The following is a 72,089-nucleotide window of genomic DNA, read 5'->3' as shown; positions in this document are numbered from 1 at the left end:
ACACGAAATGATAAGTAAAACTTTTGACATGCAGACACGGTCGAAGTCCAGACTCACTAATGCATCTAGGCAACTATCAGTTAGACACACCAATGCTAGACCTGGTTCGCTAAGACCACCGCTCTGATACCAACTTTCATGACCCTTCCTAATCCATCTGGACGAATACATTACATTTGGTTACATCGCGAGGTACTTGACCTCTATATGATACATTTTACAAACATTGCATTCGTTTATAAAAGACAAACTTTCATTACATCGACAGTTGACAACATGCATACCATTTCATAATATATCTAACTATAATTGACTTAGTAATAATATTGATGAACTCGACGACTCGAATGCAACGTCTTTTGAAATATGTCATGAATGACTCCAAGTAATATCTCTAATATGAGCAAATGCACAGCGGAAGATTTCTTTAATACCTGAGAATAAACATGCTTTAAAGTGTCAACCAAAAGGTTGTTGAGTTCATTAGTTTATCATAAATAATCATTTCAGATAGTATAATAGACCACAAGATACTCATATTTCGAAAACAATCTGTGCAGGTCTGCTCACTGCTGGAAAATCATTCATACGATATATAAACACCTGGTAATCGACCTTAACATGATGCATATAGAATATCCCCCGCATATCGGCATTTCGCACGGTCATGCAAAAGCATACAAACAGGCAACTCTTTTAAATATGATGGTTGTGTACACCTCACAAACAGATCATATCTTTTAAAGCTGGCAGTTATATACCTATTTCGAAGTACTAAAGCAGTTCAAATTCTCTGACTGGGGCTTGTGAGTGCCCATAGATCTATCTTTAGGATTTGCGTCAATTAGGAGCTCGGTTTCCTAATTCTTAGATTACCAGACTATAAAGGGGTGATATCCGGTGTACTCGTAACTCAATCGTAGAATGTTTTTAAGTACTTGTGTCTATTTCGTAAAACAGTTATAAAACAGCGCATGTATTCTCAGTCCCAAAAATATATATATTGCAAAAACATTTAAAAAGGGAGTAATGAAAATCAAGCATATAAATATTGTAAAACAGTTAATAAAGCATTTGCATGTATTCTCAGCCCAAAAATGTAAAGGGTAAAAAGGTCAAATGAAACTCACGATACTCTATTTTGTAGTACAAATACATATGACGAAACTGAACAATGCAGGTTTGGCCTCGGATTCACGAACCTATATCAATTATTTATCAAATAGTATTAACACATATAATGATAGTAAACAAATATTATTATTATATTTATAACCTATATGTTTCATATATTCATTTTATGTATTTAAAATAAATAAAAATATAAATTTTGTTATGTTATATGTATTAACTATATTTTTGTATATATATATCGTTTGTTTGTTAAAATTATAATAATACTAAAATAATATTATTAATGATGAAAATAATAATAATGATAATAGGGTTAAAAATGATACTTTTAATATAAATGATAAAATGATAACTTTAATAAAAATGATACTTTTTAATAAAAATTTTAATTTTAGTACTAATAATTATAACTATAAAAATAATGATTTTACTAATAATAATAATGATACTAATATTTATATTAATAATTATAATGATAATAATACTACTAATACAAATACTCATAATAATAATAATAATAATAATAAAAATAAAAATCATAATCTTGATAATCCTATTAATACTAATGATAATAATAAAAATAATAATCATAATTTTAATATTTTGTGTTAGTTAATTATTAACAATAATAATAATAATAATAATAATAATAATAATAATAATAATAATAATAATAATAATAATAATAATAATAATAATAATAATAAGATACTACCTTAAGTAATTAGCAAGCTTCCATAAAAATTAAACTGCCACTGCCAGGGTTCGAACCCACAACCTCTCATTCAAAAGGCACACGCTCAACCACTGGAACGTTCAGTTGTTTATGTTTCAACTCGTTTGATTATATATTTATTATTTACGAAACAGCTTATTTTCATCATATTTCTTTTATCATCAACAACTCGTTATTATCATCATACGATCATCATCACTGACTCATGATCATCATCATTGAATAATCACCAAATTAATCTGAGATCATCATCGATCTCACTGAAATAGTAGTAGTGGGAACACGAATTTGATAGTGGTTCTTGATTGAGTCATAGTTTGATAATTGGGCTTAAATAATCCTTGTTGGGCCTCTCACTTAAATGGGTTTAACAAATTAGAAATAAATGGGTTTAGAAATCACTGAAACAATCGGATCCTTTGTGCAAATAACAACCGATTCATTTTTAAAACAAGTGGGGTGTCTATTGGAATAAAAAAATACGGCTGCAGTATCATAAACATTGTGACATCATTTTCCAGTTACATCATCTTTAATCATAAATATTATGTCTCACTTTCTATGTTACTGTATTAGGATTTGAAATAGAACAGCAAAATAAACTAACAAAGACATAAAGGTGAGTGGTGATTTGCTAAAGTTTAGCTGGAACTGAAGTGTCAACTTATAACCACAAATAGCAACAACAAAAGAGTTTAATGGTGATGATGATCAAGCAGATAATATGATTGAAATAAAAAAAAAATCTTACTGCAGCAGTAATAATTGAATCGAAGTTTGAGAGGTTGGCATTCGATGGTGGTTTCATAAATGATGGGTATCGAGTTTACTGCTAAACCAGAAAAGAGAAAAAAAATGCTAGTACGATGGTATCCGGTGGCGATTTGGTAACAGAAAAATGAAAAATCATGTGATGGTGTGGCGTAAGGAAACAAGAAAAAGAAAAAAAATAATAACAACCGTAATAAACATATAAGGAAGGTGGTTATGTGGTTACAATGGTGGTTCACCGGACGTTCATGGTGGTGAGTTGTGGATGGTTGGAGAAGGTCGATCAAGGTGATGATTTCATGGTGGTTATCATCGATGTTGATTAAATGGGTGACGATTGAATATGGTGACGGTGTATTGTGGTTTGGGGTGTTCGAATGATTAAGAAAACAAAAAAACAAAGCAAGCAAGTGAGTGGTTGCTTGATGGTATCTTGGAGGTTATGAACCGAAAGTGATGGTGGTTCAAGGCGATTCTAGGGTGATTCGAAGGAATGAGGTGATGATTTTGATGAAGATTATAGGTTTTGATGATGATACAGTTTTGTCTTATTTGTTGATCGATTAGAAGATCATGATAGCTGAACAAGATGATGTGAGTTTAATTTGATGATGGGTTGCAGAGGGTGGTGTATGTTGATAAATATTTGATCGAGCCTGCAAGTGTTATACATACATACATATATGTATTATGTATATAATATAATATGATAAATCATATATCATATCTCATATAAAAGTTCATATAAAAGTCCAAAGACAATACTTTAGTGCAGAGAATTGAAGTTTTTAAAATAGTATAGCAGCCATCTTTTTAAACTTATGTGCCGACACTTTTTCCCACGAAGTGCTATCGTGTCCATTGCTAAACAGTTAATATATAAAAGTGTTCCTAAAAATCCCTAATTTTTAAATTAAGTCCATTTATTTATTCTGATCACTATGGTATAAAATTCGATCATTAACTATCAAATAAAAATTACATTAATTGTTCACTCCCAATCCCAAGCAAAATATAAAAAGTTTTAAAATTCAACAAATAGTTCCTAAATATATTTTTTATAAGTCTATAATTTGTAAAAATCATTTTCGAATCACAGTTTATTTTAAAATAATATAAGTTTGATTTTAACTTACTTATTATCGATCGAATGACAATTGAGCGTTATTGTTGCTTTCAAAATAAATTCAAAACTATATATATATATATATATATATATATATATATATATTAAATAATAGTTATTATATATTATTTTATTTTACATTATTAATTCTAAAAATTACGTCAAATAATATTTTAATTTATATTTCAAATTAATATATTTTAAATATATATGTATCTATTTACAAATAGTGGTTCGTGAATCGTCGAGAGCAGTCGAAGGTCATTTGAATCCATGTAAACAGTTCAAAAATTTTGAGTCCCAACATTACAGACTTTGCTTATCGTGTCGAAATCATATAAAGATAAAGTTTAAATTTGGTCGAAAATTTCTGGGTTGTCACAATGTATAGATTTTGAAAGTCATTGTTAATTTAGATAACTTTTGTTGACTTTTGTATGATAATCTCGAGCATTAGGATTGTGATACACTACGACTTGACCTAAATTGTTAGACAAATATTGACACACACACACACACACACACACACACACATACACACACACACACATATATATATATATATATATATATATATATATATATATATATATATATATATATATATATATATATAATATATAGGTCCGTGAATTCGAGGCCAATCTTGCACTTGTTCAATGTCGTCATATGTATTTTTACTACGAAATACAGTATTGTGAGTTTCATTACTCCCTTTTTAAATGCTTTTGCAATATATATTTTTGGGACTGAGAATACATGCGCTTTTATAAACGATTGACGAAATAGACACAAGTAATCGAAATTACATTATATGGTTAGATTGTTAAACTGAATATCGCCTTTCAAGTCTGGTAACCTAAGAATTAGAGAAATGGCCCCTAATTGATGCGAATCCTAAAGATAGATCTATGGACCTTGACAAGTTCCATTCGGGGTACGAATGCTTGAGTACTTCGAGATTATTATTATACAGATGAGAGGTTCTGTTTGGGGATATTCTATGCATTAAAGTTAATGTCGGTTACCAGGTGTTCAATCCATATGAATGATTTTTATGCAGATTGCATGTTATTGAAAAATAAAATCTTGTGGTCTATTAAAATTATGGAAATGATTGATTACGATAAACTAATGAACTCACCAACCTTTTGGTTGACACTTTTAAGCATGTTTATTCTCAGGTATGAAAGAAATCTTTCGCTGTGCATTTGCTCATTTTAGAGATATTACTTGGAGTCATTCATGACATATTTTAAAAGAGATTGCATTCAAGTCATTGAAACCAACAAGATTATTATTAAGTCATTTATAGTTTGGATATATTATGAAATGGTATGCATGCCTGTCAACTTTCGATTTAATGAAAGTTTGTCTTTTAAAAATGAATGCAAAGTTTGTAAAATGTATCATTTAGAGGTCAAATACCTCGCAATGAAATCAATTATTATGTAACGTTTATAATCGATATGATCGGGGCATTTTAAAAAAGGCGCGAATGAATGGTGGGTCGTAGTTAATCCCGAATATCCGGAACAGAAAGTAAAGATAGGGGGAGTCTCACACATGACACTAAAGAGAAACTGAGGAATATATTCATTTCCAATTCCGATGTATTCTATTGGAGCCTTGCCGATATGACCGGAGTACCGCGAGAGATAACGCATCTACGCGCTAGTACTGCGCAAAGAAGTGAATGGTTGCGCAGGGAAGTCGATAAGCTGGTAAAGGCTAACTGCGCAAAGTGAACTGCCAAACATGGGTGGCTAACCTCGTACTGGTAGCCATGTCTGATGGAACGTGGTGGCTCTGTATCGATTTTAAAGATATCAACAAAGCCTTCCCCAAGGACAATTATCCGTTACCAGAGATAGACTGGAAAGTTGAGTCACTCGCAGGTTTTAGGTTTAAGTGTTTCCTGGACGCTGATGTGCGCAGAGCTAGTATGCGAAATAGTTATATTTTTGTTACGAAATACTATTAAATACGATACAATTTTACACAAGTTATTTATTTATTTATAAAGTGGATATACCTAAACCTTGCTACAACACTATAGGCAGTGTACCTAATCGTACAGTAGTATAGTTTTTAGTAAGTTCGGTTCGTTCCACAGGGAACTAGCTGAGTTTAACGCTATATTTTTACCAACTATATTTATATAAAATATATATAATTATATATAGTAATATTATTATAAAAGGGGGTTTTTACCGTTTAATGACCGGTTTGTCGATTTTAAATAAAACGTAAAGATAAATGACGATAATTAAAATGGGTAAAATAAATAACAATATTTAAAATGACAATAAATAAATGACAGTAAATAAAAGTACGATGAAATATGAAATAAAAGTATTATGCTTATTTAATCTTCCGTAATCATGATGTTTGACGTTTTGATTTTAATTTATTACCCTGGGTTAATTGTCCTTTGTCCTGGATTATTTGATACGTATTTGGTTTTTGTCCATAATAGTCCATCGGTCATAATTATAAAATGCTCGTCAAATTAACCTTATTCCCGAAGTCAAATATTCCAACTAATTAGGGATTCGAACTGTAACAAGGTTTTAATACTTTGTTAATAATTACACCAATTATCCTTGTATGTAATCCACCCCTGTTTTAATGAGATATGAATATTAATTTACCTACTTGATCAGAATGAATAATCAATTACCCAACCCAAATAATTAATTAAATGATCGTAAAAGATGTCGTATAAACGTCACTAAATAGGACATACAAAATCATTTTAATAATTATTAGATTAACTAATTTGAAGGTAGGTTCGACAGGTTCCAATGAGTTGTCATTCAATTAGACAATACCCCCTACCTATTAATAGCCAATAGTCCAATGTTCACAAGTGTCGGTCTTTTGTCCAAACCTTAATTATGGTACAAAATCCAATAACCCAATCTTAATTTTTAGTCCAACATCACGATTTCTTTGGCTTAAATAAGCATAATAATAACTTAGTTATAAGACATTAATTTAAAAAGGAAGAACATAACTTACAGTGATTATTTATCGCGTAGTGTTACCCGGACAGAGTTCTGACTTTAAAACCCGTAAAACAATGCTTACAATAACCCAACTAAACCATAACTTTATTATTAACTTAAATTAAAATTAAAATTATAATAAATATATTACATATAGAGAAGAGAGATTGATATTGGTGTAATTAAAACGTCGAGCAAACTGCCTTTTTATAATACTTGGCCTGCTATAGTAACTCACGCGAGTGCATGAGTTTTGTGCCTTCTGGCCATGCGATCGCATGGCCGTCATTTCCCGATCACATACTTTTTGGCTCCTAGCTTGTCGACATAATTATTTAATATATATAATATATATATATATAATTTTATATAATTATATATATATATTATATTATATTCATGTGCATAGTTGATTTGTAATTTTAGCTCCATTGCGTCACGCGTTGATAGTTGGCTCAAGTCCCGGTTCCGAATTTTCGAACGTCCTTTCGTACGTGGAGATATCTTGTACTTTGCGTTTCGTGGCTTGCACTCTTGTAATTTTTAGATGTTTCTCATCATTAAATTGAACCACTTGAATTATATCTTGTACATTTGAGCTTTTTGGTCATTTGCATCTTCAAATCCCCGTTTTCTTCTTTTATCTTCACACTTATTTATTTAAACGAATATTACATAAAAATAGAACAATTACAACTAGAAGCTTTACATATTGGAAGGATATTGTGCCTAAATATATATTCATTTGGAGCGCTATCAAATATCCCCACACTTGAGCGTTGCTTGTCCTCAAGCAATACAGAACTTAAAATAAAATCACACTTCACTCGAATCACTTTTTTTTTATTCTCACACTTTATACATCAGTGATTTTGATACGATGGTATGAACAATGATAGTAACGATGTGGTTTACAGTCCCACATGACTATAAAAATTTAGATCCTTTAAGGAAATTGGATCTTTATGAAAACATTTGATCTTTTGAAAATTCATTCTAGCTTTTACCCTAGATAAGTTTTCCAGAATAACCCTTCACCGGTGTTGCAAAATGTTTTTGTGGATTTCAGATTTTAAAATTTTAGCTCAAAACTTGCGGTTTTGTGTCACCCACTTGCTAACCTTGTATTAGGAAAGTAACACGTCCAGTATACTTGTTCCGTATATTACCTTTAGGTAAACTACCATCCGGTTGTAAAGAAAAGCGTTGAACAAACAACTGTTAAGGCAATGTCTAATGACATGCAGATGTTCATGGTCTAAAACGTGTCGGATGCAATTACTATCCTTTGTAGGAGCAATAGTAAAGATCACCCTATAATTTTTTGGTCTGACACACGGTCCTATCTTTGACCATGCTATGCAACCACCGTTCTTACGGTTGACACCCGATTTGGTTCAGGTGACCTAATGAATTCCAGGTGAATTCCTAGGATTTTACGTTCAATGGTAATGAACGCATTGAAAATGGATTTTCAGAAAACAAATCGGTTTGTAATTTGATCAAAATATTTTCTTGTTCAAGCTCGAGTTTAGATATCATTAAATTCCATGAGTTTGTAATTCTCAATCTTTAAGGTCAATCTCAAGGATTGAGTAATATCAGGCTTAAAAGCTGATTTTTAATCTTTAAGGAGATTATCCTTTCTGGGGGTCTGATTCATTAGTCTTATCAAGCTAATTTGCACGGCGCCCTCCCCATTTTACGAGACAGATCCTCTCGTGGTTAGGATAAGTCTGACCACTTGGCGACCCTGTTTGATGTTGAGGTCCGTGGATTTCCTGCTGATTTTAGAGATGACTTTTTTAGATTTTTCGTCAACCTACAGCTGGTCTGGACGACAACTTCCTGACCTAAATCAAGAAGCGCGTGTCTGTTTCGGAAGACTTTACTTCCTTTTAATGATGGAATTGATTCATCGTGCAGATCTATCTTTTCTTTCAAATATATTACAGTAAATTAGGTAAAACTGATTAAAATTGTCCAAAACAAAAGTACCTGTAATAATTTGTACCAAATATGTGATATGTGTTTTAAAGAACTTGGTAAATTCTTCCCACACTTAGCTTTTTTTTTTTTGCCTTTTTATTCTCCTCTATTCCATTTTAAATGAATTCTAGCATTTTGGGTTGTTTCTTCATTTATGTTCTCTCCGAGGTAATAATAATTTCGGTAATAAAACCTAGTTTTATCATTCATAAATATGTATAAACATGATTTTGAATTCATTTAGTTGAAAATTTTTCAAATTTTCACAAAATTTGGCAATTAAACTAAGTGTAAACTCGAGAGAATTTACAACTCTTTCCCACACTTGAAATCATGCAATGCCCTCATTTGCATGAAATCAGACTATAATTATAAATTCATGAGGGTGATTAGTGTAGAAAAGTGATTAAAAATACTCAGTTTGAAATTTCTAAGCTCGTCGAATGATAGATGACGCGCCTCATCGTTCATTTCTTTTGTTGTAATTTCACATATGTTTTGCGTCTTATCGTCAGAATTAGTAGCTTTTGCTGAACTTAATCTTTGAAAGTGCGTTGTTTTACCCTATTTTGTACATAAACTACAAACATATAATATATATATATATATATATATATATATATATATATATATATATATATATATATATATATATATATATATTTATAAAACCTTTATATCTTAAAACAATTTAAATGAATAATTTTTTAAAATTTTGTTTCCTTTTACTTTAGGTAGTTTCGGTACGTTTACCTAGTCCGTCCCTTGACAAAATTTAAAATTTGTCGTTTTTAAAGCGATTGTTTTAAAAGCAAAGATTTTTTTGGGTTTTTTAAATTTTTTGGTATACTTTAGATCAATAAAATTAAAAATAATGATAACAAAATTTGTCACCCCGCCCTCGGGTAAAGCAATTTCGGTTCTATGACCTAGTTTTCAACTTACAATGAATTTTAGAAATCATTTTTTAAACTTAATGAAATAAAGTAATTTTTGTTTTTAAATTCACACAAAACTTAAATTTAAAAATGCATATTAATTTCATACAAAACCTAGAAAACAAAAATTCAGAATGGGGGGAGAAAACTAGTTCTTTAGTGTCTGCTAGCGGAAAAGACCAATCGGATTCCATTCTCGAAACTATATGAGAACAGAACAACCAGCTCTAGACATCAATTTTTTTTCTTAAAACATTTGAATCTCCCCACACTTAGGTAACTGTGGTGTCAAAAATTGTGGTTAACTTCATTGTCAATTTCTCTTGGACCATAATCAACTTGTATATCTGTGACTTTTGCTTTAAGCCATTGGTCGGATTCCTGTGTAATATCCACAAATTCAACTAGTTTCGCCTTTTCTTTAGGTGATAGATTGGATACTAACCGGTTACATAACTTAAAGTTCCCCTTGGTTCTAGCATCGCGAATCCGTTTAATAAGTTTCTTCATTGAACTATTAATAACGGGGTCATTTAATTTCGTATCAACAACGGGGTTCTTTGTTATCAGGTCATCATTAGGTGTTACTTCATCTTCCCCACACTTAGGCGTTTTATTATTGTTAAGCACTACCGTTGGAGTTGGTAAAACAATATGCTTCTTACCAATCATTTTTGTTGGTTCAACGGTTTTGGTTGGTGGAGATGTAGACTTTCGACTCACAAAGGTGATCGATTTTTCATCATTACTTGTAAGACCCGTGTGTTTTATTGTAAATGTGTGTAAATAATCGTACGTGTTGCGGGGTTTTGTTCTAGGTAATTAAATTACAAAAATAGCTGGAAATGGAAGGTTGCGCGCCGCGCGGCCTGGGGGCGCGCCGCGCAAAAACGGGCAGTCAGCTCCCTTTGTTTTATTTAATTAAAAACGAGGGCATTTTGGTAAAAACACTTGGAGGCCGAATTTAATGCCTAGATCAGTTGTTGGGGAGCTCATTTACTCCCTTTACACCAACCTTGTCACTCCCAATTTATTTTAGAGAGAGAGTTTGAATCTAGAGTGAGAAAGCTCAATTTAAAGGAGAAGGAGCTTGAATTGGAGCTAGGTGCAAGCACTAAAGTTGTTCATCTCATCATTTGCTACATTTTGATAGTTGTGGTATGTCCTAACTTTAATTTCTTACTTTGATTTTGTGTATGGGTTAAGGTTTGTGTAGAAAATGAACCCTAAGACCCATTTGTTGGTAAATTGGGTGTTCTTGAGTAAATTGGGTCATGTAGACTCAATGTTTGGTTATCTAGGGTTTTAAAAGTGATAATTGTTGTTAATGAACCCTAATTGGCTAATAAATTGCTAGAACACCTTAATGATGTGTAAATGGGTGTTATTTGGGTGAAGATGACCCAAATGGGTGTATTGACTTTTAATTGGGTCAAATGGGTCAAAATGGACCAAGGTTGGTTAATGTTTGTGTTTAGTGTTTAAACCTAGTGATTAAATGTGTATGAAGGCCTTGAGTGCCAAGGGTTAGGGTTTGTTGGTGAAGATGACCCAACTTAGGGTTAAGTGTCCAAATGGGTCAAGATGACCTAGTAATGGTGAGTATTGTGAGTTTGGGCCAAGTGATTGATTTATTGTATGCTTGTGGAATAGGTACATTACCTTGAAGTTCAAGCTTGGTCTACTAATCACCGAAGGCGTAAGGTGAGTGGAATAATTATGCATTCATGTATATGGCGTGTTTATTTGTAAATGTTATGGTATGAACCACGTGCCGGTAGTGCCATAACATGTATGTGATGTGTATTATGAGTGTGAACCACGTGAAGATAATGATGTGAACCACGTGCCGGTAGCATCGAGTGTGAACCACGTGCCGGTAGCACTATAAAATGAGGCATGAACCACGAGCCGGTAGCGTCAAAGTGTGAACCATGTGCCGGTTGCACTATAAAAGAGTGAGACTCAAATGCGTATGGTGTGAACCACGTGCCGGTAGCATCATAGCGTTATGGTTAACCATATTGTGTTGTGATTGTTTAGCATACTATATATTGTGATGAGTTTATGCTAATGCGGGTTTGGGATGATGTAAGACTTGTTAGTAATTACGAGTATGATGATATACTAATTGTGTTACCAGTTCGTATGAGGTATTTGGTGTTGGTGTTTGCAAATAGATGTGTTATATATATGTATGTATAATTATTGCATTCACTAAGCGTTGCTTACCCTCTCGTTGTTTACCCTCTTTATAGGTTCGATGGTGGATAAGGGTAAGGGCATTACCTTGGACTAGAGATCCCGCTTTATTGTAGGGGACGCTTTTGGATGTGTTGACTTTTGGGAGTTTGACCGAGACGTGGGTAGTTTAATCCCAAACGCCATGCTCCAAGTGTAGTTTGGTACTTAAACTTTTTGGCGGTCAAAACTCAGGAATTGTATTAAACTTGTATTTTGGGTCGTGTGGGCCCCGCTTGTAAAACATCATTTTCTTATGTTTGAATCGTGTTAGTTTTACATATTTGAATGTGTGGTTAAAAGCGTTTCGCCTAAAAATGTCGGGAACTAGTCGATCTTTTTCGCATTTAAAGACTTGTGGGAGAGACCACTTCGGCGCGCCGCGCGGCCTTCTTGGCCCGCCGCGCCAGTTGCTGTGTGAAGACCCGTCCTAATCCATCCGGACGAAGTCCATATCGATTATAAACAATTCCCAACAGTTGATTACATCGAGAGGTATTTGACCTCTATATGATACATTTTACAAACATTGCATTCGTTTTTAAAAGACAAACTTTCATTTACATCGACAGTTGACAGACATGCATACCATTTCATAATATATCCCAATATAATTGACTTAATAATAATCTTGATGAACTCAACGACTCGAATGCAACGTCTTTTGAAATATGTCATGAATGACTCCAAGTAATATCTTTAAAATGAGTAATTGCACAGCGGAAGATTTCTTTCATACCTGAGAATAAACATGCTTTAAAGTGTCAACACAAAGGTTGGTGAGTTCATTAGTTTATCATAAATAATCATTTCATAATTTTAATAGACCACAAGATTTCATATTTCCAATTCTCATAAACATACGTCCCATGCATAGAGACAAAAATATCATTCATATGGATTGAACACCTGGTAACCGACATTCACAATCTGCATATAAGAATATCCCCATCATTCCGGGATCCTCCTTCGGACATGATATAAATTTCGAAGTACTAAAGCATCTGGTACTTTGGATGGGGCTTGTTGGGCCCGATAGATCTATCTTTAGAGTTCGCGTCAATTAGGGTTTCTGTTCCCTAATTCTTAGATTACCAGACTTAATAAAAAGGGGCATATTCGGTTTAATAATCCAGCCATAGAATGTAGTTTTAAGTATTTGTGTCTATTTCATAAAATAGTTATAAAAACAGCGCATGTATTCTCAGTCCCAAAAATGTAAAGAGTAAAAGGGAGCAAATGAAACTCACCTAATGTATTTTGTAGTAAAAATACATATGACGACATTGAACAAGTATAGGGTTGGCCTCGGATTCTCGAACCTATATTTAGTTATATATATTAACACATATAATTGTATCGAACAACTTTATTTAGTTATGTATTAAGATTAATATTCATATATAATTTGTTAATACTAATAATATATCATAATGCTTATTTGATATATGATTTAATTAACGTTATATCAATATAAATAATATAATATTAATTAAAACATAATATTATGTAATATTAGTATACATAAATCTATTTTTGTATATATATCTTATGTTTGCAAAAATTAATAATTGTAATAATACTAAATTAAGGATAATAATAATAATGATTGTAATAATAATAATAATAATAATAATAGTAATAGTAATAGTAATAGTAATAATAATAATAATAATAATAATAATAATAATAATAATAATAATAATAATAATAATAATAATAAAAAATAATAATAATAATAATAATAATTAATAATAGTAATAATAAGATAACAAAATTACTACCTCACATAAAATAGGCTTCAAAAAGAATAGAATGCCATTGCCCAGACTTGAACCCACGACCTCCCGCTCACTCGCAAACACCCTTAACTATCCATCTGATTCTGTTTATCTGATTTAGTTTGCTACCCAAGACTATTTAACCCATTTTAAGAAGCCCAACAGTTAATCTAATCCTCGGCCCAACTACGAACTTATTATTACGGCCCAACTGAAAATGAAATTCGGCCCAACCACTTGTACAATTACTTGATAAAAATAAAATAAATTCGTGGATGCCTGGATTCGAACTCAGGACCACTTGGTTAAGCACAACACGCCCAACCATCCTTCTGCGATCTCTTTTCTGTATTAAACTCAAATTATAATTTATATATTCTATATCTTCTGCTCTTCTATATTCATTCCTATCATTTTATGTAACCTCGATTATTATCCATTCCTTTATCATAACAGCTCTTCATCACAATCATACATCATTCTCATCGAATCAACCTTAACAAGCATCTTCTTTGTTACATGGAAGAGAAAACGTATACCACATAATTATATACGCGTGTAGAAGCAATAATTAACACCCATCTTCTAACGTTACTTCATCATCATAACCAAATCTATGGCCTAAAATCAGAATCATAACCGTCCAACAGCTTGTTCACAAAATTAATACGGCCCACAACAAAAAAAATATATATATATATATATACATACTCGGTTCAAGTATAAAAACAGAAATATGGTTCAACTATAAACCAATTCAAAAAGCAATGGAAAGTAATGGGATTCGGTAAAAAGAAAACGACAGGGGGATGCAAGTTGTAGCAACAAATAATAGTTTAAATAATATTATATCATCATTTACAGTTTATTACCACTTGCATCGTCCGAGTATTAAGAAGAGGGTTTATGTTAGTGAGTTAAATTGGAATAGAATACATCGAGCAGCAGTAGGTAGCCGGAGCAGGAGTGATCAAGAAAAGAAAAAAAAATCGAGTTTCATATGTGGTGCTGGCAACTGTTTTCAACAGGAAACATGAGAGAGAAAAAAAAAGGTGAGAGAGAAAGAAAGAAAAAAAAAAAGAAGAAAGATGGCGACAGTAAGGGGACGATAGAGGTGGTGATCCAGTAAGGTGAGGTTGGTTTATGATGATTTTGAAGATGGAAATGGGGTGGTGGTTCTTGATTGATGAAGGTGATGGATTGAGGTTGAAATGTGGTGATCGACATGGTGGAGGGTTGGGGTGACGTAGATGGTGGTGATGGTTGACTGTGGTGGTGGCGATGTGGTGGATAGTGTGGTGGCTGACATGTTGTCATAAGGAGAAGATCACAAAAACAGATTTTTGTGGGAGTTATGATCTTGTATCTATATATATATATATATATATATATATATATATATATATATATATATATATATATATATATATATATATATATATATATATATATATATATATATATATATATATATATATATATATATATATATATTATATTTATATATATATATTATAATAAAGTAAATGAGAAGTGTGGTTAGGTGAATATCAAAAAGAAAAGAAACAGTAACCTCAAATAGTAATTACAATAGTTGAGCAGCCTTAATCATTACCGACACTTTATCCCGAATTGCCATATCGTGCCCACTGCTAAACAGTTAATGTATAAAAGTGTCCCTATAAATCTCAAAATTTTAGATTAATCATATTTAATTATTTCACTCATTACCTGTTTGAAACCTGATCAAAAAGGTTCGAAAATTATTTATTTTTTGTTCCAATTTATATGTACGGAGTACTAATATTTAAACTTAAAAATGTAAAAATATTTTTAACAAATCTAAAATCTTCGTAATCAATTTACAATCCTATTTTTATTTCAATCCTTCATAAACATGTACTGTATCTATATTAAAACTAACAAAACGTTAACTGAGTGTTACTGAAGTTTACTGACTAAGCTCGAAATCATTTATTGTTAATATAATCTCTTTCTATATACAAACAGTTTTAAAATAGTAAGTTTAATTACTAAAAACAAATATATTTTATATTCTTAAACAATTATATTTAATAAAGCTTTATATATTTACAATTAAAATTTATATATACATAATACATATATCTATATATAATATTAGTTTTTATTACATCACATATTATTTTACATATTTATTTCCAACAATTAAATGTATATGCTAGTTTATTAATATTATATATATTATACATATATTTATATATGCACATATTTATATATATATCCACATATTTACAAGCAATGGTTCGTGATTCATCGGAGATGGTCAAAGTCAAATGCATTCATGGAAATAGTTCAAACATTATGAGACTCAGTTTAATAGACTTTGCTTATCGTATCGAAATCATATAAGATTAAGTTTAAATTTGGTCGAAAATTCCCGGGTCATCACAGTACCTACCCGTTAAAGAAATTTCGTCCCGAAATTTGAGTGAGGTGGCCATGGCTAACAAAAAAAAATGTTTTCATGACGAATATGAGTTGATAAATAGAGTTTTATTATCAATGGCTAATATAGATAAAACAATTCGATTATCCGAAGCGTACGCGTGAAGCTATCACAAAAGATTGAGATATAGATTTAACTTTTGACGTAGTCACGGTTGAATTTGAAAAATAAGGTGTGTCTAATCTTTTGACGTTGTCTTGGTTGAATTCCGGAATTCAAGAGATTTAAAGAAAATCTTCGAAATCTATAAGATTTGATTCTTCGGCGAATAAGGAAATTAAGATCTCTCTAATTAAATACGGTGATCTGCTTCGATTACTCTGTCTGATATTTCCATTATAAATTAAACTTTTTCCGTTCCATTATTCTCACAATTCCTATACTTTCTTTCTTAGTTCATACATCCAAAAGATTGTGAAAATGCTTAATCCCGTTCTAATCCTTGATATTTCCTAATTATCAATTCTGTCATCCTTCTTTTAAATCTTCCTCCAGAAAAATCTATTTGCTTCTACTATTACCTTGGGGTGATACTATTCTTAATTCTACTGTGTCTTTATATTGTTGTTCGTATTAATATCCACGGTTTGTAACCTCCGTGTTGTTATTGGGCTTTATATATTCTCTTATATTTTGGAGCTTTGTCCCTTCGTTTCTTCTTCTTGCGATTAAACACCGCTTGTAATGGTTCAGAATTCGCAGATATAAACTTCGGAATGAACATTGTTAATGTTCTAAGAAGGAAACTGTAATGGCACGATTTGATTTGTCAAATTACCAGAATCACTGAGAATAGAACTATCAAGAATATATTTTCTTGATATGTTCGGAGGTGAAGTAGAATGAACGAGTCGTGTAACATGACACATGATGACGTTATGATCTGTGAATCATCACGTTCCATTAGAAACTCAGCATGACTTACTGTAATATAATCACGTTGATCAAGTGTCATTATATTATACTAACTAATGCTTCAGTTCCCAACATTAGTTCAATAACATTCATATTTTAAGCTCGAAAGTTTACAGAATATAGAAACTAACAGTTTCTATATGATGTAACACTGATAGCACGAAGAGATTAATGATTTCAGATAAGAATAATTATGAAAATATCTTCAAAAATATCGAAGATATTTATGATGATATTTTGGAATTTCTAAGTTCGATGGTTGATGAGGAAGATTTTACGCAAGATTTTATCATGAGTACGGAGCAAGATATTCGTTGAAGGTTTCATCAGATCCAGAATTACCTGGATTCTTTGAATATATGGTATGGTCCTTGTATTTGTCCTTGGTCTTCTTCGTGGTTAGCTCAATCCGTTTTCCAGTTCCAACTTTTCTGAGCTTTTCCAACATACTAATCTTTATCATCAAACTTTCGATGATTATGGTCATTTACGGTTATCTACAGTTTCTGCTGCTTCATTCAGCTTTTTCAACATTCAGAGTATTGATTTGTGACTGAGTGCTTTTCAGAATTTCAGAACAAGAGATTATAATTCCAAGAGATAAATGTCATATATATAACTGTTGATGTAGATATGCTGTGAGTTTTCAAAGTACTGATTGCTGATTCCCGGTAATTGTTATGGCAGTTCTCGTTACAAGATGCGGATGAGTATATGATAGAGTTTCAATGAATAAATATAATGATTTGTCAGAGAGATTTAAGCCAAGGAGCGACGAGGTTGCTGGTACGTCTGCTGGTAATATGGTGGAATATAAAAGAATTCTCTGGTATCAAAAGGGTAATTGTATATATCAGGATTATAGTAAGGCTACTTCGAATGAAAAGTAGAAGTTGACTTGCTGGAGCTGTGACAAAATTGGCTACTTTAAAAAGGGATCGCAAAGTTATTTTGGGTAATAATAACACTAAGAAATTAGCATAGCTACGTTTTAAACATTTACTCTGGTTTCGAGTGGTTGTAAGTGCATATCTATATGCATCAATCTTTTCTTCTGTAGATGAAATGCGGTTGGTTCATCCTCTCGATTGAGGTGTTTTCAAGAATTATGAAAGGTTTGAATGCGGATTGTAATCGTCAAGATACAAATGAGGTTTAAGATGAAATCAAGTGGCAAACTTGAAGAATTGTTTAGTTTCATATATTATAATCAATATTTTAATTCATTTTAATTGTTCAAGGTTGGTAGTCATCAGTTGATAGTCCACAGTTGACAGTCCAACAATTCATATATAGTTTAATATATAATATTCGAATTAATTAATACGTGTCGTGACCCGTATACGTCTCAGACTCGATCACAACTCAAACTATATATATTATTATAGAATCAACCTCAACCCAGTATAGAGAACTCGATCATTACTGCATATAGAGTGTCTATGGTGATTCCAAATAATATATATAGATGCGTCGATATGATATGTCAAAACCTTGTATACGTGTCCCGATATTTAAAGTGCGTAAAATAAATAACAGAAAATAAATGACGATAAATAAAGTGCGTAAAGTAAATAACAGAAATTAAATGACGATAAAAAAATTGCGAGAATGTAAATTGCGATAATTAAATTGCGATAAATAAAATGTAATACGGAATTAACAGTTAGCTAGGAACAATTAGCTGGAAACAGTTAGCGTGGATTCTTAACAAAATTTTTCATATTGTTAATTAGTCTGTTTCTAATCAATTTTTATTGTGTCTATTATTTCTTCATTATGCCACTTGTGGGATTCTGATAGGTCAAAATCCAAATATGAAATTGAATGAAAATGGTTATTCTGCGGTGAACGGATACGTATAACGGTAGTTGCAAGTAGAATAGTAAATAACTGTTGAATCAGATTCGAAGAATGTACAGTTTAACTTATTAATGTGAAATCTAAATATTCCTCGGGTATTACCTACCCATTAAAATATTTTCACAATTAACACTTTGTACGAAAGAATTTTTAATTACAATCTTTATGAAAATGTATATACATATACATTTTCTTCAGATGTAATCATGGATTCATTGAGTTAATATGATATTCAACTCATTTGGTTTACCGTTAGAACTAGAATACATAATCTCTAAAACATTTAGAGATCACTTAATCGTCATGAAGAACGAAGATAATCGATGTAGAACGATACGTAGAACGATGATTATACTCAAGGTACAGAATGAGATGTTGAGGCATGGATTGTTGATGGTACTGGTGCTGTTACTGATGGTACTGTTGGTGCCAATGATGTTGATGAAGCTGGTACATTTTGCACTACATTTTCCATATTGATTACTTGAGCGCGAAGCTCGTTGACTTCTTCTATGGTTCTGGGATGATTGTCGGTCAGAACGAGTGGATGAATAAGGTTTAGAATTATGGATAGAATATAATCGTTTCGAGATACTCTTGAAATGAGGCTGAAAAAGGTGTTTCGAATAGGTTCGCCGGTAAGTGTTTCAGGTTCTTCGCCAAGAGGTGAATTCGGTTGACGGAAAGGATCACCTTCTTCTTGTCTCCAATGATTAAGTAAACTACGAACCCATCAAATGAATTGGTTGATTCATTCTGGTGACTCTGCTTTCGGAGCTTAGTTGAAACTCCATATCGAAATAGATGTCGGAATCCAAGGAATTCGAATTGGTTGAGGGATTCATCTCGTACGATCAGATGAAGGATTTTCGATAAGAAATAGATTATAGGATGTATATTAGTATCCTGCAATACATAATTTACATATACATATATAATACTAAAATCTCATAAGTTACGGAGGAATCTACGGAACCTGTCAGGCAAATATAACAATAACAGATACGCTAAGATATGAATTAGCAGATACGCTAAGATATGAATTAGCAGATACGCTAAGATATGAATTTTTGTCTATACACTTTTCATGCAGTCAATGCAATAAGATGTGTCTAGACTAAGAATAATGAGCAGGTAATTTACTAAGGATGATAAGCAAATGATTTCTGACTAGAAATGATAAGCAAAACTTATGACATGCAGACACGGTCGAAGTCCAGACTCACTAATGCCTTCTAACAACTTATCAGTTAGACACACTAATGCAGACCTGGTTCGCTAAGACCTCTGCTCTGATACCAACTGTGAAGACCCGTCCTAATCCATCCGGACGAAGTCCATATCGATTATAAACAATTCCCAACAGTTGATTACATCGCGAGGTATTTGACCTCTATATGATACATTTTACAAACATTGCATTCGTTTTTAAAAGACAAACTTTCATTTACATCGACAGTTGACAGACATGCATACCATTTCATAATATATCCCAATATAATTGACTTAATAATAATCTTGATGAACTCAACGACTCGAATGCAACGTATTTTGAAATATGTCATGAATGACTCCAAGTAATATCTTTAAAATGAGTAATTGCACAGCGGAAGATTTCTTTCATACCTGAGAATAAACATGCTTTAAAGTGTCAACACAAAGGTTGGTGAGTTCATTAGTTTATCATAAATAATCATTTCATAATTTTAATAGACCACAAGATTTCATATTTCCAATTCTCATAAACATACGTCCCATGCATAGAGACAAAAATATCATTCATATGGATTGAACACCTGGTAACCGACATTCACAATCTGCATATAAGAATATCCCCATCATTCCGGGATCCTCCTTCGGACATGATATAAATTTCGAAGTACTAAAGCATCCGGTACTTTGGATGGGGCTTGTTGGGCCCGATAGATCTATCTTTAGAGTTCGCGTCAATTAGGGTTTCTGTTCCCTAATTCTTAGATTACCAGACTTAATAAAAAGGGGCATATTCGGTTTAATAATCCAGCCATAGAATGTAGTTTTAAGTACTTGTGTCTATTTCGTAAAACAGTTATAAAAACAGCGCATGTATTCTCAGTCCCAAAAATGTAAAGAGTAAAAGGGAGCAAATGAAACTCACCTAATGTATTTTGTAGTAAAAATACATATGACGACATTGAACAAGTATAGGGTTGGCCTCGGATTCTCGAACCTATATTTAATTATATATATTAACACATATAATTGTATCGAACAACTTTATTTAGTTATGTATTAAGATTAATATTCATATATAATTTGTTAATACTAATAATATATCATAATGCTTATTTGATATATGATTTAATTAACGTTATATCAATATAAATAATATAATATTAATTAAAACATAATGTTATGTAATATTAGTATACATAAATCTATTTTTGTATATATATCTTATGTTTGCAAAAATTAATAATTGTAATAATACTAAATTAAGGATAATAATAATAATGATTGTAATAATAATAATAATAATAATAATAATAATAATAATAATAATAATAATAGTAATAGTAATAATAATAATAATAATAATAATAATAATAATAATAATAATAATAATAATAATAATAATAATAATAATAATTAATAATAGTAATAATAAGATAACAAAATTACTACCTCACATAAAATAGGCTTCAAAAAGAATAGAATGCCATTGCCCAGACTTGAACCCACGACCTCCCGCTCACTCGCAAACACCCTTAACTATCCATCTGATTCTGTTTATCTGATTTAGTTTGCTACCCAAGACTATTTAACCCATTTTAAGAAGCCCAACAGTTAATATAATCCTCGGCCCAACTACGAACTTATTATTACGGCCCAACTGAAAATGAAATTTGGCCCAACCACTTGTACAATTACTTGATAAAAATAAAATAAATTCGTGGATGCCTGGATTCGAACTCAGGACCACTTGGTTAAGCACAACACGCCCAACCATCCTTCTGCGATCTCTTTTCTGTATTAAACTCAAATTATAATTTATATATTCTATATCTTCTGCTCTTCTATATTCATTCCTATCATTTTATGTAACCTCGATTATTATCCATTCCTTTATCATAACAGCTCTTCATCACAATCATACATCATTCTCATCGAATCAACCTTAACAAGCATCTTCTTTGTTACATGGAAGAGAAAACGTATACCACATAATTATATACGCGTGTAGAAGCAATAATTAACACCCATCGTCTAACGTTACTTCATCATCATAACCAAATCTATGGCCTAAAATCAGAATCATAACCGTCCAACAGCTTGTTCACAAAATTAATACGGCCCACAACAAGATATATATATATATATATATATATATATATATATATATATATACGCAGTTCAAGTATAAAAACAGAAATATGGTTCAACTATAAACCAATTCAAAAAGCAATGGAAAGTAATGGGATTCAGTAAAAAGAAAACGACAGGGGGATGCAAGTTGTAGCAACAAATAATAGTTTAAATAATATTATATCATCATTTATAGTTTATTACCACTTGCATCGTCCGAGTATTAAGAAGAGGGTTTATGTTAGTGAGTTAAATAGGAATAGAATACATCGAGCAGCAGTAGGTAGCCGGAGCAGGAGTGATCAAGAAAAGAAAAAAAAAATCGAGTTTCATATGTGGTGCTGGCAACTGTTTTCAACAGGAAACATGAGAGAGAAAAAAAGGTGAGAGAGAAAGAAAGAAAAAAAAAAAAGAAAGATGGCGACAGTAAGGGGACGATAGAGGTGGTGATCTAGTAAGGTGAGGTTGGTTTATGATGATTTTGAAGATGGAAATGGGGTGGTGGTTCTTGATTGATGAAGGTGATGGATTGAGGTTGAAATGTGGTGATCGACATGGTGGAGGGTTGGGGTGACGTAGATGGTGGTGATGGTTGACTATGGTGGTGGCGATGTGGTGGATAGTGTGGTGGCTGAGATGTTGTCATAAGGAGAAGATCACAAAAACAGATTTTTGTGGGAGTTATGATCTTGTATCTCTATATATCTATATTTATATATATATATATATATATATATATATATATATATATATATATATATATATATATATATATATATATATATATATATATATATATATTATATTTATATATATATATTATAATAAAGTAAATGAGAAGTGTGGTTAGGTGAATATCAAAAAGAAAAGAAACAGTAACCTCAAATAGTAATTACAATAGTTGAGCAGCCTTAATCATTACCGACACTTTATCCCGAATTGCCATATCGTGCCCACTGCTAAACAGTTAATGTATAAAAGTGTCCCTATAAATCTCAAAATTTTAGATTAATCATATTTAATTATTTCACTCATTACCTATTTGAAACCTGATCAAAAAGGTTCGAAAATTATTTATTTTCTGTTTCAATTTATATGTACGGAGTACTAATATTTAAACTTAAAAATGTAAAAATATTTTTAACAAATCTAAAATCTTCGTAATCAATTTACAGTCCAATTTTTATTTCAATCCTTCACAAACATGTACTGTATCTATATTAAAACTAACAAAACGTCAACTGAGTGTTACTGAAGTTTACTGACTAAGCTCGAAATCATTTATTGTTAATATAATCTCTTTCTATATACAAACAGTTTTAAAATAGTAAGTTTAATTACTAAAAACAAATATATTATATATTCTTAAACAATTATATTTAATAAAGCTTTATATATTTACAATTAAAATTTATATATACATAATACATATATCTATATATAATATTAGTTTTTATTACATCACATATTATTTTACATATTTATTTCCAACAATTAAATGTATATGCTAGTTTATTAATGTTCATGTTATTATATATATTATACATATATTTATATATGCACATATTTATATATATATATATCCACATATTTACAAGCAATGGTTCGTGATTCATCAGAGATGGTCAAAGTCAAACGCATTCATGGAAATAGTTCAAACATTATGAGACTCAGTTTAATAGACTTTTCTTATCGTGTCGAAATCATATAAGATTAAGTTTAAATTTGGTCGGAAATTCCCGGGTCATCACATGCTGGACAGTTAATTTTTTTTTTATTTTGCATTTCACGCGGTTTAGTCGTGGGTTGGTTTGGGTTGTTACAAGTGGTATCAGAGCATGGTCTAAGGGATTTAGGTGACTTGAGATAGGCGCCTAGACTTAGACTTTTATGTGTACGTTATGCGAGACTTGTAGGACTTTGGGTCGGATCGGGATGGTTAGTGCATAGGTATATGTGAACTAATCATGCGCTATTTGTTTGTGTTGTGTTTAGCAATCATGAAGCAAGATGGACATTGTACTAGCGAGTTAACGCGACGTGCTCGCGTAGTAATGACTAGCTACCATTACTACGGGTGCAAATCGTGTCAAACAAGCAATGTACGACGATTGTTGATCGAGATGGGATAGTGTGGGGCATGTGTGTACTTATGTGTCATGCGTTTTGTTTCGACGTTTAATCTCTTCCATTTTATAGAATGAAGATGAGAAACGGACACGACACCGAACATGATAATGGAGGCACGAGTGAGGATGCCGGGTTGACGGCCAAGATTGAGGCCATCCTTAAGGCCCAAAAGAAGGATTATCTTGCGGATATTAAGAAGATGTTTCTAGATTCCATTGACGAGCAATTAGTCAATGTGGTTAAAGAACAAGTTAACGCCGTTCTTTACGAAGATAATGTGGGGAGACGGGACTTTTTCTTTAAGAACTTCAAGGATGCTCAACCTCCTACCTTTGAGGGTAAACGGGACCCACTTAAGAGTGCCCGATTTATCTCCGATATGGAGGGGGCTTTTCGTACGTGTGAATGCCCTCCTGATAAAAAGACGAGGTATGGTTGTAGCATGCTAAGACGTGACGCTAAATTGTGGTGGGATGCAAAGATTCAACTTTACGGTGAAGAGCAATGCATGGAATTCACTTGGGATGAATTCAAGGCGGAGTTTTTCGATGAGTACCGAACTTCGGCCGATCTTACTAGGCTTAAGGACGAGTTACGTTCCTTGAGGCAAGGGTCAATGGATTTGAACACTCTCAAATCCGTGTTTTTGTCCAATACCCAATTTTGCCCGGAGTATGTCGGGAACGATAAGATGTTGAAGGAAGATTTCTATCGAACTTTGAATGATAGTTATCAAGAAAAGATTAGTGTGAATGTGGTGAAGAGCTTCGATGAGTTGTTTAACATGGCGAAGGGTTTTGAAGCGCTTGTGTTGAGAAAGAGAAAGTTTGAAGGTTCGAGTCATTCGAATTTTTCAAACAAGAAGTCAAAGAAAGGCTCCGAAAGTGTGAATAGTGTGAAGAAGGGTGCTTCCGGGGGTTTTGGGCCCACGTGTTTTAATTGTAAACAAAGGGGACACATGGCCCGTGATTGTACCAATGGCCCGAACAAATTTACTTGCTATAATTGTGGTAAGGAAGGGCACAAGAAGACGGAGTGTCCCGATTTGAATAATGATAATGTTAAGCGGTTAGAGAAAGCGGCGGGTACGGTTAGGGGCCGAAACTACTTTATGACGAATGATGAAGCTAAGCAATCCAACGAAGTTGTCTCAGGTACTTTTATGGTTAACTCTATTCCGGCAAGAATTCTTTTTGATAGCAGTGCAAATTTGTCGTTTGTGTCTCCTAGATTTGTGCCTAAACTTGATAGACTGTTAGCTAAGTTAAGTCGTCCGGTAGAAGTCGAAATAGCGGACGGCAAGACGGTGCTAGTGGTTGATGTGTGTGAAAATTGTGATGTTGTTTTCGGTGCCGAAACCTTTAAAATTAATCTCATTCCAATGACCTTGGGCGATTTTGATATTGTCGTTGGAATGGATTGGCTCGATCGTTATAGAGCCGATATCGCATGCCATGATAAGTTTATTCGTGTGAAGACCCCAAGTGGGGGAGAGTTGATTATTCTTGGTGATAAGCGAAGAAGACCGGTGCCGATATGCACTTTTGTATGGGCACGTCGTCACGTTGTTACCGGTGGCATGGCTTTCCTTACTCATGTTGTTGATACTCGTAATGAGTCACCACCCATTTGTGAAATTCTGGTGGTTAATGAGTTCGAAGATGTTTTTCCGGATGAGTTACCGGGTGTTCTGGCGGAAAGACAAGTTGAATTTCGCATTGAGTTGGTTCCGGGGGCTACCCCCATTGCTAAAACTCCTTACCGTTTAGCGCCAACGGAAATGCAAGAATTGTTGAACCAAATTCAAGAGTTGCTCGAGAAGGGTTTTATTCGACCGAGTGCTTCGCCATGGGGTGCTCCGGTGTTATTTGTGAAGAAGAAGGATGGTAGTATGCGGATGTGCATCGATTACCGAGAGTTGAATAAAGTGACGATCAAGAATTGTTATCCGTTACCTAGAATTGACGATTTATTTGATCAACTTCAAGGTGCAACGTATTTCTCTAAAATCAACCTACGGTCCGGCTATCACCAAATGCGGGTCCGTGAGGAAGACATTGAGAAAACGGCTTTCCGAACGCGTTATGGGCATTTTGAGTTTGTGGTGATGCCTTTTGGTCTTACGAATGCACCGGCGGCATTCATGGATCTTATGAACCGAGTGTGCCAACCTATGTTGGACAAGTCGGTAATTGTGTTCATTGATGACATATTAGTCTACTCGAAAAGTATGAATGAACATGAACGTCATTTGCGTGAAGTGTTGAAGACGTTACGAAAGGAGAAATTGTATGCAAAGTTCTCCAAATGTGAATTTTGGCTAAGGGAAGTCCAATTCCTTGGTCATATTGTGAACAAAAATGGTATTCAAGTAGATCCGGGGAAGATCGAGACGGTAAAGAGTTGGGGACGACCGACTACGTCTACGGAAATCTGAAGTTTTCTTGAGTTGGCCGGTCATTATCGTCGGTTCATCCAAGATTTTTCTAAGATTGCTTCTCCATTGACGAAATTTGTCACGACCCTACTTTTTCCGTTATCTTTTTCCGTTAATTATTTAACGATCGTTAACTGTTAGTGTGCCACGTCATTTCTATGACCTATATTATTATTTTTGTAATAATATATATATAATAATTATTATGTGTTATGTGAATATATGTATTCATATTTTAATTTATACGTTTCTACGTCTCGCGGATTTCTATCCGGCGAATCTTTTCGGTTTTTAAACCAACAGTCGAGCTTTCAGGATTTTTAAATCCTAAATATTTTAAATATGATATTTTAAGGTCATATTATTATTAGGTGTATTTATATTTATTTTTCGTCGCGCGTTTGTTATCTTTCCGGATTTTTAATCGCGTAAGCGTGTTTTCGCGTTTCGGGATTCGTTCGGGCTTTCGGGCCACAAGGACTTGAGATTTTAGCAAGACGGGCTAGTGGGGCCCACTCCCCACCCCCCCATTCGGCCGAAGTCCACCAAGGGAGGGAGTATACTCCCTTAATTTTTCCTTTTTCCATTTTATTTTGCAAAACACAAAACCTAATTCTAATTTTGAGCTCTCCTCTCTCCCTCCCCCTTTTAGGCCGTTGCCACCACCACCATACATCACCATCTTCACCACTTTTTATTTCTTGGATCATCAAATCGTTTATACAATCGTGTTCCTCTCTTCGTTCTCTACGCGATCATATTCTTTGATTCTCGATTTGGGTATAAACCCTAACCCTAGAACTTTTCATATTTATTTATATTTCTGTATTTTGAGTTTATATTATTAGTATGATGTATATTAGTTGTTGTAATGTTGTTTGGATGCGTAGAATTACTCGTTTGCATATGTTTTCGGTTTGTAAATTTTGGACAGCAGTTTGATTCGTGTTTTCTGACTTTGTAACTGATATGAATGTTAAAATAAAGTACATAAATGAGTTCCTCTCATCAAGATATTAATTTTAGACTCCGGATTCATGTCGTTTCGATTCCCGGAGCCCTAGATATGCTTAATTTGATTTTTGTTAAAGATTGAAAGGTGTTCTTGGCATGAACAAGGTTGAGTCCGACTTGGTGACCATCCTTGGTGTCTTTAGGGTGTTTCATTTGGTTAGGACTGATGGTGAGACGAATTGTTATGTTCGGGTCACCTAAATCCGAGCCACGGTTCACCCGTTGTGCCCGAATTACCGTTTTGAGTAAATTGATTTCCCAAATGTTGTCATGGCTGATATCCACGACCTAGGGACTGTTCTTGGAGTGTTCTTGAGTTCATAATTGTGTCGGGTGGTTTGAATAGGTGAAGTTGCATATGTGGCTTGCCCGAAACCGACATCCGGGGCTCAAGATACGACCCGGTGAACTTTTAAACTTAAAACTTATGGTTAATGATTAAACTTATGTTAAAATTAATGGATTTCATTATTAATTAATTTCTTATGATAAAAGAAGTAATTATTATTATTTAAGACTTATGATATAAATATTTATTATATCATTTAATTATTAATTATAATTTAATTAACATCTTAATTAGACTTATGATTAATAATACTTTTATTATTAAAGGAAAATACTTATGATAAGTATTAAATTTGTTTTTGAGAAATTATTAAGAGACTTATAATAAATATTAAATAATTATTTAATTGTTATAAGACTTAATTATTATTTAATTATGATTTAATTATTAAATACTTATGATTTAATAATTTTAATTAGAAACTTATGATATGATTAATAATTCATTATTAATTAATAATACTTATGATATGATTTAAAATTCATTATAAATTAATAATATTTATATTATGATTGATATTTAATTAATTAATTAAATACTTATGTTATACTAATTATAACATGTCAACTTATATTAACTTTAATAATTTATTTTATTTAATTAAACTTATGTTAAGACATTATTATACACTTTTGACTTTAAATAACATTATAACCTATGTTATTATTATAACTTACACTTTTAAAATTAATGTTGACTATGTTTGACCAAGGTTGACTTTTGAGTTGACTTTCGGTTGACTTTGACTTTCAGTTGACTTCTGTTGACTTTCTAAATAAGGAAACTTTCCTAACTTCAAAACTTTCCAAAAATAGAAACTTTCCTAAAATAGAAAACTTTCCAAAAATGGAAACCTGCTAAAAATAGAAACTTTCTAAAAATAGAAAGTGTGTGTCCTTATGCTGTTCCAATCAAACCGATGCTTGCTGAGTAATGTTCTATGCCTACTTGCAACATGTACAATAGCTATCATACTAAGACTTGGCCTAAGTTAGTTATTTATTTCGACCTGCTTTATTTATAGGTCGGCGTTGTGATCTTTCTTGATCACTTTACTTTACTTGCTGTTCGCTTGATTGTGAGATTTCTTCGGTTGCTAATTAAGGTGAGTTATAGTCCCGTTTTTATATACTTTTCAAAGTATACTTTTTGGGATGTGATTACATGCATATTTTTATTTACGGTTAGACACAAGTAACAGTTAAATTTAATTATTCATTGTGAGTTGGACAAAAATATTCCCTAGTCTGGTAACTGTAATCATTGGTTTCTACCGGTGAACGCGAATCCTACGGATAGATCTATCGGGTTTGACAACCCCATTTCGAGCTAGTCGCGCTAGCAATTTATAATCGGAATGTTTAGTACTTCGTAATTTGTTGTAGATACACTGTCCAAGTGTATATTTTTATTGTGTTTGGCAAGGGTAAATAAAGGGTTAAGTGGTTACCAGGTGGCTCATTGATAATGGAATAATGTTTAATGTTTTCTAACATTTTTAAATCTTGTGGTCTAAAGTTTACTTATTTATTTAAACCTATAATTCACTCAACCTTTGTGTTGACAGTTTACTTGCATGTTTTCACAGGTACTTGAGTTATATGATGCTTCCGCTGTCGTTAGAAGAGTCTGCATGCATTTGGGTAGATTTTATGAAACTATTTATGAAACTTAAGCTTGCATTCTATTTTTGAATAATTTAAATTGTGGGTTTGTTGGCAAGGTTTTGTGTCAACTTTTGGATTATTAATATGTTGGGTTGTTTTAAACTACATATTTTGGTTTGTTTCCTTTTTGGGAAAACTTTTGAAATAAAAGAATGCAACTTTGTTTATTTAATTCATTTAAGTCCGATCAAGCTATGGGACCAACTGACGGATCCGTTAAGTGTTTTGACGGGGTCGTCACATGTGGTATCAGAGCTCTGGTTGTAGGGAACTAGGCGGTCTTAATGTGGTCAACCCGTGGTTATTAGGGTGCATTAGAGTCTAGTCTACAGCCCGACCTTTTTGCTATAGCATTATTATGCATTTCATTTCGTATAAGTTATGTTATTAGCTTTCATATCTTTTTAGTATGTGGTTTGCGGTTTTGCTGTTTGCAGATGTCGACTTCGAGCGATAACTCTGTTGCTGCTCCTGCTCCACCGTCTCCTGCTAGACGTCGTGCTAATCAACCAGAGATCGATGATCCTGTTCATTACTATTTTTCTACCATTACTCATATGAACCGGGCTTATAATGAGGTGACACGTATTAACGCCCTTAGTGACTGTTTGCGCACCTTGCCACATAATGAAGTTATGGACGAGATCCGTGCCGACATGGGTAACTTTATCACTTTCAAGCATAGGGTTGAGGATGCGAACCGCAAGCGTGATCGAGAAGTTAATGCTAAGTTCGAGGCTCTCGAGAGCACTGTTCGTGTGTTGAAGGAAGAGTTGGATGTTGTGAAAGGGAAGTTGCGTAAGTATGAGGATCCTGCTGAGACTCATGCTGGACCAGCTTATCACACCCGCTCTAAGCGAATGTGATGTGATTATTCATATTGATTATCTATTTCATCAGACTTAATGTCCTTTTTATACATACATTTTGGGTTATGTACGGCGTTTTGCCGAGGATTTTATTAAGATTTTGTTATGGGATATATTTTTCATTATGTATGGATGGTTATTTTTATGACATCTATTATCATTATCATGTTTTATTTCTGATGTTGTGGCTCTTGGCATGTTATATTATGCGTAATATATGTTCATGTATGTTAGGTGCTATGTATGTTGTATGATGTTATCATAAAATATGTATGCATGTGATGGTTATTTCTATAACAATCATAACTGTCATGTTATTACTCATAGTGTTAGTTGACTAATATCTTAATGGTTAGTCTTTTCGTATTTTGATCTATTCCTTTATGACACTAGTATTATTCTTGGTACTAACGGATGTGTTATTCTATTTTGAAGATCATGCCTCCAAGAGAGTCCACCGAAGCGCGTATGCAACGCCTGATCAATGAAGGAATTGCTGCTGCTATGGCAGCAAATGCTAATGTTAACGCCAATGTGAACAACAATGTGGGATGCTCCCACAAAACTTTTATGGCTGGTCGACCCCAAGAATTCAGTGGTACGGAAGGACCAATAGGGCTTACTCGTTGGTTCGAGAAAATCGAATCTATTTTCAGGGTCAGTCGGGTCCGTGAAGAGGACAAAGTTAGTTTTGCTAGTTGCACTCTCAAGGATAGTGCCTTGACATGGTGGAACAATCTGGTTAGTAGTTTGGGAAGCGATGTAGCTTATGGTTTGGCCTGGAATGATTTTAAGGAAAGATTGATCACCCGCTATAGACCTCGGGGTGAGCTTAAGAAGCTAGAGGTTGAGCTCAAGAATTTGAAAATGCATGGCACCGAGTTAGATGCCTATGAACGAAGGTTTTTCGAGTTAACTTTGCTGTGTCCTAGGGTTTATGCGGATGAGGACCGCAAAATTGAGGCTTACATTGATGGTTTGTCCGAGAAGATTGAACACGGGGTTGAGTCCAGTGAACCCCAGACTATTGAGGCAGCTATGTCTATGGCCCACAAACTTAATGACAAGGTGTTGAGAAGAAGCAAGACTACAGTTGTTGAAAGTAGTGAGGAGGTTGTCAAGAAGACTGATAATGGGAAACGAAAGTGGGATAACAACCGCAATCAAAACCAGGGTCAGCAGAAGAAACAGGATACCTCAGGTGCTAATAACAGAAATCAGCGTGTGTGTCCTCGTTGCTATAAAGCTCATGATGGTTACTGTACAGTTACTTGTAAGAGGTGCTCTAAGCAAGGGCACATTGCTAAAGATTGTACAGTGCTTTTGCCGGGGTCTGCTACTCCCGCGACTGGTGGTAATAATAATAATGTTGGTAATAGAGGTGGTAACGGTAACGGTAATGGGAAATCGAATAATGGAGGTAATCCAAGAGTTTGTTATGAGTGTGGGAAGCCGGGGCATTTCCGAGATGCTTGTCCCAACAAGAAGACTGCAGAGACTGCACGCGGCCGAGTGTTCAACATTAATGCTAAGGATGCGGAGGAAGATCCTAAGCTTGTTACTGGTACGTTCTCAGTCAACGATTTATCAGTTTATGTTCTATTTGATTCAGGGGCTGATTTAAGTTTCGTGTCGAGTAAATTAAGTCCGAGAATTAAAACGCCGTTAACTCTCTTAGACAATACTTATGTTGTTGAAGTAGCTAATGGTAAGGAACTTACTGCTAAGACTGTACATCGTAAGTGTAACATTAATCTGGGTGGTAGGGATTTCGAGATAGATTTGATACCGATTGAACTTGGTAGTTTTGATATTGTTATTGGTATGGATTGGTTGTCCGCGAACCGTGCCGAGATCGTCTGTTATGATAAGGCTATTCGTATTACTGATGCGATTGGAGAGCCACTGATGGTCTTTGGAGATAAGAAATGCACACAGTTGAACCTTATTAGCTGTATGAAAGTTCGTAAACATCTCCGCAAAGGCTGTCATGCTATCCTTGCTCATGTTGTTGATCCTAGTAAGGAAGTAAAGAACGTTGATGACGTTCATATTGTTAGGGATTTTCCCGAGGTGTTTCCCGATGACTTACCTGGCCTTCCGCCGCAACGCGCGGTAGAATTCCAAATTGATCTTGTTCCCGGCGCTGCTCCTGTAGCACGTGCTCCTTATCGTCTTGCGCCTTCTGAACTTCAAGAATTGTCAAGTCAACTCCGTGAGTTGTTAGACAAAGGTTTTATTCGTCCTAGTTCATCCCCTTGGGGAGCTCCTGTTCTGTTTGTTAAGAAGAAGGATGGTTCTTTTCGTTTATGCATTGATTATCGTGAACTGAATAAGCTCACTGTTAAAAATCGTTATCCTCTTCCGAGAATTGATGATCTATTCGATCAGCTTCAGGGTTCTTCTGTTTATTCAAAAATTGATCTTCGTTCTGGCTATCATCAGTTGCGTGTTAAAGAATCTGATGTTTCAAAAACTGCTTTTCGCACCCGTTACGGTCACTTTGAATTTCTTGTTATGCCGTTCGGATTGACAAATGCACCTGCTGTGTTCATGGACCTCATGAACCGTGTGTGTAGACCCTATCTGGACAAGTTCGTTATTGTTTTCATCGACGACATCCTTATCTATTCTAAGAGTGATGAAGAGCACGAAGAACATTTGAGGTTAGTGCTTGATTTGTTGAAGAAAGAAGAGTTGTACGCTAAGTTCTCTAAGTGTGCTTTTTAGTTAAGAGAAGTTCAGTTCCTTGGTCATATTGTTAGCAAACAAGGAATACAAGTTGATCCTGCTAAAATTGAGGCGATTGAAAAGTGGGAAACTCCGAAAACTCCTACTCAAATTCGTCAGTTCTTAGGATTGGCAGGTTACTATAGAAGGTTCATCCAGGATTTCTCTCGTATAGCGTAACCTCTGACTGCTTTAACGCATAAGGGGAAAAAGTATGAGTGGAAGGATGAACAGGAGAATGCTTTTCAGATTTTGAAGAAGAAACTGACTACCGCTCCGATATTGTCTCTACCGGAGGGTAATGATGATTTTGTTGTTTATTGCGATGCATCACGATAAGGCTATGGTTGCGTTTTGATGCAACGAAAGAAGGTTATTGCGTATGCGTCACGTCAGTTGAAGGTTCACGAACAGAACTATACAACTCATGATTTAGAGTTGGGAGCTGTTATTTTTGCACTGAAGATTTGGAGACACTATCTTTTAGGTGTTAAGAGTACTGTGTACACCGATCATAAGAGTCTTCAACATATTCTCGATCAAAAACATTTGAACATGAGACAACGAAGATGGATTGAGACGTTGAATGATTATGATTGTGACCTTTTGTATCATCCGGGTAAAGCCAATGTTGTGGCTGATGCTTTGAGTCGTAAAGAAAGGGCTGAACCTCGAAGGGTTAGAGCTTTGAATATGACAGTTAGATCAAACCTCGTTAGGCAGATTCTTGAGGCACAACAAGAAGCCTTAAAGGAAGAGAATTTTGTGAAAGAGAACGTAAGAGGTATGGCTAAGAAATTTGAGATTCGAGCAGATGGTACTAGGTACTTTGTAGGACGTCTTTGGGTTCCGAAGTTTGGTGAACTGCGACAACTTGTTTTGGATGAGGCTCATAAGTCTAGATACTCTATTCATCCTGGTTCAGGAAAGATGTATCAGGATCTTAAGGAGCTGTATTGGTGGCCAAATTTGAAAGGTGATGTGGCTACGTATGTGGCCAAGTGTTTGACCTGTTCTAAGGTCAAAGCTGAACATCAAAAACCGTCCGGATTGTTGGTACAACCAGAAATTCCCGAGTGGAAGTGGGAAGGTATCACTATGGATTTTATCACTAAGTTACCAAGAGTTTCGGGTGGTTATGATGCGATTTGGGTGATTGTAGATCGACTCACTAAGTCGGCTCACTTTTTGCCGATTAGGGAAACCGATTCCATGGAGAAACTCACCCGTTTGTATTTGAAAGAGATTGTTTCGAGGCATGGTGTTCCCGTTTCTATAATTTCCGACAGAGATAGTCGATTTGTATCGAGATTTTGGCAATCGTTGCAAGAAACCTTGGGCACTAGATTGGATATGAGCACCGCTTATCATCCTCAAACGGATGGTCAAAGTGAGAGGACCATTCAGACGTTGGAAGATATGTTGCGAGCTTGTGTGATTGATTTTGGGAATGGGTGGGATAAGTATTTGCCGTTAGCTGAGTTTTCTTATAACAACAGTTACCACGCAAGTATTAAAGCCGCACCGTTTGAAGCTTTGTACGGTAGGAAGTGTAGGTCTCCTGTCTGTTGGAATGAGGTTGGGGATGCTCAACTTACAGGTCCAGAAATTATTCACGAAACTACAGAGAAGATTGTTCAAATTAAAGAAAGGTTAAGGACTGCTAGAAGTCGGCAAAAGAGTTATGCCGATAAGGGAAGGAAAGATGTTGAATTCCAAGTTGGTGATCGTGTTATGTTAAAAGTTTCGCCTTGGAAGGGTGTTATTCGTTTTGGTAAAAGAGGGAAGTTAAGTCCTCGTTTCGTGGGACCATTTGAGATCATTGAAAGAGTTGGACCGGTGGCTTATCGTTTGAAGTTGCCACAAGAACTCAGTGCTGTTCACGATGTTTTCCATATTTCGAACTTAAAGAAGTGTTTGGCTGAATTTGATCTGACTATTCCTTTGGAGGAACTTCAAGTTGACAAGCAATTGCATTTTATTGAGGAGCCAGTTGAGATCATGGACCGAGAGGTTAAGACTCTTAAACAGAGCAGAATTCCTATTGTTCGGGTCCGATGGAACGCTAGACGCGGTCCCGAGTTCACTTGGGAGCGTGAAGACCAAATGAAGCAGAAGTACCCGCATTTGTTCTCAGATGCCGAGTCAACCCCTGCGCCTGCTTAAATTTCGGGACGAAATTTCCGTAACGGGAAGGTACTGTCACGACCCTACTTTTTCCGTTATCTTTTTCCGTTAATTATTTAACGACCGTTAACTGTTAGTGTGCCACGTCATTTCTATGACCTATATTATTATTTTTGTAATAATATATATATAATAATTATTATGTGTTATGTGAATATATGTATTCATATTTTAATTTATACGTTTCTACGTCTCGCGGATTTCTATCCGGCGAATCTTTTCGGTTTTTAAACCAACGGTCGAGCTTTCGGGATTTTTAAATCCTAAATATTTTAAATATGATATTTTAAGGTCATATTATTATTAGGTGTATTTATATTTATTTTTCGTCGCGCGTTTGTTATCTTTCCGGATTTTTAATCGCGTAAGCGTGTTTTCGCGTTTCGGGATTCGTTCGGGCTTTTGGGCCACAAGGACTTGAGCTTTTAGCAAGACGGGCTAGTGGGGCCCACTCCCCACCCCCCCATTCGGCCGAAGTCCACCAAGGGAGGGAGTATACTCCCTTAATTTTTCCTTTTTCCATTTTATTTTGCAAAACACAAAACCTAATTCTAATTTTGAGCTCTCCTCTCTCCCTCCCCCTTTTAGGCCGTCGCCACCACCACCATACATCACCATCTTCACCACTTTTTATTGCTTGGATCATCAAATCGTTTATACAATCGTGTTCCTCTCTTCGTTCTCTACGCGATCATATTCGTTGATTCTCGATTTGGGTATAAACCCTAACCCTAGAACTTTTCATATTTATTTATATTTCTGTATTTTGAGTTTATATTATTAGTATGATGTATATTAGTTGTTGTAATGTTGTTTGGATGCGTAGAATTACTCGTTTGCATATGTTTTCGGTTTGTAAATTTTGGACAGCAGTTTGATTCGTGTTTTCTGACTTTGTAACTGATATGAATGTTAAAATAAAGTACATAAATGAGTTCCTCTCATCAAGACATTAATTTTAGACTCCGGATTCATGTCGTTTCGATTCCCGGAGCCCTAGATATGCTTAATTTGATTTTTGTTAAAGATTGAAAGGTGTTCTTGGCATGAACAAGGTTGAGTCCGACTTGGTGACCATCCTTGGTGTCTTTAGGGTGTGTCATTTGGTTAGGACTGATGGTGAGACGAATTGTTATGTTCGGGTCACCTAAATCCGAGCCACGGTTCACCCGTTGTGCCCGAATTACCGTTTTGAGTAAATTGATTTCCCAAATGTTGTCATGGCTGATATCCACGACCTAGGGACTGTTCTTGGAGTGTTCTTGAGTTCATAATTGTGTCGGGTGGTTTGAATAGGTGAAGTTGCATATGTGGCTTGCCCGAAACCGACATCCGGGGCTCAAGATACGACCCGGTGAACTTTTAAACTTAAAACTTATGGTTAATGATTAAACTTATGTTAAAATTAATGGATTTCATTATTAATTAATTTCTTATGATAAAAGAAGTAATTATTATTATTTAAGACTTATGATATAAATATTTATTATATCATTTAATTATTAATTATAATTTAATTAACATCTTAATTAGACTTATGATTAATAATACTTTTATTATTAAAGGAAAATACTTATGATAAGTATTAAATTTGTTTTTGAGAAATTATTAAGAGACTTATAATAAATATTAAATAATTATTTAATTGTTATAAGACTTAATTATTATTTAATTATGATTTAATTATTAAATACTTATGATTTAATAATTTTAATTAGAAACTTATGATATGATTAATAATTCATTATTAATTAATAATACTTATGATATGATTTAAAATTCATTATAAATTAATAATATTTATATTATGATTGATATTTAATTAATTAATTAAATACTTATGTTATACTAATTATAACATGTCAACTTATATTAACTTTAATAATTTATTTTATTTAATTAAACTTATGTTAAGACATTATTATACACTTTTGACTTTAAATAACATTATAACCTATGTTATTATTATAACTTACACTTTTAAAATTAATGTTGACTATGTTTGACCAAGGTTGACTTTTGAGTTGACTTTCGGTTGACTTTGACTTTCAGTTGACTTCTGTTGACTTTCTAAATAAGGAAACTTTCCTAACTTCAAAACTTTCCAAAAATAGAAACTTTCCTAAAATAGAAAACTTTCCAAAAATGGAAACCTGCTAAAAATAGAAACTTTCTAAAAATAGAAAGTGTGTGTCCTTATGCTGTTCCAATCAAACCGATGCTTGCTGAGTAATGTTCTATGCCTACTTGCAACATGTACAATAGCTATCATACTAAGACTTGGCCTAAGTTAGTTATTTATTTCGACCTGCTTTATTTATAGGTCGGCGTTGTGATCTTTCTTGATCACTTTACTTTACTTGCTGTTCGCTTGATTGTGAGATTTCTTCGGTTGCTAATTAAGGTGAGTTATAGTCCCGTTTTTATATACTTTTCAAAGTATACTTTTTGGGATGTGATTACATGCATATTTTTATTTACGGTTAGACACAAGTAACAGTTAAATTTAATTATTCATTGTGAGTTGGACAAAAATATTCCCTAGTCTGGTAACTGTAATCATTGGTTTCTACCGGTGAACGCGAATCCTACGGATAGATCTATCGGGTTTGACAACCCCATTTCGAGCTAGTCGCGCTAGCAATTTATAATCGGAATGTTTAGTACTTCGTAATTTGTTGTAGATACACTGTCCAAGTGTATATTTTTATTGTGTTTGGCAAGGGTAAATAAAGGGTTAAGTGGTTACCAGGTGGCTCATTGATAATGGAATAATGTTTAATGTTTTCTAACATTTTTAAATCTTGTGGTCTAAAGTTTACTTATTTATTTAAACCTATAATTCACTCAACCTTTGTGTTGACAGTTTACTTGCATGTTTTCACAGGTACTTGAGTTATATGATGCTTCCGCTGTCGTTAGAAGAGTCTGCATGCATTTGGGCAGATTTTATGAAACTATTTATGAAACTTAAGCTTGCATTCTATTTTTGGATAATTTAAATTTTGGGTTTGTTGGCAAGGTTTTGTGTCAACTTTTGGATTATTAATATGTTGGGTTGTTTTAAACTACATATTTTGGTTTGTTTCCTTTTTGGGAAAACTTTTGAAATAAAAGAATGCAACTTTGTTTATTTAATTCATTTAAGTCCGATCAAGCTATGGGACCAACTGACGGATCCGTTAAGTGTTTTGACGGGGTCGTCACAAAATTGACGATAAAGAATGCTAAGTTTAATTGGGGGAACGAGCAAGAAATTGCTTTTCAATTGTTGAAAGAGAAGTTGTGTCAAGCTCCGGTGTTAGTGTTGCCGGAAGGTGTTGAAGATATGGTGGTTTATTGTGATGCTTCCCTAAATGGGCTCGGGTGTGTTCTTATGCAAAGGGGTAAAGTCATCGCTTATGCTTCTCGACAATTAAAGGAACACGAAATGAGGTACCCGACTCATGATCTTGAAATGGCGGCGGTGGTACATGCGATGAAAATTTGGCGCCATTACTTGTATGGTGTCAAGTGTACGATATATTCGGATCATAAGAACTTGAAACATCTTTTCACTCAACGAGATTTGAATTATCGGCAATGAAGATGGATGGATGTGGTGAAAGACTACGATTGTGAGATACTTTATCATCCGGGTAAGGCGAACGTTGTTGCGGAAGCCTTGAGTCAGAAGAGTCAACATCCGGCGATAAAAGTAGGATCGTTACGTTTGATTATTACTAGCGACTTTCTTGAGAAACTTGGTGAGATTCAAATAGAGACTTACGTTCACAACAAGCATGCGGAGCAAATTGTGGGGCACTCGGAATTCATTACTATGGGTCCGCATGGGTTGTTGTCTTTTCAAGGACGGGTGTGGGTGCCTAAGATGGGTGATTACCGACGGGTGCTACTTGATGAAGCACATAAGTCAAAATATTCCATTCACCCGGGCGCGACGAAAATGTATCATGACTTGAGGAAAGATTATTGGTGGCCGGGCATGAAGCGTGATGTTGTTAAATATGTTGAGCAATGTGTTACTTGTTTGCAAGTTAAGGCCGAGCACCAAAAGCCGTATGGTAAGTTGCAACCGTTAGAAATCCCGAAGTGGAAATGGGAGCACATTACTATGGATTTCATTACAAAGTTACCTAAGACGGCGAGAACTCAATTTGATACTATTTGGGTGATAGTTGATCGTTTGACGAAAAGTGCTTTGTTTCTTCCCATTAAAGAAGCGATATCGTGGGAGGCCTTGGCTAAGTTGTTTATCAAGGAAGTGGTCTCGCGACATGGCATTCCTATATCTATTATTCCGGATCGAGATACTCGTTTCACATCTCGGTTTTGGAAAAAGTTTCATGAAGATATGGGTACACAATTAAAGTTGAGCACGGCGTATCATCCTCAAAAGGACGGTCAAACCGAACGCACGAATCAAACTTTGGAAGATATGTTACAGGCGTGTATTATTGACTTCGGTGGTAGTTGGGATGAGCATTTGCCTTTGGTGGAATTCTCGTACAATAATAGTTATCATACTAGTATCGGGATGCCACCATATGAGATGCTTTACGGGCGAAGATGTCGAACCCCGATTTGTTGGGGTGAAGTGGGTCAAAGGGAAATCGGGAGTACCGATTTGGTTTTGGAGATGAATAACAAGATTGATATTATTCGGGAACATTTGAAAAAGGCTCAAGATAGACAAAAGTCGTATGCCGATAAATGTAGACGAACGATCGAATTTCAAGAAGGCGACATGGTAATGCTTAAGGTTTCGCCATGGAAGGGTATTATTCGATTTCGAAAACGGGGAAAGTTAGCTCCTCGATTTATTGGGCCGTTCAAAGTTTTAGCTCGTGTTGGTGAAGTTGCATATCGATTGGAATTACCCGAAGAGCTTGCGGGGATCCATAACACGTTTCATGTTTCCCATCTCCGTAAGTGTCTTGCGGATGATTCTTCATGGATGCCATTAGACGAAATCGAGCTAAACAGTAAGTTGGAATATGTTGAAGAGCCGATTGCTATACTTGATGAGAAAGTGAAATTGTTGAGAAACAAAGAAGTGAGAACTTTTAAGGTTCAATGGCATCGGAGTAAAGGTTCCGAGTTTACTTGGGATCCCAAAGAATTTGTGTTGGTTTATCTTCCCTCTTTTCATGCGGCTTGGATTGCGAGGACGCAATCCGAATAAGTGGGGGAGAGTTGTAAGACCCGTGTGTTTTATTGTAAATGTGTGTAAATAATCGTACGTGTTGCGGGGTTTTGTTCTAGGTAATTAAATTACAAAAATAGCTGGAAATGGAAGGTTGCGCGCCGCGCGGCCTGGGTGCGCGCCGCGCAAAAACGAGCAGTCAGCTCCCTTTGTTTTATTTAATTAAAAACGAGGGCATTTTGGTAAAAACACTTGGAGGCCGAATTTAATGCCTAGATCAGTTGTTGGGGAGCTCATTTACTCCCTTTACACCAACCTTATCACTCCCAATTTATTTTAGAGAGAGAGTTTGAATCTAGAGTGAGAAAGCTCAATTTAAAGGAGAAGGAGCTTGAATTGGAGCTAGGTGCAAGCACTAAAGTTGTTCATCTCAACATTTGCTACGTTTTGATAGTTGTGGTATGTCCTAACTTTAATTTCTTACTTTGATTTTATGTATGGGTTAAGGTTTGTGTAGAAAATGAACCCTAAGACCCATTTGTTGGTAAATTGGGTGTTCTTGAGTAAATTGGGTCATGTAGACTCAATGGTTGGTTAGCTAGGGTTTTAAAAGTGATAATTGTTGTTAATGAACCCTAATTGGCTAATAAATTGCTAGAACACCTTAATGATGTGTAAATGGGTGTTATTTGGGTGTGGATGACCCAAATGGGTGTATTGACTTTTAATTGGGTCAAATGGGTCAAAATGGACCAAGGTTGGTTAATGTTTGTGTTTAGTGTTTAAACCTAGTGATTAAATGTGTATGAAGGCCTTGAGTGCCAAGGGTTAGGGTTTTTGGTGAAGATGACCCAACTTAGGGTTAAGTGTCCAAATGGGTCAAGATGACCTAGTAATAGTGAGTATTGTGAGTTTGGGCCAAGTGATTGATTTATTGTATGCTTGTGGAATAGGTACGTTACCTTGAAGTTCAAGCTTGGTCTACTAATCACCGAAGGCGTAAGGTGAGTGGAATAATTATGCGTTCATGTATATGGCGTGTTTATTTGTAAATGTTATGGTATGAACCACGTGCCGGTAGTGCCATAACATGTATGTGATGTGTATTATGAGTGTGAACCACGTGCCGGTAGCACTATAAAGATAATGATGTGAACCACGTGCCGGTAGCATCGAGTGTGAACCACGTGCCGGTAGCACTATAAAATGAGGCGTGAACCACGTGCCGGTAGCGTCAAAGTGTGAACCATGTGCCGGTAGCACTATAAAAGAGTGAGACTCAAATGCGTATGGTGTGAACCACGTGCCGGTTGCATCATAGCGTTATGGTTAACCATATTGTGTTGTGATTGTTTAGCATACTATATATTGTGATGAGTTTATGCTAATGCGGGTTTGGGATGATGTACGACTTGTTAGTAATTATGAGTATGATGATATACTAATTGTGTTACCAGTTCGTATGAGGTATTTGGTGTTGGTGTTTGCAAATAGATGTGTTATATATATGTATGTATAATTATTGCATTCACTAAGCGTTGCTTACCCTCTCGTTGTTTACCCTCTTTATAGGTTCGATGGTGGATAAGGGTAAGGGCATTACCTTGGACTAGAGATCCCGCTTTATTGTAGGGGATGCTTTTGGATGTGTTGACTTTTGGGAGTTTGACCGAGACGTGGGTAGTTTAATCCCAAACGCCATGCTCCTAGTGTAGTTTGGTACTTAAACTTTTTGGCGGTCGAAACTCAGGAATTGTATTAAACTTGTATTTTGGGTCGTGTGGGCCCCGCTTGTAAAACATCATTTTCTTATGTTTGAATCGTGTTAGTTTTACATATTTGAATGTGTGGTTAAAAGCGTTTCGCCTAAAAATGTTGTGAACTAGTCGATCTTTTTCGCATTTAAAGACTTGTGGGACAGACCACTTCAACGCGCCGCGCGGCCTTCTTGGCGCGCCGCGCCAGTTGCTGGACAGTTAATTTTTTATTTATTTTGCATTTCACGCGGTTTAGTCGTGGGTTGGTTTGGGTTGTTACATTACTAAGTGTCATTCTACCTTCTCTTACATCAAATAACGCCCCGGTGGACGCTAAGAATGGTCGACCTAAAATTAGAGGAATGTTTGGGTCTTCTTCTATGTCAATGACAATAAATTCGACTAGAAAGGTTAAATTACCCACTTGAATGGGTAGGTTGTCAGCAATTCCAACTGGGTGCCTAATGGTTTGATCAAAGAGTCGAACACTCATTTCTATTGGACTTAACTCACCTACTCCTAATCTCTTATATAATGAAAGAGGCATAACACTCACACTTGCACCTAACTCTGCTAGTGCATCATACATGACACAATCACAAAGTAGACAAGGAACAATAAATTCACCCAGATCACCCTCCCTGAGTGGAGGTTTTGGTGGAACTGTCTTCACCGGGTTTATCTTTACGGTTTTTGTTTCTTGAACTTTCTTATTCTTCTTCTTCTTCTTTCCAGAGGTATCACAAAATTTATTACCTATTACTTGCTCATACTCAACTCCTTTTCTTGGAAATGGGATAGGTGGTCTGTATGGTGCCACTACTGGCTTTACATACTCGGGTGGTGGTGGTAGTGTTGTAACTTCTTCATTGTTACTCACATCGAATACCTTCCCATCTTCTGGTGCTGGTTTTTCAGAATTTGTTGACACCATATTAACATTCTCATTCCGAGGATTTACTTCAGTATCACTCGGCAGCTTTTCTTGTTCCCTCTCACTCATCATGCTAGCAAGAGTACCTACGTGTTTTTCTAGATTCAAAATGGAAGCTTGTTGAGTTCTTAATGACTGATCAAACCTCTCATTCGTTTGGGTTTGAGATGTAATAAATTGTGTTTGAGATTCCATTAGCTTTGCCATCATTTCTTCCAGATTTGGCTTTTTCTCTTCGGTTTGTTGTGGTGGTTTATACAAGCTAGGTCTTTGTTGATTGAAAGTGTTGTTTTGAGTTGGTTGGTTATTCGAACCTTGTTGATTATACGAGTTATTGTTGGGTCCATTTGGATTGTAAAGAATGTTTTGATTTCGATTGAAGTTTGGCCTTGGCGGTTGATAATTATTTTGATAATTATTTCCCGGCCTTTGGTTCATGTAGGAAACATTCTCTCGTTGTTCCATCGTTTGCTCAATGTGATAATCTGTTGTTAAGTGTGGTCCACCGCATTGCTCACAACTGATTCGTATTGCATGAATATCTTTATTCATCTTTTCCATTCGTCTCTCGAAAGCATCTATTTTTACGGAAACGGAATCAAAGTCATGGCTAGAATTGGCTCTATCCACTTTAGATGAACGAAAAATATCTTTTTCTTGGTGCCACTCATGTGAGTGGGAGGCTGTGTTATCAATAATATTGTGAGCTTCGGTAGCGGTTTTCTTCATAATGGAATCACCAGCTGCTATGTTGATGTCTTTTCGTGTAGTAATGTCGATACCTTGGTAGAATATTTGTACTATTTGATAAGTATCTAAACCGTGTTGAGGACATCCTCTCAACAACTTTCCGAATCTTGTCCACGCCTCATATAGAGTTTCATTTGGCTTCTGCGCGAATGTAACAATTTCTCCTTGAAGTCTCACAGCTTTAGATGCCGGCAAGAATTGTTTAAGAAATTTCTCAACTAAAACATCCCATGTATCAATCGCCCCTTCAGGTAACGATTCTAACCAATCTTTGGCTTCTCCCTTTAAAGTCCAGGGAAATAACATGAGATAGATCTGTTCATCCTCAACTTCTCTGATTTTGAATGGAGTACAGATCCTGTTAAAGGTTCGAAGATGTTCGTTTGAATCTTCTTTTGGTGTACCACTATATTGGCATTAATGTCTGGCTTAATAATGGCGTAACCTTGGCCCGTGCGTGTGGCTCTCATTTGGTCTTCCATACTTAGAGGTTCCGTTATTTCCATATTTGAATTTGTTGAATACGAATCACTAGAAGATTCTGATTTAACAGTTTGTGGTTCAGGAGGAATGATTAGTGGTTCAGGATCTTGGAATTGTCCTTGAGTATCCTCTAGGTTCTTAATTGTGAAATCGGGTTCAAAAGATGGATTATCGGAAATTTGAGTTGGAGTACTTGTTCGACTAGATGATGATTCTAAAGAAAATTCAACGGCGACAATATTGGCTAGATGTCTTGATCGAGTTACAGGTGGTGAACGTATGAAAGGTGGTGAACGTTTTGCTCGGTGCATTCACTGAATATCCTATTAGTTATAAATATAAAAATTATATAAGTTATCAAATTAATAGACTTTTCTGATTTTGCCCACGTTTCGAATAGCCAATAGATGCAGCAGGTAGCCAGGACCCTTTAAATCAGAAGCCCACAACTCGCCACTAACAAATCCAACTATTACTACGAACCAGAAAATTTTGGATGTCTATCAATTTAACCGCTTAAAATAATTTTTCGTCGAAATTTTGAAGAAAAAAAAAATCTATGTCCTAAAAAATAGAGCGTCGAGAAATAAGAAAGAAAAAGAGTGCGTCGAAAAAGGTCGAAAAATAAAAGGTCGAAAAATAAGCGTCGAAAAACAAGCAGTCGAAAAATAAAAAAAAGAAAATAAGCGTCGAAACTTAAAATTCTAAAAACTAAAAATTAAAACTTAAAAGGTATTAAAGCTTAAAAGGAATTCTATATCCAAAACGGCAATAACTTAAAAGGTGCTAAAATCTTAAAATGGCGTCGCAAAATTCTAAAGCACCTAAATCTTAATCTAAAGAAAAAGCACTTAAGGAATTTTACGGCCAAGTTTTAAAATTTAGAAATAAAAATAACTACGGCAAAAATACTAAACTTAAAACTAATTACGAACGATAAATATACAATTTACGAATAAACGATTAAAAAGATACGAAATATAAAAAGATATAAAAAGTGATAAAATTACTTATTTTTATAAAAATATTATTTTTATATTTATTTTATAAAAGTATTAATTTATATAATTAATAATAATATTAAAACTTAATATTACTTAATATAAATTAAAACAAGATTTAAAAACTAATTAATTAATTAAAACCAAATTAGGGTTAATTAATAATAATAATAAATAAATAAAACCCTACTCCGTAATAATTACTGGGATCAGACATGTCAGACAGCCTCATGCGATCGCATGAGTGTTATGTGGCTGGGCCATGCGATCGCATGGCTTCGGATACCAGGCCAGGTTTTGGGCTGCTACAGTACCAGACCCGAATGCTTATTTATATATATTTTTTTACGTTTTACCTTCTTTTTTTTAATCTTTACAAATTAATACAAGTAAAATTTATTAAAGTAAAGTTAAATTTTTTTTAAAAACTAAAGAAAAATACTTGTATACTTTTATAAAAATATATTTTCTTTTTATCTAAACACTTAAATATATATATATATATATATATATATATATATATATATATATATATATATATATATATATATATATATATATATATATATATATATATATATATTTAATTTTTTTATATTTTTATATTTCACTATTTATATGAAAAATATTTTTACAAAAATAACTCAAAACTTAAAATATTTTTTTATAGCATTTCGCATTCGGGTCCCCGGCAGTGGCGCCAAAAATACTTGATGTGCGCAGAGGTAGTATGCGAAATAGTTATATTTTTGTTACGAAATACTATTAAATACGATACAATTTTTTCACAAGTTATTTATTTATTTATAGAGTGGATATACCTAAACCTTGCTACAACACTATAGGCAGTGTACCTAATAGTACAGTAGTATAGTTTTTAGTAAGTCCTGTTCGTTCCACAAGGAGCTAGCTGAGTTGAACGCTATATTTTTAACAACTGTATTTATATAAAATATATATAATTATATATAATAATATTATTATAAAAGGGGGTTTTTACCGTTTAATGACCGGTTTGTCGATTTTAAATAAAACGTAAAGATAAATGACGATAATTAAAATGCGTAAAATAAATAACAATATTTAAAATGACAATAAATAAATGACAGTAAATAAAAGTACGATGAAATATGAAATAAAAGTATTATGCTTATTTAACCTTAGTTACAAGACATTAATTTAAAAAGGAAGAACATAGCTTACAGTGATTATTTATCGCGTAGCGTTACCCGGACAGAGTTCCGACTTTAAAACTCGTAAAACATTGCTTACAATAACCCAACTAAACCGTAACTTTATTATTAACTTAAATTAAAATTATTATTATAATAAATATATTACATATAGAGAAGAGAAATTGATATTGGTGTAATTAAAACGTCGAGCAAACTGCCTTTTTATAATACTTGGCCTGCTACAGTAACTCATGCCAGTGCATGAGTTTTGTGCCTTCTGGCCATGCGATCGCATGGCCGTCATTTCCTGGTCACATACTTTTTAGCTCCTAGCTTGTCGACATATTTATTTAATATATATAATATATATATAATTTTATATAAGTATATATATATATATATATATATATATATATATATATATATATATATATATATATATATTATATTATATTCATGTACATAGTTGATTTGTAATTTTAGCTCCATTGCGTCGCGCGTTGACAGTGAAATGTCCCGTTCATATTGATTATAAACGTTCCATATTAATTAATTTCGTTGCGAGGTTTTGACCTCTATATGAGACGTTTTTCAAAGACTGCATTCATTTTTAAAACAACCATAACCTTTATTTTATCAATAAAGGTTTTAAAAGCATTACATAGATTATCAAATAATGATAATCTAAAATATACTGTTTACACATGACCATTACATAATGGTTTACAATAGAAATATATTACATCGACATATGTTTCTTGAATGCAGTTTTTACACAATATCATACAAACATGGACTCCAAATCTTGTCCTTATTTTAGTATACAACAGGTGAAGCTCTTAGTATTCACCTGAGAATAAACATGCTTTAAACGTCAACAAAAATGTTGGTGAGTTATAGGTTTAACCTATATATATCAAATCGTAACAATAGACCACAAGATTTCATATTTCAATACACATCCCATACATAGAGATAAAAATCATTCATATGGTGAACACCTGGTAACCGACATTAACAAGATGAATATATAAGAATATCCCCATCATTCCGGGACACCCTTCGGATATGATATAAATTTCGAAGTACTAAAGCATCCGGTACTTTGGATGGGGTTTGTTAGGCCCAATAGATCTATCTTTAGGATTCGCGTCAATTAGGGTGTCTGTTCCCTAATTCTTAGATTACCAGACTTAATAAAAAGGGGCATATTCGATTTCGTTAATTCAACCGTAGAATGTAGTTTCACGTACTTGTATCTATTTTGTAAATCATTTATAAAACCTGCATGTATTCTCATCCCAAAAATATTAGATTTTAAAAGTGGGACTATAACTCACTTTCACAGATATTTCCTTCCTCAGAAATAAGACTTGGCCAAGGATCGATTCACGAACCTATAAAAATATGTACATATATATCAAAGTATAATCAAAATATAATTACAACCATTTTTATTATGTTTTAAAGATTTGAGTGTATTAAGTCAGCTGTCCTCGTTAATAACCTACAACTAGTTGTCCACAGTTAGATGTACAGAAATAAATCGATATATATTATCTTGAATCAATCCACGACCCAGTGTATACACGTCTCAGGCTAGATCACAACTCAAAGTATATATATTTTTGGAATCAACCTCAACCCTGTATAGCTAACTCCAACATTACTGCATATAGAGTGTCTATGGTTGTTCCAAATAATATATATACATGGGTCGATATGATATGTCAAATCATTTGCATACGTGTCTATGGTATCCCAAGATTACATAATATATTAGAATACAAGTATAATACAATATAAGTTAGCTAGGATATGATTTGTATAGATTTGTTAAACATTTCCCGTAGCTAAAAAGATCAAAAATATCCAATCTTGTTTTAAACATAACTTCTTCATTTTAAATCCGTTTTGAGTGAATCAAATTGCTATAGTTTCATATTGAACTCTAATTTAAGAATCCAAACAGAAAAAGTATAGGTTTATAGTTGGAAATTTAAGTTACATGTCAATTACTAAAGAGGTAGTCATTTCCGTCGAAAGAACAACATCTTGATGACCATTTTGAAAAACATACCTCCACTTTGAGTTTAACCAAGATTTTTGGATATAGTTTCATGTTCATATGAAAAATCATTTTCCCAGAAGAACAACTTTTAAATCAAAGTTTAGAATTAACTAAACATACCTTAACTTTTGTTTGCGAACAAGTTTAGAATTAACTAAACTATGTTCTAGTGATTACAAGTTTAAACCTTCGAATAAGATAACTTTATATGTATGAATCGAATGATGTTATGAACATCATTACTACCTCAAGTTTTCTGAATAAAACTACTGGAAATGAGAAAAATGGATCTAGCTTCAAAGGATCCTTGGATGGCTTGAAAGTTCTTGAAGCAGAATCATGACACGAAAACAGTTCAAGTAAGATTTTCACTCGAAATAAGATTGTTATAGTTGTAGAAATTGAATCAAAGTTTGAATATGAATATTACCTTGAATTAGAAAGATAACCTACTGTAAATAACAAAGGTTCCTTGATCTTAGATGATTACTTGGAATGAATTAGAAAGCTTGGAAGTAGACTTGCAAACTTGGAAGTATTCTTGATTTTTATGAAACTATACTTATGGAATTTATGAAGAACACTTAGAACTTGAAGATGGAACTTGAGAGAGATCAATTAGATGAAGAAAATTGAAGAATGAAAGTGTTTGTAGGTGTTTTTGGTCGTTGGTATATGGATTAGATATAAAGGATATGTAATTTTGTTTTCATGTAAATAAGTCATGAATGATTACTAATATTTTTGTAATTTTATGAGATATTTCATGCTAGTTGCCAAATGATGGTTCCCACATGTGTTAGGTGACTCACATGGGCTGCTAAGAGCTGATCATTGGAGTGTATATACCAATAGTACATACATCTAAAAGCCGTGTATTGTACGAGTACGAATATGGGTGCATACGAGTAGAATTGTTGATGAAACTGAAAAAGGATGTAATTGTAAGCATTTTTGTTAAGTAGAAGTACTTTGATATGTGTCTTGAAGTCTTTCAAAAGTGTAAGAATACATATCAAAACACAACATGTATATACATTCTAATGGAGTCGTTAAGTCTTCGTTAGTCGTTACATGTAAGTGTTGTTTTGAAACCTTTAAGTTAACGATCTCAATTAATGTTGTTAACCTAATGTTTATTATATCAAATGAGATGTTAAATTATTATGTTATCATGATATTATGATGTATGAATATCTCTTAATATGATATATACATTAAAATATCGTTACAACGATAATCGTTACATATAAGTCTCGTTTCGTAATTCTTGAGTTAGTAGTCTTGTTTTTACATATGTAGTTCATTGTTATCACACTTAATGATATATTTAAATATCATTTTATCATGTTAAATATAGTGTATCAATATCTTAATATGATACATATGTATTTAGTAGACGTTATCATAACGATAAACGTTATATATATCATTTCTAGTTTCTTAACTTAGTAATCTCATTTCTTATGTATATCACACATTGTTAATATACTTAGTGAGATACTTACTCATCATAATCTCATGTCAACCACATATATATTGTAACACCCCAGCTTTACATGACCACAATATTGTCCGCTTTGCCCTCAGGCGCACGGCTTTTTCTTGGCGACCACACACGAGAAGCACTTTCTCAGGAGGTCACCCATCCTGGTAGTGCTCTCGCCCGAGCACGCTTAACCACAACGTACTAGCACTTCTACTCAGCCTGTGATCCCAAAACGCGTTGTGCATTAGTGAGTCTAACTGATAGTCGTTAGGATGCATTAGTGAGTCTGGACTCCGACCGTGTCTGCATGTCAAAAGTTTTGCTTATCGTTTTTGTCGGAAATCACCTGCTTACCATCCTTAGGAAATTACCTGCTCATTATTCTTAGTCTAGACACGTTTTACTGCATTGACTGCATGAATAGTGTATAGACAAAATTCATATCTTAGCGTACCTATTACTGTAACTTTGCCTGACAACTTTCGTAGATTCCTCCGTAACTTATGGGATTTTAGTATTATATATGCATATGTAAAAATTATGTATTGCAGGGTACTAATCTACATCCTATAATCTAATTCTTATCGAAAATACTTCATCTGATCATACGAGATGAATCTCTCAATCAGTTCGAGTCCCTAAGAATTCGATAGCTATTCCAATAGTTATTCCGACAGCTATTCCGACATGGATGTTCACCTAAGCTCCGAAATGCAGTGTCACTAGAATGAATCAACCAATCATTCATCCCCAATTCATCTAATGAGTTCGTAGTCGACTTAATCAATGGAGACGCGAAAAAAAAGCGATCCCTTCCGCCAACCGAATTCATCTCTTGGCGAAGAACCTGAAACACTTACAGGCGAATCTGTTCGTAATACTATTTTCTTCCTCATTACCCAAATATCTCACCATGGTTATATACTATCTCAAATTCAAAACCTTACTCATCCGCTCGTTCTGACCGACAATTATCCCGGAATAATATAAGAAGTCAACGAACTTCGCACTTGAGTAGTAGCTTTGGAAAATATAGAACAAAACGTATCAGCTTCAGCAACATCACTGGCACCAACAGTACCACCAACAACCTAAGTTTCAACATCACACGCCTTAACATCTCATTATGCACCTCGAGCATAATCATCGTTCTACATGATGTTCTACATCATTTATTTTCGCTCGACATGATGGTTATGTATTATGTAACCTCTAATGTTTTAGAGATTATGTACTCTTGTTATAACCTTAAACCAAATGAGTTTAATATCATATTAACTCATTAAATCCATGATTACATCTGAAGAAAATATACGTGTACATATGTTTTCATAAAGATTGTAATTAACAATTCTTTCGTACAAACTGTTAATGGTGAAAATATTTTAACGGGTAGGTAATACCCGAGGAATATTTAGATTTCACTTTAATAAGTTACACTGTACATTCTTCGAATCTGTTTCAACAAGTCATATACTATCCTACTTACATCCACCGATATACAAATCCGTTCACCACAGAATAATCATATTCATCCAATTACATATTTGGATTTTGACCTATCAGAATCCAACAAGTGGCATAACGAAGAAATAATGGACACAATAAAAATTGATTAGGAATAGATTAATTAACAATATGAAATTCTATTAAGAATCCACGCTAACAAAATCCTAGCTAACTGTTCTTAGCTAACTGTTAATTCCTTATTACCATTTAATTATCGCAATTTATTTATCGCAGTTTATTTATCGCAATTTATATTCTCGCAATTTTATTTATCGTCATTTAATTTCTGTTATTTACTTTACGCACTTTATTATTCGTCATTTAATTTCTATTATTTATTTTACGCACTTTAAATATCGGGACACGTATACAAGGTTTTGACATATCATATCGACGCATCTATATATATTATTTGGAATCACCATAGACACTTTATATGCAGTAATGAATGAGTTCTCTATACAGGGTTGAGGTTGATTCTACAATAATATATATACTTTGAGTTGTGATCGAGTCTGAGACATGTACACGGGTCACGATACGTATTATTTAATTCGAATATTATATATTAAACTATATATGAATTATTGAATTGCTAACTGTGGACTATCAATTGAGGACCACCAACATTGGACAATTAAAATGAATTAAAATATTGATTATAACATATGAAACTAAACAATTCTTCAAGTTTGCCACTTGATTTCTTCTTAAACCTCATTTGTATCTTGACGATTCTAATCTGCGTTCAAATCTTTCATGATTCTTGAAAACACCTCAATCGAGAAGATGAACCAACCGCACTTCATCTACGGAAGAAAAGATTTATGCATATAGTTATGCACCTGAACACTCTTAGAACCTGAGTAAAGGTTTAACACGTATCTGCGCTAGCTCCTTTGGCTATGTTACTACCAAAAATCACTTTGCAATCCCTTTCCAAAGTAGCCAATCTTGTCACAGCTCCAGCAAGTCAACTTCGACTTTTCGTTCAAATCAACCTTATTATAACTTTGATATATACGTTTGCCACTGAGAAACCTTTTATATTCCACCATATTACCATCAGCGTTTAATCATCTAAAAATACAATTCTCCTTAAACCACCTCGGTTTGATAACCGATGACCCAGATCCGTTAACTTTTAAAATGCTGACGAAGCAGCATGTTGTAGATGGTCTTAATGGCCAAAAGTTGATGATAAAGAAGGAAGTGTTAGGAACGCTCAATAGAAAATTTGGTACTGAAAATCGGATTGAGCACACCATGAAGGAGACCAAGGATAAATACAAGGACTAAACCCTATAATCAAAGAATCCAGGTAATTCTGGATCCGATTAAATCTTTAGAGAATACCTTGCTCCAAAGTCATGTTAAAATCTTTCAAAAAAAATTTCTCCATCAATCTTCGAACTTAGAAATTCCAAAATATCATCATAAATATCTTCGATATTTCTGAGGATATCTTCATAAATATTCTTATTCGAAATTATCTACCTCTTCGTGTTTCCTGTATTCCATTATATTGGAAACTTCTGTAAAATCTAGGTATAAATTATGAATGTTTTGAAGTAGTGTTGGGAACTGATGCAGGAGTTAATATAATATAATGTCACTTGATCAACGTCATTATATTACAGTAATTTATGCTGAGTTTCTAATGAAGCATGATGATTCACAGTACCGTCATTATGTGCCATGTTACACGACTTTTTCATTCTACTTAATCTCTAAGCATATCACAGAAATATTCCTTGATATTTCTGTTCATCAGTAATTCCAAAAGTTTGCTAATAAATCGTGCTATTTCATTTTTTTTTTTCTGATTAGAAGATTTTCTTAAATTCCTTGAATTCCAGAAATCAACAGTGACTACGTCAAAGTTAAATCTTTATCTTTTGTGACAGCTTCATTCATGCGCTTCGATTAATCGAATCATTGTATCCATATTACTCAATGATGATAAAACTCTATTTATCAACACATATTCGTCATGAAAACATTTTAATTGTTAACCATGATCACCTCACTCAAATTTCGGGACGAAATTTCTTTAACGGGTTGGTACTGTGATGACATGGAAATTTTCGATCAAATTTAAACTTAATTTCATATGATCTCGACACGATAAGTAAAGTCTGTAATGTTGAGTCTCAAAAATGTTTGAACTGTTTATATGAATTCATGTAACCTTTGACTATTCCCGACGATTCACGAACTATGGTCTGTAAATAAATATGTAATATGTAATTATATTTACATAAATATAAATATAAGAATATATACAAATATATACATGATATTATTATCTATATGTATATTTATGATTCAGTATCCAATAAATGTTATCATAGGATATATAATATAATTATTAAATATTACATAGCTAATAAGATATAATATCAACATTTGCAAATAAAAATATAATTTCAATATCAGTAATAATATTTTTATAAATAATATTATTATATATAGCATATAAATATAAAGATTACATAAACAATAACATGTAATACTAATACATGTAATTACAAAGTTAAAATATAAATGTTATGATAATATTAATATCATTACCTTCATTATCATTATTACTATTAATGTTAATATAAATATTAATATTTGTAATAATATTAATATTATATATATATATATATATATATATATATGTATATATATATATATGTATGTATATGTATATATATATATATATGTATGTATGTATATATATATGTATGTATGTATATATATATATATATATATATATATATATATATATATATATATATATATATATATATATATATATATATATGAAATTTGATATGTATTATTGTTATCACCAATAATATTAACATTATTGTAACTAATGTTATTATTTGTATTATAAATAATATTATTATCATTTTTTATTATTATTAATATTATTAATATTTAATATCATTATTATTAGTATCATTCTTAGTATTATTTTGGTATCATTATTATTATAAATATTGTCATTATTTCTATTATTAATTTTATTAACAGAATTTATATTTTTAGTATTATTTATTATGATTATTAATATTAAAGGTATTATTAATATAATCTTTGTACTCCTTAATCAGTCGATCAATTATAAAGTTAGATATTGAAATAGTGGCACATCCACATCAACTATCTGTAATTTGTTTATGTCTAAAGATGTTAATTATCCAAATCAAATTGTGTACGAATCCAATTAGATAAAAAAGTGTCTGTTTATTTTTCTTCTCTTTCTGTTCTAAATTGTACAATCTGTCGACACCCATTATCAGAATAAAACAAATAGATTAGCTAGCTAAATGTAACCCATCCCATGTACTCATACATTCTTCTTCATTCAGAAACCAACACACATTCGAACTACAAACCCGCCACGAAGCATTTGCAATCGGGAAACACCCTAGACCACCCTCCTCACCATCACTTCATCAACCTTGATCATATCGCCATCTTACAACTATCTATCTCTCTCTCTCTACCTCATTATGATCCTAGTTTGATCAACCGAAGCTTCATCACCACAACCACATGAATAACCATCATCGCCACTTTGGAACAAACCCACTTCATCAATTGGGTTTCTGGTTTCTGTTACATTTATACCACAACCGGCCAGCACAACACCACCAAAGACCACTAAACTTTCAAGTTAGCCAACTGAAAAGGCTGCTGTGAACAACTTGTTAAACCACCACCGGTTAACTTCCACCACCACCTTGTTTCTGTTTTCGAATGAGATCAACCATCTCCAACTCGCCAATAGGTTTAATGCAGCTTTTTCCTGTTTCAATTCAACATCGAGACCCATAACCGTCAACCACTCATCACTATTATTGCTGCCGTTTATATTTTATGTTTCCTTCTTAATACTACCCGTTCCAGCTTTCTTCTTTTAGTCGTTTTCTAATAAACCCAAAAACCATCACGTTATCACTCATGTTTTATTCGACCAACCCACATGATTCAACTTCCACGCTGCTGCAGTGTTGTTACTACTACTTCATTATATTGGTGTACAAATAAAGAAGATGATGGCTAGGCAAATGAATGGAGATGTACAACTGATCACTTTGATGATGATGATGATACGTGATGATTGCGATAATGATGATATTCATTTTAGATTATAAAGAAGAGATCACATGTTGGTAAACTCTTTTGAGCTGTACGTTGCAATATATAGACACCAACAATAATTAGAAAACGCAAAAGGTAATATTAGTGGTAGGCCAAATCATTGAACATAATGCACAAGTGGGTGTAGAAGACCCCACGGTTATGACCCAAGTAATTCATCATCATCAAATACCACATAGATTAAATCGTATATTTTTTTTTCTTCTTTCTGGAACGTGTGATTCGCAAGAAATGAGACAGACCACTACATCCATTTTTATGTTGCAAGATTCTCTACCATGGACTTATTTTTTTGTGATGTTGGACCACTATAGTTACTCTTGTTAGGCTTAAATGAATTAGCTCATTTTGGGCCGTGTTCTTGTTTGTGGGTCGAAATCATGCTGCTGCAAAAGAGGCGACTTAGCTGCTGCTATTCGACTCATGTTCATTCTATTTTAGAGCCGAGGGTCACCAAACCCATACTACTACTGCTGCTGTAAATCAAAGTGATAATGATAATCATGAAGACGATGATGATCACGATGTTAAGTTGGTGATGATGATGATGAGTTATATGAGGGTTGTGCAAAGGATAGCGATTAGGATAATAAAGATGATGATTAGCGATTTCATAAATTGATTATGATAATAAGATTAAGAGATTGATGTTATGATGTCGAGTTGATGTTAAAGAAGAGGGAGAAAAAGAGATATAAGAAAACGGGTTATAACTGTTTAGATGGGATTGATATCAGAAAAACGAATTTGATCAATTGGTTGAACATGTTTGTGTGTAAGCGACTGGTCGCGGGTTCGAGTCCTGTTCGTGGCAATTTTCTTTTTAAGGCATCTTTTGAGGTAGTTTTCATATCAAAATAATAATAATAATAATAATAATAATAATAATAATAATAATAATAATAATAATAATAATAATAATAATAATAATAATTATAATTATAATTATAATTATTATTATTATTATTATTATTATTATTATTATTATTATTATTATTATTATTATTATCATTATTATTATTATTGTTATTATTATGAGTTATCATTTATTATTGTCATTATTATCATATTGTAAATACAATTATGATGATTATTATTATTATGACTAATATTATTATCAATACTAGTAATATCATTTTTATTGATATTATTATTATTTTCACATCATTATTAATAATATAAGTATTATTACTATTAATATCATCATCATTATTATTATTATTATTATTATTATTATTATTATTATTATTATTATTATTATTATTATTATTATTATTATTATTAACACTAGTATTATCATTATCATTACTTTAACCACTAATAATAATATTATAGTATTAATATAATTATTATTATAACAGACAAATAGAATATATACATGTAAAATATATGACACATAACAAAACAACATTTCTAAATTTATATACAAAATGAATATATGAGACGTATATATATATTTAATATAAAAACGATATAATTAGTAAATTATATATATATATATATACACTTATTCGATTATAAATTATGTATATTAATAAATACACAAATGATATAGGTTCGTGAATCCGAGGTCAACCCTACAATAGTTCAAGGTTGTAATATGTATTTTTACTACAAAATACATTAGGTGAGTTTCATTTGCCTTTTTACCCTTTTATATTTTTGGGCTGAGAATACATGCGCAATTTTTATAAATGTTTTACGAAATAGACACAAGTAATCGAAACTACATTATATGGTTGAATGATCGAAATCGAATATGCCCCTTTTTATTAAGTCTGGTAATCTAAGAATTAGGGAACAGACACCCTAATTGACGCGAACTCTAAAGATAGATCTATCGGGCCCAACAAGCCCCATCCAAAGTACCGGATGCTTTAGTACTTCGAAATTTATATCATGTCCGAAGGAGGATCCCGGAATGATGGGGATATTCTTATATGTATATTGTGAATGTCGGTTACCAGGTGTTCAATCCATATGAATGATATTTTTGTCTCTATGCATGGGACGTATGTTTATGAGAAATGAAAATATGAAATCTTGTGGTCTATTAAAATTATGAAATGATTATTTATGTTAAACTAATGAACTAACCAACCTTTTGGTTGACACTTTAAAAAATGTTTATTCTCAGGTACGAATTAAGTCTTCCGCTGTGAATTTGCTCAATTTAAGGACATTACTTGGAGTCGATCATCGCAATGGGACCAAATGTTGATGACTTCGTCGAGGTGGATAATGACGGGTCACTACATATATGTCTATATATACCACAACATGTAGTTTTTACAAATTTGTAACGTTCGTGAATCGCCGGTCAACTTGGGTGATCAATTGTCTATATGAAACTTATTTCATTTAATCAAGTCTTAACAAGTTTGATTGCTTAACACGTTGGAAACATTTAGTCATGTAAATATCAATCTCAATTAATATATATAAACATGGAAAAGTTCGGGTCACTACAGTACCTACCCGTTAAATAAATTTCGTCCTGAAATTTTAAGCTGTTGAAGGTGTTGACGAATCTTCTGGAAATAGATGTGGGTATTTCTTCTTCATCTGATCTTCATGCTCCCAGGTGAACTCGGGTCCTCTACGAGCATTCCATCGAACCTTAACAATCGGTATCTTGTTTTGCTTAAGTCTCTTAACCTCACGATCCATTATTTCGACGGGTTCTTCAATGAATTAAAGTTTTTCATTGATTTGGATTTCATCCAACGGAATAGTGAGATCTTCTTTAGCAAAACATTTCTTAAAATTCGAGACGTGGAAAGAGCTATGTACAGCCACGAGTTTTTGAGGTAGTGATGTCGTGCGAGGTGTATATAAAATAGCTTATATTTTTACAGGGAAATACTATTAAATACGATACAATTTTACACAAGATATTTATTTATTTAGAGAATGGATATACTTAAACCTTGCTACAACACTTATAGGCAGTGTACCTAATCGTACAGTAGTGTAGTTTTTAGTAAGTCCGGTTCGTTCCACAGGGAATCTTTTTTTTAAACAAAGCTTAACGCTATATTAGTTTACTTTTATAAAAATACAAATATATATATAAGAAATATTATTATTATAAAGGGGGGTTTTTACCGTTTAATGACCGGTTTGTCAATTTTAAAACTTTAGTCGCAGTTAAAACCAAATGTAAAATAATAAATAAATACAAGACTTAATTTAAAGTGTAAAGTAAATAACGATAATGAAATTGCGAATAATAAAAGTGCGATAAATTAAACTTGCGATAATTAAAAAGTACGATAATTAAAAGTGCAATTAAATACAATAACAATAAAAATGCGATAATTAGAAGTGCAATTAAATATAAAATAAAGGAAATTAAATATGAAATAAAAGAATTATGCTTATTTAAACTTCCGTAATCATGATGTTTGACGTGTTGATTTAAGTTTTATGCCCATGGGTTAATTGTCCTTTGTCCTGGATTATTTAATATGTCCGTCTGGTTTTTATCCATAACATTCCATCAGTCATAAATATAAAGTGCGAGTATCCTCGTCAAATTATCCTTATACCCGAAGTTAAATATTCCAACTAATTGTGGACTTAAACTGTAACAAGATTTTAATACTTTGTTTAATAATTACACCAGGATGTCGACTGAGTGTAACCCAAGGTTTTAATATTTTGTTATCAATTATACCAAGTATCCTTGTACATAATTTCACCCCTGTTTTAATTATTCTAGTGGCTATTAATCCATTCCCGTGTCCGGTTAAATGAACGATTATTCGTACATATAAATACCCCGCCCATCGTGTCCGATCGAGTGTATATGGTAATTTATAGGGATGCCCAATTGTAAATCTTTATATTAACATTAACAAACTATCATTTAGTTAAACAAATATAAAACCCATTAATAGCCCATAGTCTAATTTCCACAAGTGTCGTTCTTTTGTCCAAACCCCAATTATGGTACAAAGCCCAATTACCCAATTTTAGTAATTAGCCCAACATCATGATTACTTCGGATTAAATAAGCATAATAATAACTTAGCTACGAGACATTAATATAAAAAGGTTGAACATAACTTACAATGATTAAAAATAGCGTAGCGTTACACGGACAGAATTTCGACTTACACCCTTACAACATTCGCTAACATACCCTTATTATTAGAATTAAAATTAAAATTAAAATTAAAATATAAATTATATATATATTTTTTACGTATATAGATAGAGAGAATGATATATGATAGATTAAAAATGCTCAGAATTCGGTTGCTTTTATAGGGAGTTTCAAATTTTGGGGCTCCGCGACTCGCGGCCCTTTTGGCCTTCAAACTCCGCGAGTCGCGGAGTTTGTAAATACAGTTCACAAGCTTTTGGAGTCTTTCTTGCCGACGATTTATTTATAAATATAATATATATATAATTAATATAATTAATTATATATTATATTATATTTATATACATAGTTAACTTGTAATTTTTAGCCGTTGCGTCGAGCGTTGAGAGTTAACTCTGGTCCCAGTTCCGGATTTTCGAACGTCCTTGCGTACAATTTTATATTTTGTACTTTGCGTTTTGAATCTTGTACTCTTGTAATTTCGAAACGTTTCTTATCAATAATTGGAACCTCTTTGATTGTCTTTTGTACTTTTGAGCTTTTTGGTCGTTTGCGTCTAAAATTCGTCGAATCTGTCTTTTGTCTTCACCTTTTATTATTTAAACGAATATCACTTGTAAATAGAACAATTGCAACTAAAAGCTTGTCTTTCTTGAGGAATAATGCTATGAAATATATGTTCGTTTTTAGCATTATCAAATATTCCCACACTTGAGCGTTGCTTGTCCTCAAGCAATATCGTCTTGAAATACTAGAATCACTTCTTTATTCTTCACACTTTGTACATCAGTGATTTCTATACGGCGGTATAAACAATGGTAGTAACGATATGGTTTACAGTCCCACATGACTATAAAAATTTAGATCCATTAAGGAAATTGGATCTTTATGAAAACATTTGATCTTTTGAAAATTAAATCTAGTTTTTACCCTAGATAAGTTTTCCGGAATAACCCTTTACCGGTGTTTGCAAAATATTTTTGTGGGTTTGGTGGGTTTCAGATTTGAAAATTTTAGCTCAAAACTTATGGTTTTGTGTCACCCACTTGCTAACCTTGTATTTTGGAAAGCAACACGTCCAGTTTACTTGTCCCGTATATTACCTTTGGGTAAACTACCGTCCGGTTGTAAAGGAAAGCGTTGAACAAGCAACTGTTAAGGCAATGTCCCCTGACATGCTTTTAATTATGGTCTATAACGTGTCGGACGCAATTACTATCCTTGGTAGGAGCAATAGTAAAGCTCACCCTTATAATTTTTCGGTCTGGCACAAGGTCCTGTCTTTGACCATGCTATGCAACCACCGTTCTTACGATTGACACCCGATTTAGTTCAGGTGACATAATGAATTCCAGGTGAATTCCTAGGATTTTACGTTCAATGGTAATGAACGCATTGAAAATAGGGTTTTCAGAAAACAAATCGGTTTGTAATTTTGATCAAAATATTTTCTCGTTTAAGCTCGAGTTTAGATATCATCGAATTCCATGAGTTTGTAATTCTCAATCTTTAAGGTCAATCTCAAGGATTGAGTAATATCAGTCCTAGAAGCTGATTTTTGATCTTTTAAGGAGATTATCCTTTCTGGGGATCTGATTCATTAGTCTTATCCAGCTAATTTGCATGGTACCCCCCATTTTACGAGATAAATCCTTCTCATGGTTAGGATAAATCTGACCACTTGGCGACCCTGTTTGATGCTGAGGTCCGTGGATTTCCTGCTGATTTTAGTGATGACTTTTCTAGGTTTTTCGTCAACCTACAGCTGGTCTGGACTACAACTTCATGACCTAAATCAAGAAGCGCGTGTCTTTTTCGGAAGACTTTACTTCCTTTTAATGATGGAATTGATTCATCGTGTAGATCCATCTCTTCTTTTCTTTCATCGGGTAAAACAGTTTAGTTTAGTCCAAAGCAAAAGTATTTTCAGTTTATTTGTACAAAAATATGTGACATATGTTTTGAATAACTTGGAGAATTTTCCCACACTTGGCTTTTATTTTCCTTTTTATCGTCCTCTATTCTATTTTAAATGAATTTTAACATTTTGGTTTGTTTCTCAATTTATGTCCTTTCTGAGGTAACAATAATTTCGGTGTTAAAACCTAGTTTTATCGTTCATAAATATGTATAAACATGATTTTGAGTTCATTTAATTGAAAATTTTTTAAAAATTTTACTAGAATTGGGTAGTCAGTATATAAGACTAGGGCTGTTCTTTATTATCAGAGAGTACTAGATTCTAATACAACTACTGCTTTACTAGTATTTTTAATGGTAACCAAGTGTTTAAGATAAAAATTTTAAAATCCGAAAGAATTTAACCCCTTCCCACACTTAAGATTTTGCAATGCCCTTATTTGCAAGAAATCAGTAACAATTTAAATTATTGAGGGTGATTTGTGTGAAAATGATTAAATTTTACCAAAGTTTCCAAATATATTGGCATTTGTTTGCTGAATGATAAATGGTGCACATCATTTGTTCATTCCGTCTTGTACATATATTTTGCATCTTGTCGTCAAAATTAGTTGCTTTTGCTGAACTTAATGCCAGTCTTTGAAAATGCGTTGTTTTACCCTGTTGTGTACATAAGATAAACTGCAAACATATATACATATTTTTGAAGTTTGGTATATTACCCCACATTCAAAAATTATTAAAATCTAAGAATAAAAGTTAGAAAATTATAAAAATTATTACAATATTAACATAAGTATTAAACGTATCAACATTACAAATTACAAAATAAATAAAAAACTAAGTAGACTAGGGATGATATTGATACCAATAGGGGTTCCAAGCATAACCATAGGTGCTATAGAATGCTTCGGCAGGGTTATACGTAGGATACGGTGGTTGCATCTCTATAGACCAGGGAGGGAAGATGGGTTTCGGTGTAGGAATATAGTTTCTACCTATATGTTGGCAATGAGCTATGATTTGGTTCTGATGAACTTGCCAATCTTCAAATGCTCTCTGTCTAGCATTTTCGTACTCCTGTGCAGCTATAAACCTTTGCATTTCTTGCATCTCATTTCCCCCTCCTACATTACCTTGCTGTTGGTTTCTCTCAACCTGTGGATGTCTACCATGGTATTGTACTGCGGCGTTATTTCGCCTCTTCAAAACTTTCGCACCATGGTATACATTTAAACCTATCGTATCACGGGGTTCTGGTTCTTCGATTAATAATCCCCCCCGACTTATATCCACACCGAGATATTCAGCAATCAAAGTAATAAAAATACCACCTCCTATTATGCTATGCGGTCTCATCCCCCTAACCATAGCTGATAAATAATAACCCACACAATATGGTATACTTACAGCGCTTTGTGGGTCTCGAATACACATATGGTAAAACAAATCCTGTTCATTTACCTTTTCCTTGTTCTTACCTCTTTGTGTAATCGAATTAGCTAAAAACCTATGAATCACTCTTAATTCAGCTCTATCTATATCCAAATAAGAGTAATTTCCCCCTTTGAATCAGTGATGGCTTGTCATTTGACTCCATACACCGTGTGTATCAAAATTTTCATCTATCTTTCTACCATTTAGTATCAACCCTCTACAATCGGCAGATGCTAACTCCTCAGGCGTATATATACGTAAAGCCTGAGCCATGTCTAGTAAAGACATGTGGCGCATCGAACCTCCTAACAAAAATCTAATAAAAGATCGATCGGTTAAACTAGATACCTGATCATTTAATTCTATACTACATAACAATTCTTCACACCATACCTTATATACAGGTCTACGCATGGTGAATAAATGTACCCAGTCATTAAAAGTAGAATTACCATACCTCTGTACAAGTAATTCCCTAATTGGCCCGGCCAATTCTACAGCTTCTAAGGGTCCCCATTCTATGACCCTAGGTACCTCAACAACCTTAGAATGAAGAGTATGCAAACCCCTTTGGTATTTTGGATAATCAATCCAAAGTCTGTCAAATCTCAGGTTCGGGTGCAACTCTTCCAAGTGCATATCAGAAAATGTCATGACTGGATTAGGTATATCCTGCTTGTAGTAGTTATCCACCTCCTGTTGTTCCACATTCTCAGCAGGAGCATTGCGAGCTTGGGATGAAGATTCACCCCTTTCAGTCTGCAAAACACATCAAACACAATTTTTGTGCATCCAAATATGCATTAGTGTCAGCAAAATCATCAATAAAAATAATTACAATGACATGATCAATTTATATCAAACTTAAGCTCATTTTCACATTTTTATCAAATCTACACTTTTTCAAATAAGCATATACGAAAATGTTCGCCAAGTTCATAAGCATTCAACTCAAATAACATGTCAAAATAATCATTACTAGCAATTAAACAAATTTCAAATGGCATTATCTCTCAAAAATCAAGTTCATGAATTTTAGACTTTTAAAAAGTCCACTTTAATTCTCAAAATCACGTTTAGGCTCAAAGTTTGGATCATTTAACTACCTAAACATATTACACTACTTAATTTAGCAACAATTCATGACAAAAATCGGCCATAACCTGTTTATATCAAAAAACCCCAAATTTGCTCAAGAACACAAACCCTAGATTACTCAAAATTCGAAGTTTAAGGCTTCTAATCATGTTAAATAGCATCAATCTAGGTTATACAAGCATAATACATAAACAATTTAAGCCTAATTACACTAAAAAGCATCAAAATCAAATTGGGGAAAAAATTGCTCAAGAACACTAATTTTCGGATTAAATGGTGTTTAGGTGTAGAAATTTACCGTTTTTCTTGAGTAATTCCTTGATAGCATCCTTCTTAACATGATTTTAGTAAAAGATTTGGTGATTAACGGTTAAAAATTGTGATTTTGGGGTGTATTTTTCGGGTTTTTGCGCAGGGTTTTCGCAGTTTTTTTTTCTGTTTTTGTGGTGTGTGGTTTGAAACTGATCAGTTCTTTGCTTTATATTTTTTTTCTGTATTTCGGTCCTCCCGCGACTCGCGGAGATTTCCCCTTCAAACTCCGCGAGTCGCGGAGTTTGGTATTTTTTTTTATATAACTTATTAAAACAATTAAGTAATTAATTTTAAAATTTTGTTTCCCTTGTTATTTAGGACGAGGTCGTTTCGGATCGATGTCCTAGTCCGTCCCTCGACAAAATTTTAAAATTTGTCTTTTTGTAGTGATTGTTTTAAAAGCTAAGATTTTTGAGTTTTTTTAATGTTTTTGGCATACTTTAATTCAATAAGATTAAATATAATGATAATAAAAGTTCTCGTCCCTCCCTCGGGTAAAGCAATTTCGGTTCAAAGACCTAGTCTTCAACTTACGACGAATTTTAAAAATCATATTTTTAACTTAATGAGATAAAGTAAATTTTTGTTTTTAAATTCACACAACTTAAATATAAAATTCAAAATTAATATTAAAAATTCACACCAAACTTAAAATTTAAAATGCATAAAATTAAAAATTCATATTTTAAAAATTAAAAATTAACACCAAACTTAATTTAAAAATTCATATTATAAATTCACACCAAACTTATATTAATTTTTCAAATATTTATAATTTTAAATATATTGTTTTTACAAAGTTTACAATATTAATTTAAGATTTATATATTAATTTTAAAAACATGGTAAAAATAAAATTAAAAATCTTTTTGGCTTTTTATCCCACTTTAATCAATCAAATATTATCAAAAATATGCGCCCCTCTTTTCGGTAAAGTAATTTCGGTTCCAAGACCTAATTTAACTCATGACGAATTTTTGAAATATTTTGGGTTGATTGATTAAAGATATTTATACCTTAAGAATAAACGTTAAATTTCGCAGTGATGTAATAAATTTTTGAATGATATCAATAATTTCGGTCGCCAAACCTAATTTTATTTAATACCAATTTAATACTTTTTAGCGAACAAATTAGCGTTTATTATCAAAAGGTTAAAAATAAAAAAAAAATAAAATAAAAACTGTACAGACATACCTGTGAAATAGATTTCTTAGTTATATGATCTATCCCATTCATAAGATAGTCGGTTTAATTGGTTTTCCATGGCTACATAGGCGTAACCTCGAGCATTCAGTGTCTTTTCTTCTAAACATATGAACGGTCCGTCTCTGCATAAAGTAACAAATTCGGTGTTTGAATAGGTTTGATTATTTGAACATTTACCTCCATGTGACCATTTTCCGCATTTGTGACATCTTTCTAGGTGTCGTGCTCTTCTTTTCGCTGCGGATTTTGATTTTCCTTTACCAAATTGTAACTTATTATCTTCGCATCTGGATTCTTTTCTAACTCCGTCCATTCTTTCTCTGATTACTGATACTATTTCACTCGGTAGTGTGTCATTATTACGTTTAGTGATCAAAGCGTGTAGCATTAGACCATGGTTAAGTTCACAGGCAGTCTTCATTTTGTAAAAACCTAAAAAAAATAAAAATTCAGAATGGGGGGAGAAGACTAGTTCTTTAGGGTCTGCTAGGGAAAGACCATTCGGGTTCCATTTTCGAGAACTACACGAAAACAGACAATCTAACTCTAACAGAAATACATATTATCCTTTAAAGACTTGATTCTCCCCACACTTAGTTAGCTGTGGTATCGAAATTGTGATTAACTTCATTGTCAACTTCCATCGGATCATGTATGTAATGTTTAACTCTGTGACCATTAACTTTAAATTCAATCCCATTTGAATTTATTAATTCTATCGTTCCGTATGGGAAAACTCTTTTGACTATGAATGGTCCAGACCATCTTGATTTCAATTTTTCAGGAAATAGCTTGAATCGTGAATTGAAAAGAAGAACTCTGTCTCCTTCTTTAAATTCTTTTGAACTTCTGATTCTTTTATCATGCCATTTCTTCGTTCTTTCTTTATAAATTAACGAATTTTCGTATGCTTCATGTCTTAATTCTTCTAATTCGTTTAGTTGACTTAATCGTAGACGTCCGGCTTCATGTAATTCAAGATTACATGTCTTCAAAGCCCAAAATGCTTTGTGTTCAATTTCTAATGGAAGATGACATGCTTTTCCATAAACAAGTCTAAAAGGTGTGGTTCTAATTGGAGTTTTGTAGGCTGTTCTAAAAGCCCAGAGTGCATCCTCCAATTTAATGGACCATTCCTTCGGATTTGATCCTACGGTTTTCTCTAGAATACGTTTTAAAGCTCGGTTGGTATTTTCAACTTGTCCACTTGTTTGTGGATGATATGCGGTGGAGATTTTATGAGTTACTCCATATCTTTTAAGAACTTTCTCAAGTTGATTATTACAGAAATGAGTACCCCGATCACTTATTAAAGCTTTCGGTGTTCCAAACCTTGCAAAAAGACGTTTTAAAAAATTGACTACAACTCGTGCATCATTAGTTGGGAGAGCTTGTGCTTCCGCCCATTTAGATACATAATCAATGGCTATGAGTATATATAGATTATTATGAGATTTTGGAAATGGACCCATAAAGTCAATACCCCAAATGTCAAATACTTCACATACTTGTATGACATTTTGTGGCATTTCATCACGTTGACTTATTTTTCCGGCCCTTTGACAAGCATCACAGGATTTGCAAAGAAGGTGTGCGTCTTTGTAAATTGTAGGCCAATAGAATCCAGCATCATAAACTTTTCTTGCTGTTAGTTGAGGCCCATAATGCCCTCCTGTTGGTCCTGTGTGACAATGGTTTAATATTTTACTAGCTTCATCTCCAAATACACATCGGCGTATTATTCCATCGGGACAACTTTTAAACAGATGTGGATCTTCCCAAAAATAGTGTTTTATATCACTGAAGAATTTATTTCGTCTTTGGTACGATAATCCTTTTTCAAGGAATCCACAAACTAAGTAGTTTGCATAGTCTGCAAACCATGGAATTTATTTATAATCTATCTTCAATAGATATTCATCAGGAAAGTTGTCTTGTATGGCCGATTCATTTAGAACTTCTAATTCGGGATTTTCAAGACGAGAAAGATGATCAGCGGCGAGATTTTCTGCTCCTCTTTTATCTCGGATTTCAATATCAAACTCTTGTAAGAGTAAGATCCAACGGATTAATCTTGGTTTAGCATCTTGTTTCGAAAATAGGTATCTAAGAGCAGAATGGTCGGTATAGACCACCGTTTTTGCTAGAACGAGATATGATCGAAATTTATCAAAAGCAAAGACAATAGCAAGGAGTTCTTTTTCAGCAGTTGTATAGTTCGTTTGTGCTCCTTGTAACGTCTTACTAGAATAATATATAGGTTGAAATTGTTTTTCAATCCTTTGTCCTAAAACGGCTCCCATTGCAAAATCACTTGCATCGCACATTAGTTCAAATGGTAGATTCCAATTTGGTGTTATCATGATCGGCGCATTAGTGAGTTTCTCTTTAAGAATATTAAAAGATTTGATACACTCATCTGAAAAGATGAATGGAGCATCCTTTTCTAGGAGTTTATTCATAGGAGTGGCAATTTTAGAAAAATCTTTTATGAAACGACGGTAAAAACCGGCATGCCCTAGAAAACTCCTAACTCCTCTAACATTGGTGGGATGTGAAAGTTTAGCAATTACATCTACTTTAGCTCTATCCACTTCAATTCCTTCTTTTGAAATTTTATGTCCAAGAACGATGCCTTCTTTAACCATGAAATGACATTTCTCCCAATTAAGAACTAGATTTGATTGTTCGCATCTAATTAGCATACGTTTCAGATTAACTAGACATGATTCAAATGTATCACCGAAGACTGAAAAGTCATCCATGAAAACTTCCATGCATTCTTCTATCATGTCGTGAAAAATCGCCATCATACACCTTTGAAAGGTTGTAGGGGCGTTGCAAAGTCCAAATGGCATGCGTTTGTAAGCAAAAGTACCATAAGGGCACGTGAATGTGGTTTTCTCTTGGTCCTCGGGTGCTATTGGAATTTTAAAATATTCGGAAAATCCATCTAGAAAACAATAGTAACTATTTCCGGCTAATCTTTCCAACATTTGATCTATGAAAGGTAAGGGAAAGTGATCTTTTCTGGTGGTGTCATTTAATTTTCTATAATCAATACATACACGCCATCCTGTTACAGTCCTAGTAGGAATAAGCTCATTTTTCTCATTTGTAATGACAGTCATGCCACCCTTCTTAGGCACGCATTGAACTGGGCTTACCCATGGACTATCAGAGATTGGATAAATTAAACCTGCATCTAGCAGTTTAATAATCTCTTTCTTAACTACATCTTGCATATTAGGATTTAGTCTTCGTTGACGTTGCACATACGTTTTATGACCTTCTTCCATAAGGATTTTATGTGTGCAATACGAAGGACTTATTCCTTTAATATCATGAATCTTCCATGCAATGGCTGGTTTATGGGCTTTCAACACAGAAATGAGTTGTGATTTCTCATTTTTAGTAAGAGAAGACGATATTATTACAGGTAATTCAGATTCACCATGTAAATAAGCGCATTCCAAATGGTTTGGAAGTGGCTTTAACTATAATTTCGGAGGTTCTTCTATCGATGATTTGTATCGATATCTGTCTTCTTCTTTTAGCATTTGAATTTCTTCTGTTGTTGGTTCATATCCATTAGCTATAAGTGTAGCTAACATTTCAGCTTCATCAATTAGTTCATTACCTTCTCCTAAAGAACATTCTCCTGTTCCTTGTAATTCTGAAAATTCTTCTAATAATTCTGCATGTGCATCTATAGTTTGAATATAATAACATGTATCATCTGCAGATTGTGGTTGTTGCATTGCTCTATCAACTGAAAAGGTAACACTCTCATCCTCTATACTTAGGGTCAGTTTCTTACCGAACACGTCTATCATTGCTTTAGCCGTGTTTAAGAATGGTCTTCCTAATATGAGAGGAACTTGAGAATCTTCTTCCATGTCCAAAACAACAAAATCTACTGGAAATACTAAAGTACCAACTTTAACTAGCATGTTCTCCATTATCCCTCTAGGATATTTTATTGATCTATCGGCTAGTTGTATGCTTATTCTGGTTGGTTTCAATTCACCAAGGTCTAGTTTAGCGTATAGTGAATACGGCATTAGATTTATACTAGCACCTAAGTCTGCCAATGCTTCTATTGAACTAAGACTACCCAGAAAACATGGAATTGTGAAACTTCCTGGATCAGATAGTTTTTCTGGTATCTTATTCAACAGCACTGCTGAACAATTAGCATTCATGGTAACAGCCGAGAGTTCTTCCATTTTCTTTCTATTTGAGATTAGATCTTTCAAGAATTTAGCATATCTAGGCATTCCTGAAATCACATCAATGAAAGGAAGATTTACATTTATCTGTTTAAACATATCCAAGAATTTGGATTGCTCGGCTTCAAGTTTCTCTTTCTTCATTTTACTCGGGTAAGGAAGTGGTGGTTGGTATGGTTTAACATAAGGTTTAGCCTTAACTGTGTTATCTTCATTAACCTTTTTAACTACCGGTTCTTTTTCCTTATCTTGATCAGGTTGTGGTTCTTGTGGAGTAAGAATAGCTTCATCAGAAGTTACAGGTATTTCAGGTGGTTTAAGTGTTGTACCACTTCTTGTGGTAATGGCTTTAGCTGTTTCATTCCGGGGGTTAGCATTTGTATCACTAGGTAGACTTCTCGGTTTTCTTTCACCTATTAACCTTGCTAGGTTACTTACTTCTTGTTCCAGATTTTGAATGGAAGCTTGTTGATTTCTAAATGCTTGAGCATTTTGTTCATTGGTTTGTTTTTGAGATGTGAAAAACTGCGTTTGAGTTTCAACTAGCTTCGTCATCATATCTTCTAAATTCGGCTTTTTATCATCGGTTTGTTGTGGTGGTTTGTTTTGAAAATTAGGTCTTTTCTGAGTGTAAGTATTATTGGATACTTGTTGATTGCTAGGACCTTGTTGGTTGTTGTATGGAATATTTCTGTTATAATTTTGGTTTTGATTGTAAATCGGTCTTGGCGGTTGATAATTATTCTGATAATTATTTCCAGGCCTTTGGTTTATGTATGAAATATTCTCTCTTTGTTCCATTGTAAATTCAATACTGAGACAATCTTTTGTCAAATGTGGTCCTCCACACTGCTCACAACTAATTCGTATTGAGTGAATATCTTTAGTCATCTTTTCCATTCGTCTCTCCACATCATCTATCTTTGCGGAAATGGAATCTAAGTCATGGCTAGAATCGGCTCTAGCTGCTTTAGATGATCTAACGATATCTTTTTCTTGGTGCCACTCATGTGAGTGGGAAGCAGTGTTATCAATAATTTTGTAAGCATCAGTTTCAGTTTTCTTCATAATAGAACCGCCAGCTGCTATATCTATGTCTTTTCTTGTAGTGATGTCGCATCCTTGGTAGAATATTTGTACTATTTGACAGGTATCTAAACCATGTTGCGGACATCCTCTTAACAACTTTCCATATCTTGTCCACGCCTCATATAGAGTTTCATTCGGCTTCTGTGTAAACGTAACAATTTCTGCTTGAAGTCTTACGGCTTTAGATGCAGGAAAGAATTGTTTAAGAAATTTGTCAACTAAAACATCCCATGTATCAATCGCCCCTTCAGGTAACGATTCCAACCAATCTTTGGCTTCTCCCTTTAAAGTCCAGGGAAATAACATGAGATATATCTGTTCATCCTCCACTTCTCGGATTTTAAATAGTGTGCATATCCTATTAAAGGTTCGTAAATGTTCATTTGGATCTTCCTTCGGCACACCACTAAATTGGCACTGATTAGTCACCATGTGTAGAATTTGTCCTTTGATTTCATAATCTGGCGCATTAATGTCTGGATGA

Source organism: Rutidosis leptorrhynchoides, chromosome 1, assembly GCF_046630445.1.
Source record: "Rutidosis leptorrhynchoides isolate AG116_Rl617_1_P2 chromosome 1, CSIRO_AGI_Rlap_v1, whole genome shotgun sequence".
Lineage (NCBI taxonomy): Eukaryota > Viridiplantae > Streptophyta > Magnoliopsida > Asterales > Asteraceae > Rutidosis > Rutidosis leptorrhynchoides.
Note: the sequence above shows the minus strand (reverse complement) of the source record.